General features: G+C 44.6%; 1 protein-coding gene and 1 long non-coding RNA gene across 4 annotated transcripts; both read left to right on the forward strand.

Annotated features, from left to right (window-relative positions):
* The first annotated feature begins 13,838 nt into the window (after positions 1 to 13,838).
* On the forward strand, positions 13,839 to 15,218 carry LOC139830492 (uncharacterized). The gene is made up of 2 exons (XR_011742684.1): positions 13,839 to 14,510; positions 14,848 to 15,218. It is a non-coding gene; the product is annotated as an uncharacterized lncRNA (long non-coding RNA).
* A 9,384-nt stretch (positions 15,219 to 24,602) lies between these two features.
* LOC127293387 (uncharacterized) lies at positions 24,603 to 41,423 on the forward strand. Of its 3 annotated transcripts, XR_007845775.2 has the most exons (10): positions 24,603 to 24,795; positions 24,937 to 25,012; positions 26,160 to 26,205; positions 26,755 to 26,774; positions 26,863 to 26,925; positions 27,036 to 27,659; positions 27,756 to 27,992; positions 28,068 to 28,143; positions 28,228 to 28,711; positions 41,020 to 41,423. XR_007845775.2 is itself a non-coding variant. In XM_051322989.1 (2 exons), the coding sequence occupies exon 1, from the start codon at positions 31,126 to 31,128 to the stop codon at positions 31,981 to 31,983; it is 858 nt and encodes a 285-aa protein (XP_051178949.1). In that variant the 5' UTR covers positions 29,529 to 31,125; the 3' UTR covers positions 31,984 to 39,312; positions 41,020 to 41,423. The 3 variants fall into 3 exon arrangements, 1 of the variants encoding a protein (XP_051178949.1); XR_011742685.1 differs by having other exon boundaries at positions 24,603 to 25,012; XM_051322989.1 differs by lacking the exons at positions 24,603 to 24,795; positions 24,937 to 25,012; positions 26,160 to 26,205; ... (4 more) ...; positions 28,068 to 28,143; positions 28,228 to 28,711 and adding an exon at positions 29,529 to 39,312.
* Positions 41,424 to 72,089: the final 30,666 nt, after the last annotated feature.

Raw genomic sequence — 72,089 nt, forward strand, 5'->3', positions numbered from 1 at the left:
CGTCCTTCGACAAGTGTTGGGCCGACGCGAGGGCGCACGCTGCCGGGAGGGACGACAAGCACGATGTGCGGTGGAAGGAGATGCTCGCCAACCAGGGCGTCCAGATTGCCTTGCTCAAGGAAACGTCCGCGGCGAAGAAGAGGAACACCGACCTAGCGTTCCTGATCGGCGGCAACGATGCCAACATGGACGAGGAGACGAGGGCTTGGTACGACACCCATCGCCAAGAAATCCTCTGGCCCCCGTCAGCTGCTTCGTCCTCCGCTTCGATGTCAACTCCCGCTGCTACGACACCGGAAGACGCCGATGCTTCGCCGCCCGATGCTGCGCCAGACGAGGCTCAGGACGGGATCGTTGATGAGCCTGCTATCCTCTAGTTTTTGTTTCGATCCCCGGAATGTGGCTGATCCGATCGTCGGACTTTGGCGATGCTTTTGTGTAGCGGGAAGACGATTTTTTGAAACTATCGCCCTGATGGGAGAATTACGGGGTGTGACTGGGAAAATGTTGCCCCCACGCCCTTTTTTACATCCAATCCGACATTTGTTATATCCGGATTTTCTCCCGGGGGCCTCAAACGGCTGGAGATGCTCTTACTTTCGAATCCTACAACACACATATACTCCTGCCTTTTCTTTTTTCTGATAAATGACGCTTTATTACTCAATTTTTTTAAGAAATACATCCAGCATCTACATAACCAGGATGCACACAGCCATCCAAATCATCAAAGTCACACGAATTCACTACGGAGAGTGGAATAAAAAAGAACATAGCTATTCATCCGAAACAACCACAGGAGGTAAACTCCTACGACTATGTAACCACCCATGTTGAGTAATAAACTCCTTGGCCGTTTCCTCTAATCGTGTAGACACCTCCGTAAAGAGCTCGCGGTCCTCGAGGTGCTGGAGTGGTGACCATAAACGGAGCAAAACCATACAATGGTAGATGGCTTGCATAAGAGAAGAACATTTATTATTAAAAACCTTGTCATTTCTATATAGCCAAAGTGACCAAATTATGGCAACCACTCCCACCCCATTCAGCCAATATCAAAAAATATTTGCAATGCTTCTTGAAGGATATAAGGTAGAACCTATCTGAATGATTGACCATATAGATCTAGCGAACCTGCACCGGAAGAAAATATATTTTATTATCTCTTCTTCATGACAGAAAACACATCTTGTACATCCATACCAGTTACGTTTTGCAAGGTTATCTTTAATACGAATGACCGCACAATGAATTGACCATGAAAACACCTTAGTTGTCAATGGTATCTTCATCTTCCAAATGTTTTTATTATTAAGCACAAGTTGAATATGTTCAATTAAAGCCTTATACATGGAACCTACCGAGAGTACTCCATTCATAGTGAGACCCCATCGAAATTCATCGAAACCCTGTAGCAATTGAACTGAGTGTAAGCGTTGTAACAACTCATTCCAAGAAGCCAGCCTAGGTCCAATGAGATCCCGCCTGAACATCATAGACGGAGGAGATGTTTCCATCACCATCTGGAGCGTGTCGCTCTTATGACGTACAATATTTTATAAGGCATGGTACTGTTCTCGAAGTCTGGTTGTTCCCAACCATATATCCTCCAAAAACCTTATATCTGACCCATCTCTAATGGAGAAAGAACCATATGGGAAGAAGTGTTTTTTGGTAGCCATAAGACCTGCCCAAAAATGTGAATCACCGGATTTCCAGGTAACCCCTGGGATGTCGCATTTGATCCAACAATACTTTCTCGGCAATTTGTTTTGCCATACACCGTCCTGGGTTAATAACCTGGCCAAAAACTTTCCAAGCAAGGCTCTGTTTCTAACCTCTAGATCATGCACACCAAGTCCACCCAAACAACACTCCATTTAGTCAATCAGTACTTCTTTTTCTCACTATCTTCTTGCCAAAAGAATCTTGATCAGAAATAATCCAATTTAGGCAAGACTCGTTTAGACAACTGGAAGAAAGGAATTATATACAATACCATATTAGTACGTACTGAATTAATGAGGACTATTCTTCCACATAGAGATAGTAATTTTCCTTTCCAACTAGAAAGTCGCTTATGTAGTCGTTCCTTGACTATTTTCCATTTAACAAGAGTAATCCCCCGATAATAAACTGGAATGCCCAGATTACTGATCAGAAAACTACCTAAACCACATCCGAAAAGTTCGGCATATTGGTTAGCCTCGTCTTGAGCCTCGCCGAAACAAAACAATTCACTTTTATAGAAATTAATTTTAAGACCTGGCAAATGCTCAAAAGCTGATAGAATTAGTTTCAGATTTCTAGCTTTGTCGAGATCATGATCCATAAAGAAAATTGTATGACCCTCATACTGAATGATAGATCAGAGACCCCCATCCACCAAGTGGGGTACTACTCCTTCAATCTATCCATCAACCTTAGCATGCTCAATTAAAATGGCAATTATATCCACCATAATGTTGAATAACATTAGAGATAGCGGATGGCCTTATCTGTCCATATGTTTGTTGAGCACCCAAATGGAAATCGTGAGAATATAAATGAAACAGAAAATACACCAATTAGGAATGACCATGGAGAGGCGGATGTTGCATCCCATGACATATTTTATTGTTTCATTGTCCTCAACTATGTTTGCATACGAATGGGAGGTATCGGAAAACAGATTTCTACTTTTATTGGGCCAAACACAGACGCTACATAAGCAATGTCTGAACAAATCTATAGTTTATTGGATTACCCTACCAATCGCCGAGGCAGAACCAAGGCCAAGTGTGCCAGCGACCAGGGCTCATTCTTGTGTTTATGTTCTAGTACGTGCTTGTGTTGCGGGTTGCCTCTAAGTTGTGTGTAAACACGTTTGTATTTGTCGTTATCGGTATTATTAACCTGCCGGTTTTATTGGAACCTATAACTTGTAGGCTTCATGCCTCACTTGGCCGGTGCAGAGATTGGTTGTAGACGGGATGCATGTAGTGCCGGATGGGTTGCACGTCCTCGCAAAATTGCATAATCGATCCAACTCATGATCTACTCCATGTCTCCATCCATCAAATAAATACATCCAATTATCCTTGCTTGAATTATTCGAGCGCGTATATCTATCCGTCGCAACATCCCAGTCCCAAAAGAAAAATCCAAATTTTGGATTGCCGCATCCCTGAATAAGCAATTCTAGGTCAGCTAAGTTGAATAATGCGTAATCGAGAAGAAAAAAAAAAGCTACAGCTCGAGAACAAGAACGTCTGGGTGGGACGCGAATTCCTTCGGAAACCCTCCAGAGATCATGGATATACGGATAGATGTTTGTATGGGCTGGCTGGTGCACCTCCTCATATGCATCGTATGGTCACACTTTTATGCATGTGCATGCATCTAAAGGTATAATTGATGCCCCCCATGGGGGCTTCACAGCGATCCTCGATTGTGGACCGTCGGATCATTTTATCAGCTTATCTCGTCCGTTCGTTTTGGACACTCCTCTCACTAGCTAACCCCATGCAATGGCCAATTATTACCCGCCTCCGGCTGAATGTGGGCCCCACCTTTGCCAGCCCATGATACGTCTCAAACATATCTATAATTTTTTATGTTCCATGCTACTTTTATGATGATACTCACATGTTTTATACACACTTTATGCCATTATTATGCATTTTCCGGCACTAACCTATTGACGAGATGCCGAAGTGCCAGTGCTGTTTTCTGCTGTTTTTGGTTTCAGAAATCTTACAAAGGAAATATTTCTCGGAATTGGACGAAATCAACGCCCAGGGTCTTATTTTTCCACGGAGCTTCCAGAAGACCGAAGAGCATACGAAGTGGGGCAACGAGGGGCCGTAACCATATGGCGGCGCGGCCAGCATGGGGCCCGCGCCGACCTATGGTGTGGGGCCCCTACGCCGCCTCCAACTCTGCCCTTCCGCCTACATATACTCTCCGTCGCGAAAACCCTACTACCGAGAGCCACGATACGGAAATACTTCCAGAGACGCAGCCGTCGCCAATCCCATCTCAGGGGATTCAGGAGATCGCCTCCGGCACCCTGCCGGAGAGGGGAATCATCTCCCGGAGGAGTCTTCATCAACATGACCGCCTCCGGATTGATGTGTGAGTAGTTCATCATTGGACTATGGGTCCATAGCAGTAGCTAGATGGTTGTCTTCTCCTCATTGTGCTATCATGTTAGATCTTGTGAGCTGCCTATCATGATCAAGATCATCTATTTGTAATGCTACATGTTGTGTTTGTTGGGATCCGATGAATATGGAATACTATGTCAAGTTGATTATCAATCTATCATATATGTGTTGTTTATGTTCTTGCATGCTCTCCGTTGCTAGTAGAGGCTCTGGCCAAGTTGATACTTTGTTTCCTTTATATCAAAAATACAAAAAAAATTAGTTACTTGCTTTACTTCATTTACTATCTTGTTTGCGTTCCCCATATTAAAAACACAAAAAAAATTAGTTACTTGCATTTACTTTATTTAGTTTGCTTTATTTACTACTGCTAAAAATGGGTACTCCTGAGAATACTAAGTTGTGTGATTTCACTAGCACAAATAATAATGATTTCCTATGCACAAATTCATTACTACAGCAGAATTTTTTGAAATTAAACCTGCTTTACTAAATCTTGTTATGAGAGAGCAATTTTCTGGTGTTAGTTCTGATGATGCTGCTGCCCATCTTAATAATTTTGTTGAACTTTGTGAAATGCAAAAGTATAAGGATGTAGATGGCGACATTATAAAATTGAAATTGTTTCCTTTCTCCTTAAGAGGAAGAGCTAAAAACTGGTTGCTATCTTTGCATAAAAATAGTATTGATTCATGGACTAAATGTAAGGATGCTTTCATTGGTAGATATTATCCTCCTCCTAAAATTACATCTTTGAGAACTAGCATAATGAATTTTAAGCAATTGGATAATGAGCATGTTGCCCAAGCATGGAAAAGAATGAAATCTTTGGTAAAGAATTGCCCTACCCATGGACTGACTACTTGGATGATCATCCAAACCTTTTATGCAGGATTGAATTTTTCTTCACGGAACCTATTGGATTCAGCTGCTGGAGGTACTTTTATGTCCATCACCTTAGGCGATGCAACATAGCTTCTTGATGATATGATGATAAATTACTCTGAATGGCACACTGAAAGGGCTCCACAAGGTAAGAAGGTAAATTCTGTTGAAGAAACCTCCTCCTTGAGTGATAAGATTGATGTTATTATGTCTATGCTTGTGAATGGTAGATCTAATGTTGATCCTAATAATGTTCCCTTAGCTTCATTGGTTGCTCAAGAAGAGCATGTTGATGAACTTCATTAAAAATAATAATTTCAACAACAATGCTTATAGGAATAATTCTGGTAACAACTATAGGCCATATCCTTCTAATAATAGCAATGGTTATGGTAATTCTTATGGGAATTCTTACAAAAATAATAGGAGTGTACCCCTGGTCTTGAAGCCATGCTTAAAGAATTTATTAGTACACAAACTGCTTTTAATAAATCTGTTGAAGAAAAGCTTGGTAAAATTGATATTCTTGCTTCTAAGGTTGATAGTCTTGCTGCTGATGTTGATCTTATAAAATTGAAAGCTATGCCTAATGAAACTAAAGATATTAAGTCATTTGCTACAACAAACGCTATCAAAGTTCGAATTAATGAAAATATTAGATTGATGGCTGAATTGCATGCTAGGTGGGAAAGAGAAGAAAAATTTGCTAAAGAGAATAATGTAGCTAAAGTTTGGACTATTACCACCACTAGTAATGTTGATGCTTCACATGTTGCTAAACCTCCTACTATCAATGGTAAAATAATTGGTGTTAGTAATGTTTCTACTCCTAATGCAAAGCGTGCAAAACTGTCTGAAACTGCTAAAACTGCTGAAACTGCTTGTGATAAAACTGCTGAAATTTTTCAAAATATTGGGGACAATGATCCCATTGTTGTAGATCATAATGGTTTAGATTTTGATGATTGTCATATCTCTGAAGTTATTAAGTTCTTACAAAAACTTGCTAGAAGTCCTAATGCTAGTGCTATAAATTTGGCCTTTACAAAACATATTACAAATGCTCTCATTAAAGGTAGAGAAGAGAAATTAAAACTTGAAACTTCTATTCCTAGGAAGTTAGAAGATGGTTGGGAGCCCATCATTAAGATGAAGGTCAATGATTTTGATTGTAATGCTTTATGTGATCTTGGTGCAAGTATTTCTGTTATGCCTAAGAAACTCTATGATATGCTTAACTTGCCACCATTGAAAAATTGTTATTTGGATGTTAATCTTGCTGATAATTCTATGAAGAAACCTTTGGGGAGGATTGATAATGTCCGCATTACGGTTAACAATAACCTTGTCCCCGTTGATTTTGTTGTCTTGGATATTGAATGCAATGCATCTTGTCCCATTATTTTGGGAAGACCTTTTCTTCGAACTGTTGGTGCTATTATTGATATGAAGGAAGGTAATATTAAGTATCAATTTCCTCTCAAGAAAGGTATGAAACACTTCCCTAGAAAGAGAATTAAGTTACCTTATGATTCTATTATTAGAACAAATTATGATGTTGATGCTTCATCTGTTGATGTTACTTGATTCACACTTTCTGCGCCTAGCTGAAAGGCGTTAAAGAAAAGCGCTTATGGGAGACAACCCATTATTTTACTTCTGCACTTTTGTTTTATATTTGAGTCTTGGAAGTTGTTACTACTGTAGCAACCTCTCCTTATCTTTACTTTATTGCATTGTTGTGCCAAGTAAAGTCTTTGATAGTAGGGTTGATACTAGACTTGGATTACTGCGCAGAAATAGATTTCTTACTGTCACGAAATTGAGCAGCCCCGTCTTTAGGTAACTCAGAAAAATATGCCAATTTACGTGCGTGATGCTGAGATATGTACGCAACTTTAATTCAATTTGAGGTTTTTCATCTGAGCAAGTTAAGTGCCCCAGAAAAATTCGTCATTACGTACTGTTCTGTTTTGACAGATTCTGTCTTTTATTTTGCATTGCCTGTTTTGCTATGTTTGATGGATTTCTTTGTTCCATTAACTTTCAGTAGCTTTGTGCAATGTCCAGAAGTGTTAATAATGATTATGTCACCTCTGAATATGTGAATTTTTGATTATGCACTAACCCTCTAATGAGTTTGTTTTGAGTTTGGTGTGGAGGAAGTTTTCAAGGGTCAAGAGAGGAGGATGATACAATATGATCAAGAAGAGTGAAAAGTCTAAGCTTGGAGATGCCCCCGTGGTTCATCCCTGCATATTTCAAGAAGACTCAAGCATCTAAGCTTGGGGATGCCCAAGGCATCCCTTCTTCATCGACAACTTATCAGGTCACCTCTAGTGAAACTATATTTTTATTCCGTCACATCTTATGTGCTTTACTTGGAGCGTCTGTATGTTTTTGTTTTTGTTTTTGTTTGAATAAAATCGGATCCTAGCATTCTTTGTTTGGGAAAGAGACACGCTCCGCTGTTGCATATGAACACATGTGTTCTTAGCTTTACTTTTAATGTTCATGGCGAAGGTTGAAACTGCTTCGTTCATCATTATTATTGTTGGAAACAGAAAATGCTTCATGTGGTAATTGGTATAATGTCTTGAATAATTTGATACTTGGTAGTTGTTGTGCTCAAATAGATCATGTTTAAGCTCTTGCATCATGTACTTTGCACCTATTAATGAAGAACTACCATAGAGCTGGTTAAAATTCGGTTTGCATGATTGGTCTCTCTAGAGTCTAGATATTTTCTGGTGAGGTGTTTGAACAACAAGGAAGACAATGTAGAGTCTTATAATGCTTGCAATATGCTTTTATGTAAGTTTTACTGTACCGGTTCATACTTGTATTTGCTTCAAACAACCTTGCTAGCCAAAGCCTTGTATTGAGAGGGATTACTTCTCGTGCATCCAAATCCTTGAGCCAAAACCTATGCCATTTGTGTCCAGCATACCTACCTACTACATGGTATTTCTCTGCCATTCCAAAGTAAATTACTTGAGTGCTACCTTTAAAATTTCATTCCTTGTCTTTGCAATATATAGCTCATGGGAAAATAGCTTAAAAACTGTTGTGGTATTGAATATGTAGCTTATGTATCTTATTTCCTATAAGTTGCTTGTTGAGCGGTAACCATGTTTCTGGGGACGCCATCAACTATTACACCCTGTTGAATATCATGTGAGTTGCTATGCATGTTTGTCTTGTCTGAAGTAAGGGTGATTTATCATGATCAAATGGTTTAAGTATACATATTGTTAGAGAAGAACATTGGGCCGCTAACTAAAGCCATGAATCATGGTGGAAGTTTCAGTTTGGACATTAATCCTCAATCTCTTATGGGAATATTATCTGTTGTTGAATGCTTATGCATTAAAGAGGAGTCCATTATCTATTTTCTATGTTATCCCGGTATGGATGTGTAAGTTGAGAATAATCAAAAGCGAGAAATCCAATGCGAACTTTCTCCTTAGACCTTTGTAAAGGCGGCATAGAGGTACCCATTTGTGACACTTGGTTGAAACATATGTTATGCAATGATAATCCATGTAAATCAAAGCTAATTAGGACAAGGTGCGAGCACTATTGGTATTCTATGCATGAGGCGTGCACCTTATAGGATGTCTTATGCATAACACATATAAATTATTACTATCGTTGACAAAACTGTTTCTATGTTTTCAAATGAAAACCTCTAGCACAAAAATAGTAATCCATGCTTCCCTCTGCGAAGGGCCTTTCTTCTACTTTTATGTTGAGTCAGTTTACCTACTTCTTTCTATCTTAGAAGCAAACACTTGTGTCAACTGTGTGCATTGATTCCTACATACTTGCTTATTTGCATTCATCATATTACTTTGTGTTGACAATTATCCATGAGATATACATGTTGAAGTTGAAAGCAACTGCTGAAACTTATATCTTCCTTTGTGTTGCTTCAAAACTTTCTACTAAGAATTTATTGCTTTATGAGTTAACTCTTATGCAAGTCTTATTGATGCTTGTCTTGAAAGTACTATTCATGAAAAGTCTTTGCTATATGATTCAGTTGTTTAATCATTATCTTTACCATTGCTTCGAATCACTGCATTCATCTCATATGCTTTACAATAGTATTGATCAAGATTATGGTAGCATGTCACCTCAGCAATTATCTTTGTTATCGTTTACCTACTCGAGGGCGAGTAGGAACTAAGCTTGGGGATGCTTGATACGTCTTAAACGTATCTATAATTTCTTATGTTCCATGCTACTTTTATGATGATACTCACATGTTTTATACACACTTTATGTAATTATTATGCATTTTCCGGCACTAACCTATTGACGAGATGCCGAAGAGTCAGTTGCTGTTTTCTGCTGTTTTTGGTTTCAGAAATCCTACAAAGGAAATATTCTCGAAATTGGACGAAATCAACGCCCAGGGTCTTATTTTTCCACGGAGCTTCCAGAAGACCGAAGAGCATACGAAGTGGGGCCACGAGGGGCCGTAACCATAGGGCGGCGCGGCAGCATGGGGCCCGCGCCGGCCTATGGTGTGGGGACCCTGCACCGCCTCCAACTCTGCCCTTCCGCCTACATATACTCTCCGTCGCGAAAACCCTATTACCGAGAGCCACGATACGGAAATACTTCCAGAGACACAGCCGCCGCCAATCCCATCTCGGGGGATTCAGGAGATCGCCTCCGGCACCCTCCCAGAGAGGGGAATCATCTCCCGGAGGACTCTTCATCACCATGATCGCCTCCGGATTGATGTGTGAGTAGTTCATCCTTGGACTATGGGTCCATAGCAGTAGCTAGATGGTTGTCTTCTCCTCATTGTGCTATCATGTTAGATCTTGTGAGCTGCCTATCATGATCAAGATCATCTATTTGTAATGCTACATGTTGTGTTTGTTGGGATCCGATGAATATGGAATACTATGTCAAGTTGATTATCAATCTATCATATATGTGTTGTTTATGTTCTTGCATGCTCTCCGTTGCTAGTAGAGGCTCTGGCCAAGTTGATACTTGTAACTCCAAGAGGGAGTATTTATGCTCGATAGTGGGTTCATGCCTCCATTGAATCTGGGACAGTGACAGGAAGTTCTAAGGTTGTGGATGTGCTGTTGCCACTAGTGATAAAACATCAATGCTTTGTCTAAGGATATTTGTGTTGATTACATTACGCACCATACTTAATGCAATTGTCTGTTGTTTGCAACTTAATACTGGAAGGGGTGTGGATGCTAACCCGAAGGTGGAATAGATGCATGCTGGATAGCGGTCTATGTACTTTGTCGTAATGCCCTGATTAAATCTCATAGTAGTCATCATGATATGTATGTGCATTGTTATGCCCTCTCTATTTGTCAATTGCCCATCTATAATTTGTTCACCCAACATGCTATTTATCTTATTGGAGAGACACCACTAGTGAACTGTGGACCCCGGTCCATTCTTTTACATCTGAATACAATCTACTGCAAACATTGTTCTTTACTGTTCTTCGCAAACAAACATCATTTTTCACACCATACATTTAATCCTTTGTTTACAGCAAGCCGGTGAGATTGACAACCTCACTTGTTGGGGCAAAGTATTTTGATTGTGTTGTGCAGGTTCCACATTGGCGCCGGAATCCCTGGTGTTGCGCCGCACTACACTCCTCCGCCAACAACCTTCACGTGGTCCTTGACTCCTACTGGTTCAATAACCTTGGTTTCTTACTGAGGGAAAACTTGCTGCTGTACGCATCACACCTTCCTCTTGGGGTTCCCAACGGACGTGTGCTTCACGCGTATCAGCCCCGCACGTCAGCCACTGTGGCTGGGATCTGTGTCGGTGCACATTAGAGTTGGGCAGTGGATCTCCACCCGCAGGGGTATTTTCGTTCTTTCAGCGCCTACCATATAAAAAGAGAAACCCTAGCCGCCTTGCCCAATCGCTACGCATCCTCTATCACAATCCCCTCACTCCTCTGCTCGTCCTCGTCCCCAATTGCTGCGATTTTCTCGCCCCAGAGCTCGGTCGCTGACGAGCGCTTGAGGCGGAGGCCGCCGCTGCCTTGCACGAGAAGGAGGCCAGCGGGGAGCACTACAAGAAATGTGTTGACTTGTGACATTTTCTTGGTGACCCTGGATAAAATCGTCATGATTCTATGATGATTTCACACTCAATGGTCGTTAGCTATTTTGAGGGAGCCAAAACCCTAGAAAATTATGACGATGTATATATAAACGTCATTATTTCCTAGCATGAAATCGTCATAACCCGAGCCATGCGATCTATGATGTTATTCTAGGCGATTACGACGAATTAAGATCGTCGTAATTGTATATCGGATTTTATTTTGTGATACAAAATGATGACTGGACTTAACACCTAATCAATTAGCCTACATGTCATGTCTATGTAGCCTGGATGTACGAGCATAAGAAATTATAGAACTTCTTAAAGAGGTTCAATTTATAACATATACATGTACCGAAATTTTAGATTAAGGAATAGGGCAAGATAGCCAACAATATAACACCCACGTCCAACAAAACCACTGCTGTGTGGGACCTTAAAACATGGGTCCAGTGGCAGTCAAACTAACACTCGGTGTGTACTGAATATTGGATGACTAAAACACACCGCGGGAAATAGAAATCGGACGCGGGCCAATCGGCCCATTTCCCCGCCATGCGAAAGAAAATATCTTACTCCCGCACAAGACTATCCCTCACTGGCACCCACCCTCGTCTTCTCTAACCCTAGCCATCTTTCCACCGCCGCCACCCACCCCTCGTCTTCTCCTCCATTTCCCCCAACCGCCGCCATCGCCACTGCCCACCAAAAACTTACTCCTCTCTTTCCTTCCATCTCGTCAGATCCCGATTTCCCGATCCTCCCTTCTCTCTCCGATTCCGCATAGAGCCAGATCCCCACCTTCTCCGTGACCCAATATACCGTGAACAATGTCCTCGGCCGCGGCGGTAGCGCCAGTGTGCCCAATATGCCGACATGGCCGGCCTCGGCGGCGGCGCGCGACCTGGGATGGACCACTTCATGTCACCGGAAGATCTGCCCTCCTGGTCTTCGGATCTTGTCATAGGCCAAACCAGTCTGGGTCGGATGTGGAGATCAAGGCGATGGAAGCCTTCGTCATCGATGATTTCTAGCTAGCGGTCGAGGTCTACGTCAACTGCATCAGCGCCATCTTCGATATTTAGCGCGCGCACGAGTCTATCAGCGGCGCTCGCAAGAGCGGCGATGCACTCATCTCCTCCGAGGAGTTCATGGTCATGGTGGCCTTAGGTGGCGCCTGCTTCGCCGACATCGCGTGCGCCAGATCTGAGGTTCCCTGTCCCCTCCTCTCCTGATTCGGTTCCTCTATATCCCCTCCCATCGGCTCATACTCAACCCTTCGTTTACGCGGTCCGCATCTGTGCAGGTACACACGATGTGACATAGTTCACGGCGGATCTGGTCACGGGGTCACCGAACCACAACTTCACCAGGCCAGCTCGCCATCACCAACCTCCCCGTGTGGTAGCCCGTGCTTTTTAGCAGGTATCCACATCTGTGAAGAAGAGGAAGGGGTACAATCAGTCACCTCCTGATTTGGAGGAGGACGTGATGTTGCTGATGAGCTGGAGGGCAAGTGAGAAGGTTGCTAGCGACGAGGGTATGGTTTTGTGAATTCTGGTGATGTTCTCAGTCTAGGGTGTCCTGTGGAAGAATGAGGTTTGATGGGCTCTGCATTCTATCTACAATTTCTTCCACCACTTATCTGAATGTCTCGTTCAAAATCAAAGACTGTAACCGATTGTACATACTGTAAAGGATTGCGCATTTCAGACATTCATATATCTGTACGGTCTGCCGATTAAAACACCCATGATTGATGTCTCAATGATCTGTGATATGCAATCTATGATCTTTGCTCTTTTACTATTTTACTACTGTATATTCTCCTAATAACTACTCCCTCAAATAATTCTTTATCTCATTAGTATACATTATAAGCCATCCATATATGCCCCTTGTAAGTGATTAGCATTTCAAGTGCACTTCTGTCAATACAATTTGTTGACATGGGTCGAGCTCATTTATCTTTATAATGTTGTTGCTACATCAACTTTATTAACCTATTTAACATGGTTCGATCACTGCATGATACTTTCCTAACATAGCATGGGTCGATAGCATTACTGCAGTCATGTGCAGTAGTTGACTTTAGCTTGATAGGTATTATCCAACCAAATAAGCATTTCTCCCTTCTATATCTTGTTGTCAATTACCTGTTTCTTTTTCACTAATAGTGTTTTGTTTCTGTCAATTACTCGTACTATTTGTCTCTCTCCAATAGAGTATTTGCTGGTAGTTATGCCCCCTTTTGTTGTTCTATTGTTCACGCTGGCTGCTAAGAGATTAACTGCTAGTTAAATTTGCTCTTATTTGCTTAATAATAGAATTAGAATTGTTCTAGTAACATATATGTTGTCACTGGTTGCCTCTCTATAATCATACATAATGTTTGTGAAGAAGCCAGGAGTAATCATTATAGGTTTCTGTACTCCATGTTTTCCATCTAATTGTGGTAGACCTGGGCCTACAACGAACTAGTAGTGGGTCATACATAATTATGCTTCTGCTTTGAATAGTCTCATTTTATTGCGAACTTTCTGTTTGAGCAAAGAAAGAAACACAATAACTGAGCAATGATGCTTATTGTTCTTTTGTTTATTTTTCAGATGTGAAGGAGTAGACCTGATGCTTACCTGTGTGATGGAGCGCATCAAACACGGCCACGGCATCGCGTTTGCAGTGTGAGTTCTCCGCAGCGGCACTTCCTTCTATGGAGTAGATAAGTGTTTGGTTTTCTTTGTTATCAAGTTGATAGGCCATGTTACCGTGACGTTATTCTGTGACATGGAATCTATGGTCTGCATAGCATTGTATGAGCATATGGTTCAGTCTATGTTATGTTCCTTAATGGTCACCGCTGTACATGTTCCTTTCTGTTTGGAGTCTGATATAAGCGATAATGATCTCTGTAAAATTAGTAATGTCCCAAGTCATGCATTCTCTGAAGAAGTACATGCTTATATTTGAGCGAATTTTTTTTTAAGCGATGCAGTAGACTAGTAGTATTGTTTAATGAATTATTCTTATTCTCATGGTCTCGGTTGTATACATTGTTGATATACTATACATCATATTTTCCTCCAGTAGCAGTAGTATTACTACTAGTTTACTATATAGTCATATAGTATACCACATGTATACATGATATTTTCCTCCAGTAGCAGTATTACTAATGGTTTATGTATAGCCATATAAGTATACCATGTCTAAAAAAATTCGTTTCTATCATCAATTTGGTAGCCCAGGTCCTCAAGTACTTAATATGTACATCATGAGCTTTTATAACTTATTTTGAGTTTGCTTTTAACACCTTGGCCTTGTTATTCGAGAAGATGCCACTGGCAACATACTTGGCCACAGGTGAGTTCTTATCTTGGGTACAATCTTGATTCTGCTGGTGGTGTATTGGCTTACTTGGAAGTTGTATGTAGTAGTCAAAGGCAAATATTTCTTTAGCAAATGAGGTTATTCTGCTCCGCATGTTTGCTTATTTTGTTTGGTCAAGTGTCTATATTGTTTCTATAAAAGGCAATTCTGAAATTTGATATTTTCGAACTGTAGTCCAGCTTGTTCTGTAATGTGTGTTTCTTATAATGAACATTCTATTATTTTGACGCTGCAATTGTAGAAGAACTATGACGATATCTTTCTGACATGTTTGCTTATCTCACAATTTTTAAAAACTTTCGAATTGCAGGAGCAGTACAAGAACAGGAAGATTCAGTGCTACTGTTACTGAACTACACGGCCAGGTGGTTGTAGGTAGCCATCTGTTGGGAAATAATGCTGGAGCGAGCGGTGCACACTGGAAGCAGTTGGCAGGTTGCCGTGATCACATCAACTATTATCTAGCTTGTTGCCTACAAGAAGTCCTGATGATGCAGCAGCTACAAGGCGGACCTGTAGGTTGGGAGAGGTCATGCTAATGCAGTTGACAGGCGTTTGATAGCTATGTTATTATTGCGTTTGATAGCTATGTTATCATTGTATTTATCTGACTAAAGCCGTGGAAATAGTGTAACGGATTTGGATTTCTTGTATTCTTCAGTTCTGATTAAATTACTTGTTTTTAATTATTCTTAAATCGTAGGAAAATAAACCTGAGAATTGGAAATGGAAAGAGAGAAGCCAAATAAACTTGAAAAAGGTTGTTAAGAGGCTGAGGCCCAAACAACAAACGGACCCAATAAAGGCAAAACCCAGAAGGCTAATGGGCTAAGAAAGGTTGAGGTCTAGCGAAATGGCTGGTATTAATGGGCTTGGCCCATGTTGACAAATGAAATGGACTGGGCTGATTTTGTATTACGACGATTTGATTTCGTCATAATTTTGCCACGTAGATTGGCCATGTAAGATCTGACATGGCATGGAAAAATCGCTAGTAACGATATTAGATCGTCATAGATGTTATGACAATGCAATATCGTCATAGACGACCATGACGATTTCAAGTAGAAGGTCACATTCGTTGATTACTGACGCCCCGTTTTTGACGATCTAATTTTTGTCATAAGAACGTCATATATTAAATGTAGTGACGATCCAGTGACGAAAATGGAGTGTCGCAAGTCAACACATTTCTTGTAGTGGAGGGTGCGCATCGACGCGGTCGCTCGAAGGCGCGAGCAGCGGCGGTAGTCAGGGCCACGGCCACGAGCCGGATGCGAGCGTGCGGAGCCGCGCGAGCAACGGCGGTGGTCGGGGCGACAGCCACGAGTCGGGTGCGATGGCACGGAGGTGCGCGAGCAGAGGCGTGTAGGGATTCGTTGCATAGAAAACAAAAATTTTCCTACCGCGAGAACGCAATCCAAGCCAAGATGCAATCTAGAAGACGGGAGCAACGAAGGGATGATCAAGACTAACCCTTGAAGATTTCCAAAGCCTATAAGAGTAGGCTCTTATTGCTGCGGTAGACAATCACTTGCCGCTTGCAAAAGCGCGTAGAAGATCTTGATCACGGTGCCACGATCGGGCAGCACCTCCGTACTCGGTCACACGTTCGGTGTTGATGACGACGTCCTTCTCCCCGTTCCAGCGGGCAGCGGAAGTAGTAGATCCTCCTCGGAATCCCGGCAGCACGACGGCATGGTGGCGGTGTTGATGGAGATCTCCGGCGGAGCTTCGCTAAGCATATGCGGGAGAGGTGGTGGAGGAGGGGTGCTAGGGTTTGGGAAGAGGGGCGCCGGCTAGGGCACCCTTGAGGGGTGCGGCCATGGTGGTGGCTTGAGTGGCCGGCCAGCCCCTCTCTCCCCCTCTTTATATAGGTGGAAGCCCCAAGGTTTAGGTCAAAGTGTCCGAATAAGACCCCAACAAAAAACCTTCCAAGTGTCCAAACCTAGGGGGAGTGGGACTCCCCCCTTTCCTTGGTGGGGTGGCCGGCCACCATGGTGGGGAGTCCACTTGGGACTCCTCCTCCCTTAGGCTGGCCGGCCAAGGTGGGTGGAGTACCTCTGGGACTCCACCTTCCACCCTTATTTCTTCCGGACTTTTCTAGAACCTTCTAGAACCTTCCGTAGAACCTTCCGGATCATTTTAAATCTTATAAAATGACTTCCTATATATGAATCTTATTCTCCGGACCATTCCGGAACTCCTCGTGATGTCCTGGATCCCATCCGAGACTCCGAACAAAACTTCGAACTCCATTCCATATTCCATATCTACTTAAACGACATCAAACCTTAAGTGTGTCACCCTACGGTTCGTGAACTATGTAGACATGGTTGAGACTTCTCTCCGACCAATAACCAATAGCGGGATCTGGAGATCCATAATGGCTCCCACATATTCAACGATGACTTAGTGATCGAATGAACCATTCACATACGATACCGATTCCCTTTGTCACACGATATTTTACTTGTCCGAGGTTTGATCATCGGTATCTCTATACCTCGTTCAACCTCGTCTCATGACAAGTACTCTTTACTCGTACCGTGGTATGTGGTCTCTTATGAACCATTCATATGCTTGCAAGCTATTAGACGACATTCCACCGAGAGGGCCCAGAGTATATCTATCCGTCATCGGGATGGACAAATCCCACTGTTGATCCATATGCCTCAACTCATACTTTCCGAATACTTAATCCCACCTTTATAACCACCCATTTACGCAGTGGCGTTTGATGTAATCAAAGTACCTTTCCGGTATAAGTGATTTATATGATCTCATGGTCATAAGGACTAGGTAACTATGTATTGAAAGCTTATAACAAATAACTTAATGACGTGATCTTATGCTACGCTTAATTGGGTGTGTCCATTATATCATTCACATAATGACATAACCTTGTTATTAATAACATCCAATGTTCATGATCATGAAACGATGATCATCTATTAATCAACAAGCTAGTTATACAAGAGGCTTACTAGGGACTCCTTGTTGTTCACATAACACACATGTATCAATGTTTCGGTTAATACAATTATAGCATGATATGTAAACATTATCATAAACTCAAAGATATTATAATAACCATTTTATTATTGCCTCTTGGGCATATCTCCAACAGTCTCCCACTTGCACTAGAGTCAATAATCTAGTTTACATTTGTAAAGATATAACACCTTGGCCTTCCGGTGCTTTATCATGTTTTGCTCACGGGAGAGGTTTTAGTCAACGGATCTGACATGCTCAGAACCGTATGTATTTTGTAATTCATTTGCGTCTCAACGCATCACTCATTTCCAAATGAGTCGGCATTAAATATGTTTGGTCTTCTGGTGGAACCTTAATTCCGCGGTCTGAAATATGTCACTACACACAATATAGCTTCAAAGTTCTGACTCTGTCGGAACTACACCAAGTTCTAAAAGAACCTTGTGACTTAACATCCTTTGTCATTGTCAAAACAATGACATACTCTGCTTTCTTTTGTAGAATCCGTCACAATATTTAGAACTCTTCTAAATCTAGCATGGACAACTTCTAGCTCATTGTGCTACCTTTTAAACAACACTTAGTCTAATTTGAAATTGATTTTTTATTTTCATATGTGTCAAAACAAATATCGGTGCAACACTTTACAGCGATTTGTTTGTCATTTCTTCATACAAAAACTATATATATATATTCTTGGTTCTTCTTAAGTACTCAAGAATATTCTTACTGTTTTTCAATGATCATTACATGAATCATTCTGGTATATGCTCCTAACTTTTTAGAGCACAAGATATCTGATTATGTACATATTATTCATGATCTAAAATCACTCATGTGTTTTTACTCATCGAGTGTCAGATACACTCAAGTGTTGTTAAAACTTAACATGACAAGAATATTTTCTTAATATTTCTATATTGAACTATTTCAATATCTATTCTATGTACTTTGACTTAAACATATTATGTGTTTCAATCTATCTTCATAGATCTTGACACTAAATTTGTTTCAGTCCATATCCTTTCATTGAAGTTAATTTCTCAATGAAAACTTTTTTAATCAAGTATATAATTACATCATTTATAACCAACTATATGTCATCTACATAAAGTATTATAAATATGTCTCAGCGCTCCCACTTAATTTCTTGCAAATGCAAGTCTTTTCATCGTCTCTGATGAAATCAAAAACTCTTTGACTATTTCATCTGGTGAAGATTCCAACTCCATGATACTTACTTCATCCAATTGAAGTTTGTATACCTATCTAGTATTCCACGGACCAGCAAAACTCTTGGTTGTATCTTGTATACACCTTTAATACACACTTCTGATAAGTAATGTATTTTGCCATCCTACTATCATATCTCATAAAAGAAAAATGTAGTGATTACTAGAATAATCCACATAGACTATAAGCATTGCTACAGAAGATCTAATCTTATTGTATTCAACTCTTTGAACTTTGTCGCAAACAACTTTTCGACAAGTCAAGCTTCATCTATTTTATAGATCCATTTACTTTCAATAAGTATTCATCTATTTTGGATTTCATGGCGTATCGCCATTTTAAACGGAGTCAGGGCCCATCATAACTTCTTTGTTTGTAGTTGGTTTATCATTGTTCAAAATCAATCCTTTGTCCACAAATCATTTATTTGATCACAAAGTAAACCATACCTACAAGGTTCAATAAGTACTTCGATCTCCATGGCTAAAACTCTTTGTAGTCATCGGAGCCATGATTGTCGTGGCCACTTCCGGAACCAATTCTGATGCTGCGCTACTCTGATCATTATGCTCAGGTTCATAAACCTTATCAAGTTCTACTGTCCTCCCACTCAAATACTTCGCTAGAAACAATTTCTTCGAAATAAGAAACATTGACAAACACTTTTGTCTTTGTCTACATAGTGGGAAGAATTCCCAATCAATTCTCTGGGATAACCAACAAAGACATTCATCCAATTTTGGTTGTAAACTTATTTACTTATGCTATGCATACCAAAATTTTAAGAAAAGACTATTAGGATTCATACCCATGCCATAACTCGTATGGTGTCATTTCAACGGATCATGATGATGCTCTATTAAGTGTAAAAGCGGTAGTCACTAAAGCATAATCCACAAAAAATATAATGGCATCAATATTTTATCTCATCATTGATCCAACAAGGTTTGGATACATCTCTCGGATACTATATCATCATTATGATACTCCAAGAAATGTGAGTTTTAGAACAATTTCATGACTCTCTTAGATGTTCGCTAAAACTCGTAATTGTAATATTTTCCCAATGATCCAATCATAAATATTTGATTTTTCTATTACGATGATTTCCACTTCATGCTGAAATTTATTTGAATCCATTCAAATGTTTCAAACTTCTTCCTTATCGAATATATCCACATATATATACTCAATTTATTGTTGGAAGTTTTCATGAAGTAGAAGAATCTCCCGCACACAACTATGCCTAGTGAACCACATATATCATCATGTATGTTTTCACTAAGTTAGTTGCCTGTTCAACTCTTGGCCTATGAACGGTATCTTAATCATTCTCTTTAGAAAAGATTTGCAAGCGCCAAATGATTCAAAAATCAAATGACTCCAAAAATCCATTTGCATGGAGTTCCTTCATGCGTTCCTTTCTAACATGACCTAAATGGCGGTTCCACAAATAAGTGGAATTCAAATCATTTGCCTTATGGCATTTTAGCGTCAGTGTTATGTATGTGTGTTTCACCATTAAGATTTATAATAACTTATCCATAGTACATGGAGTAATGTCATAATTTGAACAACTCATTGTTTTCATTTGACCAGAGCAAAATAACAATTATTAAGTTCTTTATTATAAATTCTAAGGGCTAGATAGAATGCCAACGACGAACATAATAACACTTTATTTTTGTTCCAGACGTGCATTCCTATCATATTCCTTGTCAGTCACTTAGGCCATTGTATTCTTGTATTGCGTTGTTTTGTATGACACTTCATACCAACCAATATAGTACTAATACCCAAGAATTTCATAGTGTGACCTAACTAGGAATACAACCATAACATGTATATCATTTATATACACCTGAGCTAGACTTTCTAGTCTTTTCTTTCTTTCTACCAAAATATCTTTTGCAGTTTCTCTTTTAGCTTTCCTCATTATTCAGAAAAACACTTCAACATCAATAACTTCTAGGTTTGTTGGTCTAATACCAATAATCTTGAGGTTCTTATTTTGAAGTTGATCATCATATGAAAAGTGTTCTAGATTTCACTATTAGTAACTTTGTAATACGATGAACAATTTCACTCATAATTTTATCCATCAATTCATTACAACTTTCTGAGACCATGTCTGTACATGCTAGGCTCATAAAGTTTAACCTTAGTATTCGTATGTGCAAATCTGGTTTGCACCCGTTGTATGCACACGTAGAATCTATCACACCCGATCATCACGTGATTCTTTGATACGACGAGTCTTTAGCAACGGTGCATACTAAGGATGATAACTTCATGGATATGCGAATATCGTTAGTGCCCCAATAGTTGGAGGATTGTGACGCCTGGCGTCTTCAACCTTCATACATTCTCATAAAACTTATGAGTTTATGTAGTCTCACCAAATTTATATTCTATCATCTTGCAATAAGGTCTTAGATATCACATATATCTCATACCTTGATTATTTCTGAAAACTAAATTTTCATCTCCTTACTTTTCAAACAGATTTGAACTTCAAGTTTCATGGAGACAGGATAACTTTAGGTAATAATTGAAACCATAGCTCTTTGAATCAACAATGTGAGGTTTACTAAAAATTTGCTATAAGACTTAATCAATTCTTGATTCTTTAACAATACGGTACCAATCCGTAAAGTTTCTTGTCAGATTTTAACAGTATTTCTATCTCAATTACAAGACTAGCGCATGGTAGAAAAACGGATGCCAATACTACAAAATTAATTCAAAATACTACTCAGACTATGTTTATGATAATTAGTTCATGTTTTAATCTAATTACTAATGAACTCCCACTTAATACAACATCCCTCATAGTTGTTAAGTGGTACACGATCCACATCCACTACACCAAAACCGATCATCACGTGAGATGATGTAGCTTCAATGGTGAACATCAACATGTTGATCATATCATCCATATGACTCGTGTTCAACCTTTCGGTTTCCGTTGTCCCGAGGCCATGTCTGTACATGCTAGGCTCGTCAAGCAAACCCAAGTATTCCTCGTGTGCAACATGGCTTACACCCGTTGTATGTTGAGTTTATCACATCCGATCATCACGAGATGCTTCAAAACGACGAACAATACAACGGTGCATACGAGGGGAGAACACTTTATTTTCTTGATATTAATGTGAGGGATCATCTTATAATGCTACCGTCGCGTTCTAAGCAAAATAAGATGCATAAAGGATTAACATCACATGCAATTCATATGTGATATGATATGGCCCTTTAGTCTTTGTGCCTTCGATCTTCATCTCCATAGCACGGACATGATCTCCATCATCAACGGGCATGATCTCCATCATCATCGGCGTAGCGTTAAGGTCCATGGCGCCGTCTTCATGGTTGTTCACCTCATGTAGCAACTATTACAACTACTTTGAAATACTACTCAACATGAAAATTAAAGACAACCATAAGGCTCCTGCCGGTTGCCACAATACAATAATGATCATCTCATACATATTCATCATCACATTATAGCCATATCACATCACCAAACCCTGCAAAAACAAGTTAGACGTCTCTAATTTGGTTTGCATATTTTACGTGGTTTAGGATTTTCGAGAGAGATCTAATCTACCTACAAACATGAACCACAACGGTGATACTAATGTTGTCAATAGAAGAGTAAATTGAATCTTCACTATAGTAGGAGAGACAGACACCCGCAAAGCCTCTTATGCAATACAAGTTGCATGTCGAACGAGGAACAAGTCTCATGAACGCGGTCATGTAAAGTTAGTCCGGGCCGCTTCATCCCACTATGCCACAAAGATGCAAAGTACTCAAACTAAAGATAACAAGAGCATCAACGCCCACAAAACCATTGTGTTCTACTCGTGCAACCATCTATGCATAGACACGGCTCTGATACCACTGTAGGGATTCGTTGCATAGAAAACAAAAATTTTCCTACCGCGAGACGCAATCCAAGCCAAGATGCAATCTAGAAGACGGGAGCAACGAGGGGATGATCAAGACTAACCCTTGAAGATTTCCAAAGCCTATAAGAGTAGGCTCTTATTGCTGCGGTAGACGATCACTTGCCGCTTGCAAAAGTGCGTAGAAGATCTTGATCACGGTGCCACGATCGGACAGCACCTCCGTACTCGGTCACACGTTTGGTGTTGATGACGACGTCCTTCTCCCCGTTCCAGCGGGCAGCGGAAGTAGTAGATCCTCCTCGGAATCCCGGCAGCACGACGGCGTGGTGGCGGTGTTGATGGAGATCTCCGGCGGAGCTTCGCTAAGCATATGCGGGAGAGGTGGTGGAGGAGGGGTGCTAGGGTTTGGGAAGAGGGGCGCCGGCTAGGGCACCCTTGAGGGGTGCGGCCATGGTGGTGGCTTGAGTGGCCGGCCAGCCCCTCTCTCCCCCTCTTTATATAGGTGGAATCCCCAAGGTTTAGGTCAAAGTGTCCGAATAAGACCCCAACAAAAAACCTTCCAAGTGTCCAAACCTAGGGGGAGTGGGACTCCCCCCTTTCCTTGGTGGGGTGGCCGGCCACCATGGTGGGGAGTCCACTTGGGACTCCTCCTCCCTTAGGCTGGCCGGCCAAGGTGGGTGGAGTCCCTCTGGGACTCCACCTTCCATCCTTATTTCTTCCGGACTTTTCTAGAACCTTCTAGAACCTTCCGGATCATTTTAAATCTTATAAAATGACTTCCTATATATGAATCTTATTCTCCGGACCATTCCGGAACTCCTCGTGATGTCCTGGATCCCATCCGAGACTCCGAACAAAACTTCGAACTCCATTCCATATTCCATATCTACTTAAACGACATCAAACCTTAAGTGTGTCACCCTACGGTTCGTGAATTATGTAGACATGGTTGAGACTTCTTTCCGACCAATAACCAATAGCGGGATCTGGAGATCCATAATGGCTCCCACATATTCAACGATGACTTAGTGATCGAATGAACCATTCACATACGATACCGATTCCCTTTGTCACACGATATTTTACTTGTCCGAGGTTTGATCAACGGTATCTCTATACCTCGTTCAACCTCGTCTCATGACAAGTACTCTTTACTCGTACCGTGGTATGTGGTCTCTTATGAACCATTCATATGCTTGCAAGCTATTAGACGACATTCCACCGAGAGGGCCCAGAGTATATCTATCCGTCATCGGGATGGACAAATCCCACTGTTGATCCATATGCCTCAACTCATACTTTCCGAATACTCAATCCCACCTTTATAACCACCCATTTACGCAGTGGCGTTTGATGTAATCAAAGTACCTTTCCGGTATAAGTGATTTATATGATCTCATGGTCATAAGGACTAGGTAACTATGTATTGAAAGCTTATAACAAATAACTTAATGACGTGATCTTATGCTACGCTTAATTGGGTGTGTCCATTATATCATTCACATAATGACATAACCTTGTTATTAATAACATCCAATGTTCATGATCATGAAACGATGATCATCTATTAATCAACAAGCTAGTTATACAAGAGGCTTACTAGGGACTCCTTGTTGTTCACATAACACACATGTATCAATGTTTCGGTTAATACAATTATAGCATGATATGTAAACATTATCATAAACTCAAAGATATTATAATAACCATTTTATTATTGCCTCTTGGGCATATCTCCAACAAGGCGGAGGAAGAGGGTCGGCCGCATCAAGCCACCACCGCTTGATCAGGATGAAGAGGTGCGGTCGACGCGCTAGATCCAGCCCGTCTACAGAGTCATGGCCGCCGACGGCCGCTCCCCGCGCGACGACAACCAACTCGAGATCCTCCGCTACTACAACCCTCCCCCAGGCCAGTTCTTCCTCCCGCCCCACGATTTCCATCCAATCAACCGTCTCCACGTTCCTCCCCAGATCTGATTCCGCTTCATCTTTTTTAGACCCTTTCGTTCTGTTGCCGGTCGATGCCTTTTCCATAAAAATTTGGCATCTTCCTGTTTCTCTTCTTGGCCGCGCTTCTGGAGACAGGTCGTGTCCTCCTTTTCACGAATCTGGGTGGGTTTGTGTTTGGCTCTTTTAGGTTCTTCTTCTTATTTGCTGGGGTCCTCTCCTCGCCGATGTTTTTTCTCATGTGTTCTTGGCTTACGCCTTGCCCCCTGATGTGATTTAACTCGGCTCTGCGTTCTGTCTTTGCAGGTCGTCGCTGTCCTAGGATTGCCGCATCGGTTGGCCGCGGCTGCTCTGGTCGATCTGTTGTCCAACTGTGTTCTTGGTGAGTCCTCTGTTTCAGCTACCTCCGCGTTCTTGTCTGCGCCTGTATGAATTTGGTATACAACATGTTAGCTCTTTCCGCGTTTTTCCTTGTTAGCGATGATGCAGAAGTATGCTGGCTCATAATAGCAGGCTTAAGATTTCACGGGCAGATTTGTATATACACAGCAAGCCAACTATTTATAAGTCTGGGCATGTCAAACATTGGCTGATTTTCTAATGGCAAAATGTATTTACTTAATTTGACCAGCAATTAGTGAAATGAGGTATTCGTACAGCTATCTGTTTTGGTGTAGTACCATAGGCTTGCAGTCGCTTCTCGTGGTAACTTAACAGACAAGCAGCTCTGCAGATCAAACTGTCCTTCGTTGTGAGCTTGTTTATCGTATGCGGTGCCGATACTGTATGCCGATACTGTTCTTTGATGCTAGCACTTTCAGTTATTTTTCTCAAGACATACCTGTGTGTATTAGCTTGCTATGGCAGATCGGGTTTTTTTTTTTTTGCGGGTGGCAGTCGTTTTTTAGGTTTCTGGGAATTAACTTGGAACGCATGTTTGGTAGTTAGTGTTTCTTGACCGGTGAATTGATATATATCATGTTAGAAAGAAACTATACATGGTGGCCCAACTAGGTTTGGAACCCCATCTGGATAGTTACTGTTTTTCTGTGCCCGGTGAATTAGTATATCCTGTAAGAAGTGTAGAGACTGATGTTATTAGTGATGGTGGTATTTTATCTTTGATTCCGCATCACAGGACGTGCCAACGATTGTGTTTATTAAGAAGACCTAAAATATGTGGAGTTTTGGATATTATAAAATTTTCTGAATAGGGTTGCTTAGTCTGTAAAGACTGCTGTTATTAGTGATGGTGGTATTTTATCTTTGATTCCGCATCACAGGACGTGCCAACGATTGTGTTTATTAAGAAGACCTAAAATATGTGGAGTTTTGGATATTATAAAAAATTCTGAATAGGGTTGCTTAGTCTGGAGATTATATTTTCTTTGTTTTCCATGTGACGTAATAAAAGCCAATGTTGTTTGTTTCAGTTACACAGTACAATTAAATAGAAGGGCCGAGAACTGTTTGATGGTCTTTTCATGTCTACCTTCTGATATGTTGTTTGCCATTGTTGTTTGTTTCAGGCTATCTACTGATGTGGGTTAGTTGTTGTGCCCATCTACCTATCAAGTAAAATCTCTTTCCCTGCTTCAGATCTCCACGTTTTGATCTATTTTATATATACTTGAATTTGTTACCTGTTTTATTTAATGGCGTGTTAAATCTGATGCATTTTCTAGCCAGTGGTGCTTTTGTTATTGCTGTAAATGTTCAGTTTGGAACCCTTGTATTCCTCACCAAAACTTTGTGAGGTGCAAACCATGTATAATCTTGACAAGCACCAATACACGCGGTGTGCTTTTTCTCTTGCTTAGTTTTGTTCATATTTGGTTCAATTTCATTGCTGATAAGAAAACATGTTCTTTCGCATGTTTCTTGTTGTTGAGAAAAGAAGCTTAGTTAAGAATACACAGATAAAATGGTGTCTACGTGTTGATTGTGTTGCGCTCGCTGCTGTTTCTCCCTGTATTTCATTATTTCTATGTAAATGAGATTTGTTTGCTTTCTGCCTATATATGCATTGTCTTAGCTTTCCTTTGCATTTGTTGTGTTGTCTTACCTTTGCTCTTGCCTGCATGGAGTTGTTCACTTGCCATCTGCATTTGCTGTTTGTTTCAGGTTATCTGCTGGGACTACGTGTGAGTTGCTGCTGGAATTTTTTGCTGAACTTTCTCAGCTATTTGAGAAGTAGATAATTTCAGTGTCCTTTTTGCTGATGAAGAACAGTGATGTTCTGTTGATTAAGAGCAAGAGCATGGGTCCTTTAGCATGCCAACAAATTATCTCCAGGTAACTTATTACGATGCACCTGATACTTTTTAGCTATATCAAATGTATAGACGCATAAGTTCACTGGATATTGTCAAATATTTATGTAGGAGTTTAATTATCTTTTTCAGATTTGCGTTCTTTTCCTATCTCGTCTCTGTCAACAGCTCGAGCACGGCCAACAAGACTTAAAGACATGGTCAGGACATTAATAATCATCTCCCCCTAATCATGATTTATATCATTTTCCTCTATTTAGTTCCCACATGTCATGGTGTCTTTTTATTTGATTAGGTTTGTGATACCTGCCGGCCATTTGATCCAGAAATTTATTTATGGAGCTCTTGGTGTAGCTGCATGTTTTTCTATCGACAAAATTGATTCCATATATTTCTACACTCTTTATCGAAAAATATATTTCTACACGTTAGTCATTTGTATGGTGTAGGTTCATGAACAATAAATGGTTGTAGAATGATTCCATATTTTCTGTGATTGAGTTCCCAATTCATACATGTTTTGATTCTTTATGTTTCATCCTAATTTATTCACGAGGTCTTGAAAGTTTTCCATGGGGCCACGGTGGCATCCGCTGGGCAGCTGCAGCAGGGACGGCGGACAGACAACTGGCCGCCCCAAGGTCCACCCAGCCAACTCTCCTTTGTGGCCTGCCCGTGAGGAGGATCACGAGGAGCACGGGAGGCTGCCGCCATCCCCGGTCCCATAGCAATGGGCAGCATCGACGCTCGCCCGAGGTATGCCACTCATGGCCACTCACTCCCCTGTATCTTCTTTCTCTCTCCCCATCTCACCTCCTGCTCTCTCTCTAAGCACCTGATGTGACGACACAGGGGTAGATTTGGCGTGAACAAACTGCGATTTGGGGTCAGATCCGTGTGTAGATTGTTGGATCAGTAGGGATTGGGCACCACCGCTCTGCAAGCTTGACCTCCCTCCACCTCTTCTCAACTTCATCCTTGGGAGGCTTCCTCATGCTGGGCTCCAGCTTTTACCAAGGAAGATTCCAGTCTCCACAAAAAAAAACTTGATTCTCAATGAAATCAATATATTCATTCCTTCGTAGATGGGTTTGTCCTCACCACAGCTTGATGAAATTTCTCACTTTAAAATTGATCATGTCGCTGACGCGTGCTGAATTGTAGGCCTGCTAGGACGAAGATCATGTTGCATGACCATTTTGAGGGAAACAACAAGATTCTTATTAGAGGAAGAGATATGGTAGCATCTGTTTCAGCATATCTTCCAGCTATATGTTGTCCCTGTATTGTTGGCATTAATTTGTAGAAAAATCCTCTCTTGCAGAATAGATGGGCATGGAACAGTTTGGTACCTTTCTGTGGGCGTAAGTGGTCCATATGGATCTTGAATACATCATACTATGCCTCCAAAAAATATTGTTGTGCACTTTTAGATTGGCTCTTTGGGTACTGTCAGATTACTGAGCACAGCTGTTTACGAAAATCTGGAGTCCGATGTTAATTTACGCTTCGAACATTGCTATTTCAGCGTTTCTTTTGTAAGCACGTAGATGCACTCTTACTGACTATATTAGTGAACAAAATATGTGGCAAGGTAAGAACTTTCACTCATGTAAGTGTATGGAAATTTATTTTCCTACAACTATTTGTTTTGTCTTCTCCTAATATGGTCATTCATGATGTATATATTATATCCTTGGTTTTATTCTGACATCGGGATGGGTCTCCGGAAACAAGTGATGTGCATCTGTTCTAATAGCCAGCCAAGATGCATGTAAGCTAACATTTGACGTCGCTCTGTTCCCTAGGTAATTCCTCTGTTTTCCCCATTTGAGTCATACACGATTCCCCTTGTTGGCCATTTGCAATTATGTTATATATATAATGGTGATCATGTGTTTATATTAGTTCCTTCTCTGAGTCGTTATATCTGGATTCAAAATGGCCTATGTGGGTCGCGGGACTTTCCTGGAATGTTACGAAAATTTTGAAACGAAAAGTTTCTGTAGCATGCTGGGCTGAATTGTTCTATGTTAATATCTATAAATAAGTTATGCATCACCTTCAGATATTTGGGGAATAATCTGCTTTGGCCTAAAAAATCTATTCAAAGGTTGGGAATCCCAGGCCACTGCAGGCTGCAAGCATTAGCCTAATTTGGGCCCTTCAAAACAGAAGTGATTTTAATGGTATCTAAATTTTATTCTGAATTGTTGAAATCAGGTTAATATTGTTTACTTACCATTCATAATATGTAATAATTAGAGTTCAAACTCAACACCGAACTCGCTGCCGATCGATGGGAAAAACAATAGAGGTTGCAGGCTGTTGAAGTGATACATGGCAACTACCAGAGTTTGACGCCAAAAAGGTAACTCATATCTTTAGCATTGGATTTATTTCGAATTGCGGATTACCTACTGATGGCCAGGGGACACAACATGGGTTGTAGGCTGTCGTGGTGCTCATCTTTGTGGCATTGAATTTACTCAAAGATGTGTCAGTTGCAGACCTATATTAATCATGATTGAACATTCTGATTGGGTAGCTCAAAATTTAGTAGTAGTAGATGACTGGAGCAATGGAAAAGGAAGATTTCCCTCACTGACTCTTTTGGTAGGTAAATGTTGGACCTTAGTTGTTAGTTTTCTTTCATACAGTTTGAGTCAACTTCTGTATTTTTCCCGTGCGCTTTGAACCATTGTTCAAGTTTGAGATCTTTTTTTTCAAACAATATTGCTTTGCAACTATATCTTTCCATATTTCTTTGTCTTATACATTGTAGATTCATAGGACACAACACAAATATTTTTTATATCGATGGAGAGCATGATTTAGTTATCTTTTACACTGCATATTTTTGCAACAAGGTCCTATACACGTTTCCTAAGAGGTGTCATTGTTTCTGTATTAGTAGTAGAATTTGTGTGCACATTTCTTTTACTTTATCCAGACCACTGCGAAAAAAGTGCAAAAGTGGATAACTGAACCTATGTAACCGAGAATCCGAATAATTGAGTCTCATTTCAGTTGATACAAAATTGTTTTATCTTGCATCACCGAAGTGAAAAGAAATAAGTTCCAATAACTATGAGTATGAGACTCAAGAGATCCAAAACTTTCTGAGCTTCCTGCCTCTATGCTCGCTACTGGTGGCATGCCTGATCGGTGCTTCAGATTTGCACCTCCTCCTTGTGTCCATGGATTTTCCTGGTTTTTAGTTGAGATGTGAAGAGAAACTTTTTTTACCAATGTATGGGTGCTTGAAGTTGCTTTTTTGTTTAATTAAGCCCAATAGTTTGGAGAACTAATTTTCCCTTTCCCGATGGTTAGATTTCATGAGAGTGTGTCGGAGGGAAGACCCCGGGTAGGGCAATGGACGCGGAGTAGCCGGCTGGAGGCTGACCGGCTGACCGGCTCGCGGCAAAGGCCGGCTGAGGAGCAGTCGGCTGGAGCCGTGGCCGGCTGCCTCGGAAGCCGGCTGGCTCTAAGTCCTAGTCGGCCTGGCTACGGCCGTCTGCGCTGTGGCTGGGCTAGCTTCTACAAGCCATATCCGACTGGGGTTTTACACTCTAGACCGACTCGAGGCTGGCGAGTCTTGCATGAGAAGGAACTGGGTAGGTGGTCCGGGTTCAGAGGTCTACGCTGACCTCATCTCCCGTAAAGTACGGGGCACTGTGGAGCAATAGTGCCACGCGGCGGACAGGCCATCATGGCGTACGTCGGTCCACACCGGCTACAGGGCATGATGGCGACAGAGACACTTCCTCTCCATACCGCTGACTCAGGCAGTCGGATGGGACAGGCCATGAGGCCTCAACGGCTACTGACGTCAACGCCTCGGGAAGGAGCGGAAGCCGGAGCCGGCCAAGCCGGCCAAGCCGGCCAGTAGACCATAGGGACTTCTATGTAAAGTGCCAGCGCCTATATAAGCTGCACTACCCCCTCTCGTGCAGGGGATCGATCATTCTCACTTCATTCTAGTCTTAGCGCTGCCCTGTGAGAGAGACCTTCGTCTACCTTAGCCTCCCAGGGCAAGCCGGATACAGCTCTAGGAGCACCATTGTACTGTGTGATCACCATATACACTCATAGCAGGAGTAGAGGTGTTACCTCCACAGGAGGGCCTCGAACCTGGGTACGTCGACTGTGTCATTCGTCCCCATACCCGCATCCGGATACCGCCGTGAGACCACTAGGAACCACCTTCTTTAGCCATCCTATGGCATATGCCGTGACGATACCACGACATTTGGCGCCCACCGTGGGGCCTTCAGCGTCCTCGGCCGGTGTCTTCATCCGGACGGGCCTCACCACCACCACCGGCGAGCGAGTTGCTTCAGGCTTGATCTGGAGATTCGGCTCCCTCGACTACGTCAGCGACAACGCTGGCTGCTTCGCCGACCGGCCCTTCCCTGCCGGCGGCAGCATCATCTCCTTCGGCGGCCACGACGTCTACGTCGCCATCGTCGCACCGCCGCGCTACCCGCGGCAGGTGCTGCGTTGCGCAAGCCCTCCCCCAGGAGCCGGCGCCAGCAGCGTTCCCGCCAGCCCCGCCGTCGTGCAAGTCATGATGGCTGGCGAGAAGCTCCCCACCAAGTCCACTCGCGTTCGCGGCCCCAACATGGAGCGCAACGTCGACCCCCACGCATCCGGCTCGGGCCCAAAGGAGCCCGCGCCACCATCCCGGCTGGACGAAGTCCGGGCAAAGCTGAGCTCTCCGCTCACAGCAGGCGGCGACGCCACAGTCGTCGAGGCGGACCTGGAGGCGCATCGCCAGCTCCTCCTCAAGCAGGCTGACGAGCTGGCCACTGCCAAACGCCAGCTGGAAATCACCCGGTGCGAGCTCGACCGCGCCCACGGCGTCACGCCAGGCGGCAACAACCCCAGCCGAGCCGGCATGATCCGCCGGCTAGGAGGCGGCCTAGGCGCCGAGATCGACCGCGACGGCGCGGAAGCGCCGGCTCCATCCATGGAGCTACCCGTCTACAACACCCCCGACAAGAACATCCTCGCAGCCGAAGCCTCCTCGAGGGAGAAGAGCTACGCCGCCAAACGAAGAACTAGTCATCTACTGTGACAACATGGGTGCCATCGCCAATGCACAAGAACCAAGGTCACACAAGAGGCCGAAGCATATCAAGCTGCGTTACACTCGATTCGCGAGTACATCGAAGATGGAGAAGTAAAGATTTGCAAAGTACACACTGATCTGAATGTAGCAGATCCGTTGACTAATGCTCTCCCTAGGGCAAAGCATGACCAACACCAGAATGCCATGGGTGTTAGGTACATTACAATGTAATCTAGATTATTGACTCTAGTGCAAGTGGGAGACTGTTGGAGATATGCCCAAGATGCAATAATAAAAGTGGTTATTATATATCTTTATGTTTATGATAAATTTTTATATACCATGCTATAATTGTATTAACCGAAACATTGATACATGTGTGATATGTAAACAACAAAGAGTCCCTAGTATGCCTCTTAACTAGCTTGTTGATTAATGGATGATTAGTTTCATAATCATGAAAATTGGATGTCATTAATAACAAGGTTATATCATTGTATGAATGATGTAATGGACACACCAAATTAAGCGTAGCATAAGATCACGTCATTAAGTTATTTGCTATAAGCTTTCGATACATAGTTACCTAGTCCTTATGACCATGAGATCATGTAAATCACTTATACCGGAAAGGTACTTTGATAACATCAAACGCCACTGCGTAAATGGGTGGTTATAAAGGTGGGATTAAGTATCCGAAAAGTATGAGTTGAGGCATATGGATCAACAGTGGGATTTGTCCATCCCGATGACAGATAGATATACTCTAGTCCCTCTCGGTGGAATGTCGTCTCATGTCTTGCAAGCATATGAATAAGTTCATAAGAGACCACATACCATGGTACGAGTAAAGAGTACTTGTCAGGAGACGAGGTTGAACAAGGTATAGAGTGATACCGATGATCAAACCTCGGACAAGTAAAATATCGTGTGACAAAGGGAATTGGTATCGTATGTGAATGGTTCATTCGATCACTGAAGTCATCGTTGAATATGTGGGAGCCATTATGGATCTCCAGATCCCGCTATTGGTTATTGGTCGGAGAGAGTACTCAACCATGTCCACATAGTTCGCGAACCGTAGGGTAACACACTTAAGGTTTGATGTTGAAATGGTAGAACTTGAATATGGAATGGAGTTCGAAGTATTGTTCGAAGTCTCGGATGGGATCCCGGACATCACGAGGAGTTCCGGAATGGTCCGGAGAATAAGATTCATATATAGGAAGTCATTTTATAAGATTTAAAATGATCCGGAAGATTTTACGGAAGGTTCTAGAAAAGTCCGGAAGGAATCACTAAGGAAGGAGGAGTCCCGGATGGACTCCACCTCCCCATGGCCGGCCAACCCTAGAGGGGGGAGTCCAAGGTGGACTCCACCAAGGGGGCCGGCCACCCCGGGATTCCCACCTTGGGTAGGTTTCCCTACTACATGGAAGGTTTTGGGTTGGGGTCTTATTCGAAGACTTGTAGTCCAGCACTTGGGGGTTCCACCTATATAATGAGGGGCCAAGGGGAGGGGGCCGGCCACCCCAAGACCACAAGGTGGCTGCACCCCTAGTGGCCGGCGCCCCCCTCTCCCAAACCCTAGCCGCCCCCTCTCTCCTCCACCACTCCCGCACGCTTAGCGAAGCTCCGCCGGAGTTCTCCACCACCACCGCCACCACGCCGTCGTGCTGCCGGATTCAAGGAGAAGCTACTACTTCCGCTGCCCGCTGGAACAGGGAGAAGGACGTCGTCTTCATCAACACCGAACGTGTGACCGAGTACGGAGGTGCTGCCCGATTGTGGCACCGTGATCAAGATCTTCTACGCGCTTTTGCAAGCGGCAAGTGATCATCTACCGAAGCAATAAGAGCCTACTCTTATAGGCTTTGGAAATCTTCAAGGGTGAGTCTCGATCATCCCCTCGTTGCTACCGTCTTCTAGATTGCATCTTGGCTTGGATTGCGTTCTCGCGGCAGGAAATTTTTTGTTTTCTATGCAACGAATCCCTACATGAACTCCTACGGGAAATCCATCAAGGAGAATGCGGCCATCACGCCTCCTCCAGAGCCATAGTGGCCAAAACTTTCCGGCACGGTTTTTACTGGCCGACCGCGCTCAAGGACGCAGAAGAACTGGTGAAGAAGTGCAACGGCTGCCAGCGCTTCGCAAAGAAGAGGCACTCGCCGGCTTCCGCCTTGAAAACCATCCCCATCACTTGGCCGTTTGCCGTATGGGGCTTGGATATGGTGGACCCGTTCAGAACGGCGCGAGGCGGCATGACACACCTCTTGGTGATGATTGACATATTCACCAAGTGGATCGAAGCCAAGCCGATCAAGAAGCTGGACGGCTCCACAGCCGTCACGTTCCTCAAGGAGATCATCGTGAGATACGGCTATCCCCACAACATCATCGCCGACAACGGCAGCAACTTCGCCCAAGGCATTTTCTCTCGCTATTGCGAGGAAATGGGGATCCGGATGGATCTAGCGTCCGTGGCGCACCCGGAGTCCAACGGGCAGGTGGAGAAGGCCAACGGCTTGATCCTAGACGGCATCCGGCCCCGGTTGGTGGAGCCGCTCGAGCGAGCAGCCGGCTGCTAGAATGAAGAGCTTCCCAATGTGCTGTGGAGCCTGCGTACAACGCCAAACTGCTCAGTCGGCTTCACACCATTCTTCCTCGTATACGGGGCCGAAGCTGTCCTGCCGACTGACATCGAGCACAACGCGCCAAGGATTAAGCTCTACACAGAAGCTGAAGTTAAAGAAGCTCGCGAAGATGGAGTCGACCTGGTCGAAGAGGCCCGACTGCTGGCCGTGTCTAGATCTACCATTTACCAGCAAGGCCTCCGACGCTATCACAGCCGGAAGGTCCAGTCCTTAGCATTCCGAGAAGGAGACCTAGTGCTCCGGCTGATCCAACGGACAGCCGGACAGCATAAACTGTCATCCCCATGGGAGGGTCCCTTCATCGTGAGCAAGGCGGTAGGCAACGATTCCTACTATCTCATAGATGCCCAAGAGGCTAAAAAGAACAATCCGGACAAGGCTGACTGAGGAGACGAAACATCCCTGGAATGTCAAGTTGCTTCGCCCATTTTATACTTGAGAGCAAGAATGTATGTATCCCTTGTACTCCTTTTGTGAGCTGTGGAGCAAGCGCCAAGAGCGCCGTTTCCGACAAGTGTTTCGCATACTCTACTTTGTTTCGCCGATTGGCTAACACCCTCTCACGCGGCCGGCTTAGTAACGTGATCCGGTTTCCGACAGCCGGCTTCCGGTCCAGCTACAGACCGCAACCCGGCTGTCCGGCTGGCGGGAGCAAGTGCCTAGGGAGCCGGCACGCGAAAGACGGTCAAGAGAAAGAGTGAAAGAAAATTGACTTGCAATTTTCATAAAAGTGCCGGATTGCCGAACTCGGCTCGTTCGACTGAAATACTGTCGGCCTCACCCAGCGGCCCGCTCTTGATCCGGCGATGGATCGCAAGTCGGACGTGCGACCGGCAAGAGCAAAGCCAAAGAGTGGGGCGGATGGGAAAAAGCGAACAAGTCGGAAGAAAGCAAGCCGACACGCAAATGATTAACAAACACATTAAAGTGTGCCTTAATAAAAGGATAATAAATATTCATACATATGCACCCGGCATTCCGGGGATTTAACAGATTGTCTTGCAAAAGCAACATAATAAACAGGTACATTTAAGCACCGGCTGGATCAGGACCGGTCGGGGGAGCATCAGCGGAGCCGGCTGCCGGGTTCTCCTCAGGCGTGTCCTCCGCCTCCTCATCTTCTGCCTCCTCGTCCTCGCCCTCAGACGGCGGGTTCGGATCCTCGACGAAGACGCCTTTGTCGACGAAGTCGGCAATGGCGCAGGCTTGGGCCAGCCGGGCAGTTTTGTTTTCCGCCGGGAGTGCGTCCTCCACGCCGGCTCGCCGGCACTCAAGCTGGTCGAGGCTGACCTCGTTGTACCAGGAGAGCACGAAGGACAGCGCCATGTCGGCCCCAGCGCGCGTAGCTGATTCCCTCCAGTCGAGGAAGCGGTCAGGCGCCTTCTCCAGCCAGGTGATGAGGTTGGCGAGGTCCTGCGGCAGCGTCTCGATCAGCCACAGCAGCCGGATCAGCTCCTCCGCCGCCTTCCGGAGCTCCCAGCCAAGCTTCGTGATGGGCACGACGCGGGCGGCCATGGACGCCAGGTAGTCCTCCATGGTGAAGTACTGAGCGCTGCCCTCGCCGGTCTCCCGCCTCCGGGCGTCGCGCGCAACACCAACTGCTGCTAGCGCCGCCTCCTGCGCCTCAGGGAAGGCCGCTGAAAAAAAGAAGCATGTCAGAAATCTATCGAAGCTGGAAAAAGGCAGAAAAATGCAAATTCTCGAAGTCCTAAAGTAAGACTGGCGGCAGCCGGCATGAGCCGACTGCCCCTAGCCCGAAGATGGAGATTCCGAAGCCCTAAAGTAAGCCTGGCGGCGGCCGGTAATAACCGACTGCCCCCAGCCAGAAGATGCAAATTTTCGAAGTCCTAAAGTAAGACTGGCGGCAGCCGGCATGAGCCGACTGCCCCCAGCCCGAAGATGGAGATTCCGAAGCCCTAAAGTAAGCCTGGCGGCGGCCGGCAAGAACCGACTGCCCGCAGCCTAAAGATGGAGATTTCGAAGTCCTAAAGTAAGACTGGCGGCAGCCGGCATGAGCCGACTGCCCCCAGCCCGAAGATGGAGATTCCGAAGCTCTAAAATAAGCCTGGCGGCAGCCGGCAAGAACCGACTGCCCCCAGCCTGAAGATGGAGATTTCGAAGTTAAAAGAAAAAAGACTGGCGGCAGCCGGCATGGACCGACTGCCCCCAGCCCGAAGATGGAGATATCGAAAAATCAGAGTTTCTGCCGCCGGCTGCCAACCTAAGCCAGCAGCCGACAGCCGAAAGCCGGCAAAGGGAAAGGAAGAAAGAAAATGCAGACTCACCCGCCAAGCCGCGGTCGAGCGCGCCAATCTCCTCCACCCACCGCTTGGCGGTGGCCGACAGCTCTTCGGACTTGGCGGTCACCTCTTGGCGAAGTGCAAGCTGCTGCTGGTCCACCTCCTCCAACCGCTTGCTCAGGCCCTCCACCTCTCCTCCTCAGCCTGTTTGAGGGCGGCGAGCTCCTTGAGGTGGTTATCCTCAAGCCGGCGCAGCCGCGTCAGCTCCCCCTAAGCCACCTTTAGCTTGGCGGCAGCAGCCCGGCCCGCCTCCTCGCTCTCGGTGCATTGGGCGCGGGCGGCCCGAAGGTCCGCCTCCAGTTGCGGGACCCGGGCGGCTTCAGCTGCAAGTCGGCAAGAAAAGTCGTTAGCCGAGTGAAATCGAAGAAAAAGAAGGCAAGTCAAAAGGAAGAAAACCCTACCCTTGGCGACCTCCAGCTCACGAGCCAAGCCGGCTCGCTCGATCTTCGCCTTGTGGTAAGACTGGCGGAGAAGCGTCGGAACGACTGCCCGCCGGAGTTCGCCAGGGAAGCGTTGGAGAAAATGCGCCGGAGCAACGAAGAGCTCGAGCGAAAAGAAGAAGTAAAGCGAGAGCGCGAGGAGGAAGAAAGTGGCACAGTGGCCGCCTCGATGCCTCCCCCGCGGCATTTATAGCCACCTGCCGCGGGCGGTTGGCCTCCAAGTGGCGGACGCGGGCCACGATCTCCGGATTTACTGCGCCTTAACGTCCCCCACGACCGCAGCGGTTACCAGAAACGGACACACCACGTCCCCCGCGACCGCACGGGATCCGGAGGCGACATTGATGTGACCAGACGAAGCGGCAGCAGGAGCCAACCGTCAGACCAGTCAAGTCGGGCGCAGGGCCCGAGGCGGCGGAGACTACGGCGGACCCAAGTCGGAGCTGGACATTAAATTCAATCCGGCCCCAAACTCTCCAAGCAAGGCGGAGACATCGCCAACACTTGTAAAAAAGCGAAAGCTGCAGAAGCAAAGCGGCGTCCGGTTAGGAGCAGCCGGACGAGGCGAGCCGGATGAGGGCGCAGCCGGCTGAATGAAAATTCTCAGTCGGCCCCTCCGAGTGCCGTCAAACACATTCAAGAGATATCTAAAGCCAGGAAAACCTGCCTAGGTCCCGCTTAACGCAGGTCCTTGCCAGCTTCGGGGGCTAATGTCGGGGGGAAGACCCCGGGTAGGGCAATGGACGCGGAGTAGCCGGCTGGAGGCTGGCCGGCTCGCGGCAAAGGCCGGCTGAGGAGCAGCCGGCTGGAGCCGTGACCGGCTGCCTCGGAAGCCGGCTGGCTCTAAGTCCTAGTCGGCCTGGCTACAGCCATCTGCGCTGTGGCTGGGCCGGCTTCTACAAGCCATATCCGACTGGGGTTTTACACTCTAGACCGACTCGAGGCTGGCGAGTCTTGCATGAGAAGGAACTGGGTAAGTGGTCCGGGTTCAGAGGTCCACGCTGACCTCATCTCTCGTAAAGTACGGGGCACTGTGGAGCAATAGTGCCACGCGGCGGACAGGCCATCATGGCGTACGTCGGTCCGCACCGGCTACAGGGCATGATGGCGACAGAGACACTTCCTCTCCATACCGCTGACTCAGGCAGTCGGATGGGACAGGCCATGAGGCCTCAACGGCTACTGACGTCAATGCCTCGGGAAGGAGCGGAAGCCGGAGCCGGCCAAGCCGGCCAGTAGACCATAGGGACTTCTATGTAAAGTGTCAGCGCCTATATAAGCTGCACTACCCCCTCTCGTGCAGGGGATCGATCATTCTCACTTCATTCTAGTCTTAGCGCTGCCCTGTGAGAGAGACCTTCGTCTACCTTAGCCTCCCAGGGCAAGCCGGATACAGCTCTAGGAGCACCATTGTACTGTGTGATCACCATATACACTCATAGCAGGAGTAGAGGTGTTACCTCCACAGGAGGGCCTCGAACCTGGGTACATCGACTGTGTCATTCGTCCCCATACCCGCATCCGGATACTGCCGTGAGACCACTTGGAACCACCTTCTTTAGCCATCCTATGGCATATGCCGTGACGATACCACAACAGAGTGGAATTGAGAAAATTGTAATATTGGATTCTGCATTAATAGTCTGCCTATGCTGCCATGCAGGTGTAGTAGTTTGGCACTGGCGCTTATATTTTTTTAGCTCACAAATTTGTTAAGGAATGAGGAGGCGAAATCCTTGGCCAATAGAGTTGTGATCTTACTTGGTCAACTTTGCTTCTGCTTTGTGGACTTAATATGTTTTTTGGTTTACTTCTGTATCAATTTCCCCTTTGTGCCACTAGAATTGAGTCCTTAAATTGATGCGCTGACTTATCAAATTCAGGTTATATAAATAGAAGATGGAGACATTCCGAAGGCCCCAACAGTACAACCAGGCTGTGAGTTTAGTTTGGGTGAACTAACACACTGGGATCTTCATTAGTCATTTTGATTTAGTTTAGTTTATGAATTTCATCTGGTTTGTCCTTTGCTCCATATCTCTACAAATATTTTTCTCAACCTTTACCGACATCAATATATCTTATGGGCATAGGGAAGTGGTATGTCAACCACAAGCTTGGGGCAAATAGGCTGGCAATGGATTAAAAATGAACTTTAGTAAAAGAAATAGAAAATGAAAAAGGTTATCCAGCTCACTATAAGAAGTTATACCATTACGAGTTCTGTATTCACATCATGTGTGTGAATGTGTTCTCTGTCTATGCAGATTAGTTTGTTGCTAGAGTTTGTAGATCAGTTGCAAACTATATATTTGGGTGGACTAAAGAAAACGAGTTTATTTTAATATCAATTGCTACAGGCTCTATATATTTGTGGGGGAGCTTCACAGCTAGCTAGAGACAAGAGGTTGCACTAAACAATGCACCTTCTAGGTTTTGTTTCCACTGCCTCAAGTCATTATTTTTCATAATAGTCAAACTTATATTGGTTAAGAATCCTCCGAATATACTTTTTTATTGAATTCCAATTAAATAGTTTATTTGCAAAATTCAAGCCGCCCCTCGACATTGTCAGATGATAAATATATCCCATATTATCTCACAAATAAAAGAAAGTACTTGTGAAGTGATATTTGTTCACTGGAGGAAATAGAGAAAGCTATATGATATTTAGTACATTTTGGTATATTTACAATACTTATATACTTCGGTTGTGTAGAGTTTTATATTTCTTAACGGAAACACACGAATCGGTTATTACAATAAGCACTCCAAAGTGTATTTATAAATGGTCGTTGGACTCTGTGGTAGCTGGTAAGCTCCCTAGGGTCTTCCAGGTCAAGAATTGATGGCTTATGGAACTCATCTGTTACATATTCTCCTCAGCCAGCTAGGGCCACATAATTTGAACGGTCTGATGGTTCGATATTCCTTACTAATACACAAAGTTGTAGGCTTCCACCTTGAAACTTCTGTTTTTCCTACCCCATCTGCAGTCTTGGTGAATCTGTTGGGTTCCCGCAGGTCTTGCAAGGTCAAGAACTTTTTCATACAGTTCCATTGTTTCAAGAAATGGCGTCTGATGCATGCGCCGAAAAAGAGGGATATGGGTTGTACAATAAAAATCCGATAGATGGTCTTGCCTGGTGTTTTAGGTCGGTGCAACAGGGCAAAGCTCAGGATGTCTGCAAACCCAAGTAAACAGGGCAAAGTTGTGGCTTGCCTGTTTTTAGAAGTGAGCCAGGCCCATAATTTTATTCACTAAGTTGAGTGTATCTATTTGTTCCATCGCCACACAAACAATGCATAGGAGAAATTAATGGTTTTAGAAACACAGTCTCAAAAACATTGTAACATGTCTATCTCGAACATAAGAGTGTACCATTTTCATTTACATTTCGTTTTCTAATTACCATTTAATAATTGAATCCAAGGATAGTGGTTATTTCTATATTTTTTTACTTCATTTATAGCTTAGTCAGTTATATATTTTTATACCTGATTAATATAGCGATTGCCAAATCATTTACCAAAGATGGGGAACAAATGCCAAGTCGGGCTCCTGATTCACAAATGTTCTCTATGTACATGTCAATGTTGATAACTTTTACCAATGCTAATGTGATCTCCCATCCTTCTTACCAGGTTTAAGCAATGGATATCGGTGAGATTCCATCTAGGGACTAGGGTCATGATCAGGCGGAGCTCACCGTCCCCAATTTCCAAAGCCATAAGAACACCATACCCACCAAGGGCAAAGGGAAGAAGTGACAGTGCCATTCTCTCTGATAGCATGTCATAAACATCATTCTGATGGAGAAGTCCGACTATACAACCAACAACTATTCACATGTTGTATTGATGATAGTTTACATAGTGTTTCACTTATCGAATAGTTTTTTTTCATTTGATGTTTTATTACCGTTGATATCTATAGATGCTTAATATAGCAATTTAGAAACTGTTCACTAGACAGCAGGCCATGGCAAGCCCCAAAATATTGCCCTATTTCCTCTTTTCTTGATTGTATATAAGTGTTTGCTACTCCATTCGTGATCTCGTGTGCTTTGCCCTATTTTCATATCAACTTTGTTATGTAAAATCGAAAAATCGTATTTTAATTTTTCACCTGATTTTTCATCATTCTTATATATAAACTGTATATTGAACCAAATTTGACGGGATCGTGCGCCAAGACGCACATCTAAATCTAGTGTAGTATAATTACCTAATATCTAAGACAAGGGAATTCAATGCATGTAGATGTAGTCAACATCACGACTTGTGGCTTCAGCCTTCAGCCTTCAGCCTTCAGCCTTCAGCCTTCAGCTAGCAATAGCATGCCACATACGGTAGAAAAATCAACGCGCTGCCAACACCAACCTCGCGTTTCCACACGTTCTTAGGATGTTCCTACTCGACCACGCAATGGCATCTCCTGCGTCGCCCGTCGTCATCCAGATGCCTCCGTGGACCAACCTGGCCGGGGCGGACCTAGGACAAAGATGATCAAATACACCCTTCTTCCATCCCGATTTTTTAAAAGAGAAATGATCAAATTTTGACCAAGATCAATATATGTTGTTAGATACATCATGACATACGTTTTCATATTTTATCTATATAATATTATAGTTTTTAATATGTTTTTTCTATAAGATTGTTCCAACTTTACATCATTTGACTTTGGAATAAATTTGTAAGTCTTCTTTTACGGAATGGAGGTAGTATGTATCTATGATACACATGGAAGTAACACCATTAACAATTCCACATAGTCAGATTGAGGTGTAGACATGTGGCGGTGAAAATACTTACCAAAATGGATCCTTTGATTTGAACCATTTTATGTATTTTTATGTTTTAAAAAGTAAATTAATAACTGCATTCTGCATAAAGATAATTATACTAAACCACGGATGTTTATTTAAATAATTGTTTAAAATTAAAAATAATAAAGAGTTTCCATACCACGGTCTAAGGGTTAATAGGATTGATATGGTAGTATTATCAACAATGTTTTGTTTCTTACCTGGAAGCTCAACCGGTAGGAACGAAGATGTTAAGCATGGTAGGGATGGAGTAGTGTGAGGATGGGTGACTATAATGTAAAGTTTGCCCATAGGGACGGCGTGGCCTGCACCGAGGGTCTTGACGGCGACAACCATCGTTGGCGTATACGAGCTACGCCGAGGGTCGGGTCTACGCCGACGGCCCACGTGGCTCTGCCGAGGTGGATCTTTCCTGAGGAGCTATGCCGAGGGCTACTCTCAGCATAGCCTAGGCCGACGGTCCAATGTGGCTACACCTAGGGTTTCCGGCCGTCAGCGTTTCGAGCTATTCTTGTAGTGTCTCAAATTATCCGGCCATGTCCTATGCATGTCACTCGCATCTTTGGACCGGAGCTCGTGGGGGGTTGCAACACCATTGTCAAGGCAGCAAGATACCCTTTCTCCTCCGTCAACACTAACAATGGGGCCTCTGACTGGATCAATCGAGTACGGTGGCAAAAAGGGAAAATAATTTGGAGACTTTTTAGGAAGGATTCAAGGTTCAGGAGTTATTTGTTGCCCTTGTCTGGTTTTAAATGATTTTAGCGGGATTTTTTGATGTCTCCCACCATATCTATTTTGTTTGCACGACTGCCATCAGGAAAGATTGCTGGTAGAAAAATTAATCGACCCTAATATCATTCATCATTCCTAAACTGTTGGGGTCACATACCAACAATCGATTGGTCGATAAAGAGATGTGTACCCCTATCGTTCCTTATTGCTGGAAAGCGCCGATCCGCATCCCTTGAGAACGGGAATATGTCAACTATGATTGAGCATAATGATAAATCTAGCTTCTTTATTATGCAGGTGCTTTATTTTTGCGGGAAACGGATCTTTATTAGACAAGGGATTACAACCGACTCAGCCACAAGCTCCTAAAGCGAAACATCAAGACATGAGCCAGGCCATATGGCAGTTCTACGCTTCGCCCTTGCAAAGTAAGCAAGAACATGACTAACTCTAGCTTGTCCACGATACACCTTTAAAAAGGAGCAATGTCTAACTTGATTAGCTAATACTTGTATCTCAGGAGCAAGATGAGTGTGTAAAGAACGAGCATGCCCGACCGCTCCTACCATACCTATCGGTTGACTACAGTCCATGTCGATGATGATTGGTGACTGGGTTTGAGCTAAGGCTAGCTAGCTCTATCCCTTCCCTGCATGCACTCAGCTCCGAATGAAGGGCATCCTCACACCCCGGAAGACGCCAACAAACCGTGAAGATCAGATTCCCATGATCATCTCTTAGCACCATACCAATCCCCGCCCCTCCCTCCTTATAAGAGCTATCAATAGTAAGCTTAGTCTAGACAGCAGGAGATTTAGACCATTGTTCATCTGAGATCTTTGGTAGTCGTGTGGCCTGATAATTGTCATTAATGTGTCATTTCTATATCTAGGAACTAGAACTATGTTGAGATACATATATACATGTGGTGTATGACATGTACAATCAAATATAAATATCTTCTGCTAATGTATTTTCTTGCAATGTTGAGTTATGAGCTACTAGGTACAGCTAGGTATTGCGTGTTAGATATATAAACATCTGCGACAGTTGCTGAAATCAAGTGGCTAATTGAAACAAAAATGTGCCATCTGGGTAAAACACATACACCTAGATCAACATTTCTCGTTTGTGATCTTGTAATGGGATGAAAAAAACGCATAACAAACCGTTTGTGATGACCATTTCTATCGCAAATCATTTCTTGATAAGAAGCGTGTGGAAATTGAGACCTCATCGCACACGTCTAAATAAATTGTGTGCACTGTACAGACGCATCGCCCACCCTTACATATTAATCATTTCTTGATAAGGTTTATCATGTGCGACGGATCATTTCAGCTGTGTGTGAATGCATGTTCTGTACTAGTGATTGTACCAATGCGCTGCGAGCTTTCTGCCTAATTCAGTCAATAGCCGGCAATAACCAGCGATCACAACCATGGGCCACAGTTTGTGATTTAGCAAACTCTTTTAATCCTAAATTAATTTCTCTTAATGTAATTCTTTTTTAGCATTGTCTACTATCATGTCATCATCGAGAAACTGCGCATCTGGTTACTGTAAAAGGAAGAAGAGGTGGATCCCTCAATCACAAAGAGGAGATATTCACAACTTTTTCATAGCTAATACTGGTGCTTCGAAAAATCCAAATGATAAGTTGGCAATAGTTGCCGCGCAGGTAGATTAACTAGCTAGTGAAATTTTTGAATCTGATCACAAAGAAGAAAATATCTACAACAAAATTGGTGACAACAATTTAAGTTGCTCTTACAATGCAGTTGATTTATCTGATGCACATACCTAGTCTTGTCGATGAACCACCAGTTTATATTTTTGATATTTATGATCCAGGAATTTGGATAATCTTGATAATAAGGGAAGGGACATCTTACTTGACAAAGGATCTAAGATAGAGTAAAAAATGGAGTACCCTCTAGATGATGCATCAAGATATTTTTCATATATGCTTATTGTTACAAGAACTTAAGCAATGGAGAGAAGCGTGATAAAAATGGCTTGTTCATTCAAGGATTGTTGAAAAAGTTTTCTGTTCATGTCTAGTACTAGCAGGAGTCCAAGTTTCTTAGTACATGATGGATACATACATGGCAGATCTGGTAGATGTAGTCAGTATTTTATATGTGGTTAAGTTAGCTAGTGCTTGTGTGATGTTGCTTACGGTAATTAAGGTCAACATTACTTAATAACCTAACATACAAATATGATATAATTTACTCCCATAATTTTGGTTTAGTAGGCTCATCCCAAAAATATGTATATATATATATATATATCTCCAAATTTCTAGTTGAAAATTCATTACTTTGTGACGAAATTTAACTATAGGCACATGGATTTCCAACTAATTTTAGTTCTTAATGTACAATCAACACATGAGAGAGCATGCATACTTCATCAATATATGATGATCCATCATTTAAGTAGGCCCCTTTTTGTCCGTATATTTTTAGACCAAGCATTACGAACCAAAAGAGATGGAGCAAGCTCTTCAGTATTGCACGATTGCATCATACTTAGCTTCTGAATTTGGCGGCAAAAGCTCTTGTTGAAACGTGGTTGCTCCCAGAAGCCTTTGCACGAGAGGACAATTGTCCATATGTTCTGAGATAAACTTTGCACACCTCCGTTACCATTTAGGAGCCCTACGCTCCTAGAAACTATCAACCTAAGTTATTTATTTATAGTCCTAACTAATATGCACGGTCCTCTACCAGCATCTATTTCAGAAGTCAAGAAATCAATTCCAGCCTTTGGGTCATCTATTGTTCATATTTCATCTATTTTCCTTATACAACAACATTTGATGATATGCCTTTCGAAGCTGGCCTTATTGTGCAGATAACCATAACTTGTCTAGTGATATTTAATATACAACAACATTTGATGTTATGTCTTTTAAAGCTTATTATTAAAATGTGTAAAAATACATAAATATGTGGCTAGTCCTTTCCACAATAAATTTAAATACCTAAATATAACAAGTGACAATTAATAATCTTGAATACAATGGAAGAAATATGCTAAAATACGCTTGACACATGACCACATCAGGAACTTACGCTGATCAAGAAATGATCAAAGTAGCATGCAGAATATCAAGGTCATATCAATGAAAGCAGGGAAAATACTAAGTTTATCACCGTTACAGAAGTTTCTGCCAATGTGGATAAGAGAAATATAGCAAGTTCACCCGCAACAATTCGTTCATTTGTCATATCCATAGAGCACAGGAATTAATCTTTGATGTGAGCAAATGATCAAAGGCAAATCCTACATAAAAGAGCACCATGTTAAAACTCAGTTAGCAAGCAGAAATAAGACTTATTATGCACGGGACTATAAAAAATAAAGCTCCCCTGCTGCCTATAGCGGAGCATCAGTCTAACCTATCCGAGACTAAGATGATGAAAAACATAATAATACGTGAACTTCAAGACAATTACTCAAAGGAAAGACAAATACACATATAATCCACAGATGCATAACAAAACCCTGGAATACTTGTTATTTAAAGGCATAAGATGTGCGCACTTTCTATTCATGAACATAACAAACCATTCCAGAATGTTTACCTTTGTTCTAGATGAAAGATGAGTCCACCCGATCCACCATTCCTTAGTTGCTAAACTGACAAGCCTTCCAAACGAAGTTGATATTATTGTAACACTTTCCAACAACAGATGGGCCTCAGATAGCAAACACTGTGCAATATGTGAAGCAATAACCATGATTCAAACCTGCAAAAGATACAGGCATGAGAAAACATTGATGAGCCATATTTGTAACAGAATTTACCTGCAAAGCTTGGTACACCTAACGGTGCAATACTATATCCAATCAGAACTGTTGCTGGGCTTACAAAGGGTGCACAAACCTAAACAAGAAAGGCATTTTAACATTCATAACTTGGTGTTCATTATTTGAAGAAAGATCAGGTGAAAAAACTGAAAGCATATTGTAATTATGATTTATACACACAATCTATCTGAACGTGATGGAGGGCTGCACAAAAACTGAAAGCATCATGTGGCAAGCGTATTTTAGCATACTTCTTCCATTGTATTCAAGATTATTAATTGCCACTTGTTATATGTAGGCATTTAAATTTATTGTGGAAAGGACTAGCCACATATTTATGTACTCCCTCCGTCCCAAAAATGTAAGGCGTGTAAGAACTGGTCAAAAGTCAAACTGTACTAACTTTAACCAAATATTTAGAAAAATATATTTTACAATATTGAATGGACATATTAATAAAATATATTTTATGGTGAATCTATTCATGTTGATTCTGTACTGTAAATGTTTATATTTTTGTGTATAAACTTGATCAAACTTAAAAAAAGTTGACTTTTGACTAATCCTTAGACGCCTTACATTTTGGGACGGAGGGACTATTTTTACACGTTTTAATAATAAGCTTCAAAAGACATATCATCAAATGTTGTTGTATATTAAACATCACTAACTCGGGTGGCCTGTAAGCAGGTGTACATCATAATACATCACCTACTATGTACGACTATCATAAAGGGAACACTAGTTTGACATATATAATATGCACCCCTTCCTATTTTGCTCTTGTTCCCAGTCATTGTTAAAAAAAATTAAGGTAAATGTGAAATGTGAAAAGAGAGAAAACAGAAGAAAACACATAGAGAAAAGGCCAGCAAGGTGTGAGAGTTTAAAGTTGTACGCAACGGCCTTTCTATTGTATCCATTCATGCTTTCTCAATAAGAATGGGAGATGTCGGCAAAGTGATTTCCCCATCAGTGGATGGTTGAACCTATTATCGCATACATGCGGGCGCATCTATCCTCGGTCCCTCTTCAGCCAACACCGCAAAAATCAGCCGTGCGACTTAGTGGACACACTGCTGAAATTAAGTGGGTGTGGTATACTCGTTCTGCGTATCCTGCTAGGTCCACGTAGGCAGCTGAAGTGCAACTCATCATTGGGCCATTACGTGGAACAGACGGGTCAGTGAGGCGCCTGGCTGCATGCGCTGGTATGCTCGTCAAGAACGGTTCGTGGTAGCCGGCAAGATCGATTCATAATCCATTTTTTTCTCTACTATCGGATCATGCGTGCTTACTGTATTCTTGTAGGCTAAAGGCACAGTACAAACACTTATTTAGTTAATTCTAGTCAGTTTCTTCATCCACACAAATTATTTTAGTTTTATCATTCAGCATATAAGAATGGTTGTGATAATATGAATATATTTTATTAAATTAGATAGACTTAGGTGGAAAATGATCTTATTTTTTGTAAGTTTCTGGAAACGACAAAGTAAAACAGCCACAGCATAATGTTAGTAGCTAGATAATTATGAAAAATAAATAAACAAAGTTTGGTACTGCTCTAGATTTCAGTCTCCATCTTCAGATCATCTACTGGTTATTAGCACATACTTCTATATCTATCTATACCTATACCTATACCTAATAATAAAGAAAATAAGACTTTAAATTCGTCCGTTAGAATTTGCCCATGCGTTTCGTAGAAATTGCAATGTGTGCCACCGCCAAGTAAAAAAACGTTCATCCGTGTATGCTGAGTCAGTTCCCTTCCCTCATCCCATCCTCTGAACCGCACCAATCAGGCGAGCGGTCCTTCCACGCGCGCGACGGCCACAGATCCTCCGGGGGGCGGCGCAGGTCTTCGCTGGCCCTCGCACCCTCCTCCTCCGGCGGCGGCGCAGATCTTCGGTGGACGTCGCGCCCTCCTCCTCCTGCGAGCTAGGCTGCCATGGTCCTCCCGCCCTCCACCACTAGACCTCCTGCCCCGCCAAAAATCTGGACGCATGGGGACGAACCCAGCTCCCCACGCTGCCATGGCAGACGTCATACATGGATGAGGCGACGCACCCCGCAGCACCAGCACCTGGGGAGTCGACGGGCCTCACCTCCTGGATGAATGTCCGGCCCACAAATTCACAGCGCCCAGTGCGCGCTTTTGCCGGCCATATTCAGAAGCAGGTACTCATTCGTCCCGACGGAGTTCGATCTGCAGATACTGATCCAGCCACGAAACGTTAGTTCATTTAGACGCAAAGGCAAGCCTGAAGACGACCTGCTGAAACTGAACATTGATGGCAGTGTCAACTGAGGGAGCTACGGGTGCTTATTTTTCATTTGTTTTTCCTTGTCCAGGCGTTGAATGAAAGTGATCAAGAGGTCCTCAATGGAGGCTTGTTTGCCTGGGCCATGGAGCACGAGTAACTCGCACGCCCGGGCTTCTTATCCTGTCCCCACACACCCATCAGCCGAGCACGGCCACCAAGTATGCGTCGTCCTTCAAGAGAGGTGGGGAAGAGCAAGCCGGGGAACCAGGGGAGGAAGTCGTCAATGGACAGCATAGTCCAGTCCCAGACGGCGAGTTCTCTAATTATTTCGTCCTCCGCGCGGCTTGGCGTACAGAGAACTTCCAGTCACTCGCGTCGGCCGTCCGCACGGGTCCAATATCAAGGCCATCAAACGTCGAGTACATGTTGTTTGTTGATGAGCTATATAGATGGATTCGTTGATTACTAATCAAGCAATAGTCGGAGGCAGATTTGGCAAAATTTGGAAGCCATCGAGGTGGGCCTGAAACATGAGGGAAAAATTAGATTCATACCATTAAAAGATCTCATCTTTAGAAAAATACCACTGAAATTTTGTGGATTAGAAAAATACCATTGAAAGCTACCTCAGTTATTGTTTTCTACCACTGCCGTGATGTTCACGTGATTTGGACCTTCGTAGCGGCTGTTAGCCATCACTTTACCGCCACCGGCCACTGTTGCTCCGGCCATGGCGCGGCGCAGCAAGATACACCGGGGGGTGGCGCGGCCAGGTGCTGGTGCAGACGATCTCTGCGACGGGGCAACACGGGCAAGATCCTCGAGGGGCGGCGTGGGTGAGCTTGGCCATGGTGCGAAGCGGGCGTGTTGAGTAACATGATGTATAGGTATAGATCCCCGTGTTTTTTCAGGGTTGTACCTGTAATCGTACATGTGTCCGCCTATATATACATGAGCAGCCGGCCCTATTGGTGTTGTGCAATCTCCAATACCTTTCTACATGGTATCAGAGGCCCTTCGGCCCTGACCTAGCCGCCACCCCCTCCTCCCTAGGGCGCCGCCGGCCTCCTCCCTCCCCTGACCTAGCCGCCGCCCCCCTCCTCCCTAGGGCGCCGCCGGCCTCCTCCCTCCCAACCCTAGCCGCAGCCCCTCCCCACGCCGGGCGCCGCCGGTCTTTGATATGCGTACAGCACGCGACCGTTGGGAACCCGAAGAGGAAGGTGTGATGCGTACATCGGCAAGTTTTCCCTCAGTAAGAAACCAAGGTTTATCGAACCAGTAGGAGCCAAGAAGCACGTTGAAGGTTGATGGCAGCGGGATGTAGTGCGGCGCAACACCAGGGATTCCGGTGCCAACGTGGAACCTGCACAACACAACCAAAGTACTTTGTCCCAACGTAACAGTGAGGTTGTCAATCTCACCGGCTTGCTGTAAGAAAGGATTAGATGTATAGTGTGGAAGATGATTGTTTGCAGAGAACAGTACAACAAATATTGCAGTAGATTGTATTCGATGTAAAAGAATGGACCGGGGTCCACAGTTCACTAGTGGTGTCTCTCCCATAAGAATAAGCATGTTGGGTGAACAAATTACAATTGGGCAATTGACAAATAGAGAGGGCATGACAATGCACATACATGATATGATGAATATTGTGAGATTTAATTGGGCATTACGACAAAGTACATAGACCGCTATCCAGCATGCATCTATGCCTAAAAAGTCCACCTTCAGGTTATCATCCGAACCCCTTCCAGTATTAAGTTGCAAACAACAGACAATTGCATTAAGTATGGTGCGTAATGTAATCAATAACTACATCCTCGGACATAGCATCAATGTTTTATCCCTAGTGGCAACAGCACATCCATAACCTTAGGGGTTTCTCTCACTCCCCCAGATTCACGGAGACATGAACCCACTATCGAGCATAAATACTCCCTCTTGGAGTTACAAGCATCAACTTGGCCAAAGCATCTACTAGTAACGGAGAGCATGCAAGATCATAAACAACACATAGATTGATAATCAACATAACATAGTATTCTCTATCCATCGGATCCCAACAAACACAACATATAGCATTACAGATAGATGATCTTGATCATGTTAGGCAGCTCGCAAGACCCGACAATGAAGCAGAATGAGGAGAAGACAACCATCTAGCTACTGCTATGGACCCATAGTCCAGGGGTGAACTACTCACTCATCACTCCGGAGGCGACCATGGCGGTGTAGAGTCCTCCGGGAGATGATTCCCCTCTCCGGCAGGGTGCCGGAGGCGATCTACTGAATCCCCCGAGATGGGATTGGCGGCGGCGGCGTCTCTGGAAGGTTTTCCGTATCGTGGCTCTCGGTACTGGGGGTTTCGCGACGAAGACTATATGTAGGCGGAAGGGCAGGTCAGGGGGCGTCACGAGGGGCCCACACACTAGGCCGGCGCGGCCAGGGCTTGGGCCGCGCCGCCCCCTAGCGTCTGGCCACCTCGTGGCCGTCTTCTGGAAGCTTCGTGTGAAAATAGGCCCCTGTGCGTTGATTTCGTCCAATTCCGAGAATATTTCCTTACTAGGATTTCTGAAACCAAAAACAGCAGAAAACATCAACTAGCTCTTCGGCATCTCGTTAATAGGTTAGTGCCGGAAAATGCATAAATATGACATAAAGTATGCATAAAATATGTAGATATCATCAATAATGTGGCATGGAACATAAGAAATTATCGATACGTCGGAGACGTATCAGCATCCCCAAGCTTAGTTTCTGCTCGTCCAGAGCAGCTAAACGATAACAAAGATAATTTCTGGAGTGACATACCATCATAACCTTGATCATACTATTGTAAGCATATGTAATGAATGCAGCGATCAAAACAATGTAAATGACATGAGTAAACAAATGAATCATATAGCAAAGACTTTTCATGAATAGTACTTCAAGACAAGCATCAATAAGTCTTGCATAAGAGTTAACTCATAAAGCAATAATTTATAGTAGAGGTATTGAAGCAACACAAAGGAAGATTAAGTTTCAGCGGTTGCTTTCAACTTATAACATGTGTATCTCATGGATATTGTCAACATAGAGTAATATAACAAGTGCAATATGCAAGTATGTAGGAATCAATGCACAGTTCACACAAGTGTTTGCTTCTTGAGATGGAGAGAGATAGGTGAACTGACTCAACATAAAAGTAAAAGAATGGTCCTTCAAAGAGGAAAGCATCGATTGCTATATTTGTGCTAGAGCTTTGATTTTGAAAACAAGAAACAATTTTGTCAACGGTAGTAATAAAGCATATGTGTTATGTAAATTATATCTTACAAGTTGCAAGCCTCATGCATAGTATACTAATAGTTCCCGCACCTTGTCCTAATTAGCTCGGATTACCTGGATTATCATTGCAATGCACATGTTTTAACCAAGTGTCACAAAGGGGTACCTCTATGCCGCCTGTACAAAGGTCTAAGGAGAAAGCTTGCATTGGATTTCTCGCTATTGATTATTCTCAACTTAGACATCCATACCGGGACAACATAGACAACAGATAATGGACTCCTCTTTTATGCATAAGCATTCAACAACAATTAATTTTCTCATATGAGATTGAGGATATTTGTCCAAAACTGAAACTTCCACCATGGATCATGGCTTTAGTTAGCGGCCCAATGTTCTTCTCTAACATTATGCATGCATGCTCTAACCATTCTAGCGGTAAATCTCCCTTACTTCAGACAGGACGAACATGCATAGCAACTCACATGATATTCAACAAAGAGTAGTTGATGGCGTCCCCAGGAACATGGTTATCGCTCAACAAGCAACTTAATAAGAGATAAAGTGCATAAGTACATATTCAATACCACAATAGTTTTTAGGCTATTTGTCCCATGAGCTATATATTGAAAGGTAGAGGATAGAAATTTAAAGGTAGCACTCAAGCAATTTACTTTGGAATGGCGGAGAAATACCATGTAGTAGGTAGGTATGGTGGACACAAATGGCATAGTGGTTGGCTCAAGGATTTGGATGCATGAGAAGTATTCCCTCTCGATACAAGGCTTAGGCTAGCAAAGTTATTTGAAACAAACACAAGGATGAACCGGTGCAGCAAAACTTACATAAAAGACATATTGTAAACATTATAAGACTCTACACCGTCTTCCTTGTTGTTCAACCCAATACTAGAAATTATCTAGACCTTTAGAGAGACCAATTATGCAAACCAAATTTTAGCAAGCTCTATGTATTTCTTCATTAATAGGTGCAAAGTATATGATGCAAGAGCTTAAACAAGAGCACAACAATTGCCAAGTATCACATTACCCAAGACATTTTACCAATTACCACATGTAGCATTTCCCGTTTCCAACCATATAACAATTAACAAAGCAGTTTCATCCTTCGCCATGAACATTAAAAGCTAAGAACACATGTGTTCATATGAACCAGCGGAGCGTGTCTCTCTCCCACACAAGCATTTATTCAAACAAAAACAAAAACAAAAACACACAGACGCTCCAAGTAAAGTACATAAGATGTGACTGAATAAAAATATAGTTTCAAGAGAAGGAACCTGATAATTTGTCGATGAAGAAGGGGATGCCTTGGGCATCCCCAAGCTTAGATGCTTGAGTCTTCTTGAAATATGCAGGGATGAACCACCGGGGCATCCCCAAGCTTAGAGCTTTCACTCTCCTTGATCACCTTGTATCATTCTCCTCTCTTGACCCTTGAAAACTTCCTCCACACCAAACTCGAAACAAACTCATTAGAGGGTTAGTGCATAATCAAAAACTCACATGTTCAGAGGTGACACAATCATTCTTAACACTTCTGGACATTGCTCAAAGCTACTGAAAGTCAATGGAATCGAAAAATCCATCAAGCATAGCAAAACAGGCAATGCAAAATAAAAGGCAGAATCTGTCAAAACAGAACAGTTCATACAGACGAATTTTATTGAGGCACCAGACTTGCTCAAATGAAAATGCTCAAATTGAATGAAAGTTGCGTACATATCTGAGGATCACTCACGTAAATTGGCATAATTTTCTGAGTTACCTACAGAGAATTAGGCCCAGATTCGTGACAGCAAAGAAATCTGTTTCTGCGCAGTAATCCAAATCTAGTATGAACCTTACTATCAAAGACTTTACTTGGCACAATAATGCAACAAAACTAAGATAAGGAGAGTTTGCTACAGTAGTAACAACTTCCAAGACTCAAATATAAAATAAAAGTACTGTAGTAAAAACATGGGTTGTCTCCCATAAGCGCTTTTCTTTAACGCCTTTCAGCTAGGCGCAGAAAGTGTATATCAAGTTTTATCAAGAGATGGTGCGTCTACAGCGGGGTGTGGAGTTTTCTCAACCATGCATAGTATTTTGGATACATAACTTTCAGCGGCTCCCTTTTCATTAGTCTTGGGCTTGCTACTCTCATCAAACAAATTTTCAGGAACAAGCCAAGCATAGTTATTTTCTAGTGCCTCATGCATTGCTAGGAGCTTACAGGGTATTGGTGCTTTAATCTCCCCACCATAATTAACATTATTAGTATACTTAATTCTATCCATATCCATCTTTTCAAGTGTTCTTTTAAAATCGGTGATCATGCCAAGCCTATCATGCTTACTAAAAACTTTTCTAGCTTCTTTAGCTATATCCGCAAATTCTCGCACTAGGACCTTTAGAACAAAATCTCTCTTCTCTCCCCTCTCCATATCAGAAAGTGTAAAAAACATGTGTGGTATCATGGGGTTGAGACTAATAAATCTAGCTTCCATCATGCGTACCAAACAAACAGAGGCATCTTCATAAGTAGGGACAGCTTTTGCAAGAGGTATATCTTTAAGATCTTCATGCATACTAACGTGGGTGAAAAATTCTTCTATATTATCTCTTCCAATTATAGACCCTTGTCCCACTGGTATATCTTTTACAGTGAAATTAAAAGGAAACATGATGAAATAAGTACGGTAAATGCAAGTAACTAATTTTTTTGTGTTTTTGATATAGCAAACAAGATAGCAAATAAAGTAAAGCTAGCAACTAATTTTTTTGTATTTTGATATAATGCAGCAAACAAAGTAGTAAATAAAATAAAGCAAGACAAAAACAAAGTAAAGAGATTGCGATGTGGAGACTCCCCTTGCAGCGTGTCTTGATCTCCCCGGCAACGGCGCCAGAAAACAGTCTTGATACGCGTACAGCACGCGACCGTTGGAAACCCCAAGAGGAAGGTGTGATGCGTACAGCGGCAAGTTTTCCCTCAGTAAGAAACCAAGGTTTATCGAACCAGTAGGAGCCAAGAAGCACGTTGAAGGTTGATGGCAGCGGGATGTAGTGCGGCGCAACACCAGGGATTCCGGTGCCAACGTGGAACCTGCACAACACAACCAAAGTACTTTGTCCCAACGTAACAGTGAGGTTGTCAATCTCACCGGCTTGCTGTAACAAAGGATTAGATGTATAGTGTGGAAGATGATTGTTTGCAGAGAATAGTAGAACAAGTATTGCAGTAGATTGTATTCGATGTAAAAGAATGGATCGGGGTCCACAGTTCACTAGTGGTGTCTCTCTGTTGCTGCCAAAACCCACCGGCGGGCAGCGACGGGCAACACCGTAGAGCCGGGAACAACCTAGGGCTGCGGCTGGCCGAGGTCCCTCCGAGCGACGGCCCGCAAAGCCTCTGGTACACACGTCCGATGCTGATGCAAGGGCGTGCCACCTGACCTATACCTGGTCAGGAAGGTGATGGAGATGCCTCGCTTAGTTTCCTGCATGGCATACACGTAAACATTAAATACGAGCCTCGATCGGCTCTCAGGTTATCCTGTGAATCGGCTCAAGGAGCCGATCCACCCATGATTCGTACGAGGTGCACGAATATATGGTGGTCCTGCTTGATCAAGATAAAGCTAATACGATCTACGACGATTTAGGGTTTTCACCGCATAATCGGATCATCCTACTCACGATTGGGCCTCGCGGCCACGCACGGTGATCGTAAGCCGATCCTAGATAGGGCCTAAAAACCAACACGTGGTTGATCCCCGGAACATCCTGTCTAGGATTAGCAAACGACACCCTGCGTGCCGCTGGATCCTCCAACCCTTTGTAAGGCCTAACTATTGCAGATATTAAACTAATCCTTGTAGAACAAGGAGCAACCGTAACGGATCAGATCTACTAAATAATGATCAAGCGGGGTGCCGCCCCTACACCTAAGATAGGTGTAAGGGCGGCTAGACATGCAAGGGTTGCACTACGATAGCATGTTTATATGAAGAACTATGCTAACCCTAACACATCTATGATAACTACGTTGCTCGCCATCAACAAGGCTTCAGTACGAGCAACGCATGAACAACATAAAGCTTATGCTGCCTAGATCGCAAGATGCGATCTAGGCAGCATGTTGCTTACCGGTAGAAACCCTCGAGACGAAGGAGTTGGCGATGCGCCGAGATTGATTTGGTTGGTTGAACGTTGATTGTTGTTTATTTCATAAACCCTAGATACATATTTATAGTCCATGGGACTTTCTAACGTGGGAACAATCCCCACCGTGCACGATACAAACTCTAACTTTCAATCTAAGATGCAATCTACTATAATTAAAGATACACGGGCAATCTAGCCCAAACTCTTCGTGCAAGGCCGCTTCAGAGATCTTCCACGTGTAATCTTCCAAGCCCATCTCCCTCACGGCCCACCTCCTGTTTTGGCCAAAATCTGGTGATAACACATGCCCCCCTGGTTTTGGCAATGATAATTTCAAAACCACTCTGTTTTTCCTTCGAAGGGTCATGTCGTGGCAGAGCAGACCTGTCGCAGTATTCTTCATCATAATGCCCTGTCTTTCCAGCTTCTCTGCGAAATTCGATAGCTTTGGCATCACTTCCTCGGAAACTGCAATGGCATTAAATTTCACCAGGCTTCTCATTATTTAACCGTGCCGATAGATTAGCCCTCTTCATCCCCTTCCTCTGTTCCAGCCATCGGCACCAAAAAACCCTCTTCCTCTGTAGCGATGCCTTCCTCTTCCTCTATCTCCTCCGGCCTCTCCCTCCAGTCCTTCTCTTCGAGCGAGCCGGAGTGGAACTCCGACCACGCGACAGAGGGCGACCTGCCTCTGACCGATGGGGAAGAGGACCTCAAGTTCCTCATCGATGGGGAGCTGATAAGCGAAAGTGAAGACGACCTCCACCCTTGGGCGAAACCCACTTCCCCCGACGGGAAGGGGGAAGAAGTAGAGGAAGAGGAAGAAAAAGAGGAGGGCGGCCCCCCTTCCCCCGCTAAGCTTCTGCCGGCCAAGCGATTCCGCGCTTGGGCGGACAGTGAGGACGATGATGATCATCCTCCTCCATCGGGTATCCGCCGACCAAGCGCTTCCGCTCCTGGGCGGACAGCGAGGATGATGATGATGACGAGGAAGACGAAGCTCCGGCCAAAGGCTGGGGTAGCAGCGACGAGGAGCTTCCTGGGAGCAGCGCCGACGACATCGACGACGGCGACGATGAGGACAGCGACGACTAGCAGAGTAGGACTAGTAGTAGCAGTGCACTAGGCACTAGATCCTTCTTTTGAGAGCCATCGGCTCTTTCTTGTAAAGCCGCTCCTTTGAATTAATGAAAATTGTTCTTTCAATTAATCCAATTTCATTCCTTCCGCCTGTCATGCCAAGACCGATAGCAACGTATCGGATTCCTTTTCCTTTGGACGCCCGCGAAGCCGGACTCATATGTCGATTAGACCGTCAGTCAAGCACTTCTCAAATTCAGGCTGCGATTTGATATCTGACCATAATTTTCGCAATCCCTTAGCCGATGACTACTCACCGGCCATTTTGAGAATCCAGTCCCTTTCCTATTCTTGCAGCAACAGGACGGTCCAAAAATCTGTAAAACCGACGGCCTCCTTTTCTGATTCCTCTCCGTAGCTTTAGCAGTTTTCTTCTGCCACACCTGAACCGCTTTCAGAGAAGATCACGATGCAGGGTCAGTCGATGCGACTCCAATCGGCTCCCAAAACAGAATATCTGCCAAGTTAGCTGCCCCCCGAGCCTTAATCAAGGCGAGAATACCGGCGAGGATGCACAGGTCGTTGATCAGCTTTCTTCCACTGCACGTCGATGTTGATGTGAACTTTGAGCACATAGCCAGTAGGCCTTGGTCTTGTGTAACTGTACTAGAGTCGATGGCTGCGCATCGGCTTCGCTTCTTAATTCTAAAGTCAATGTCCTTGCATCGGCTGTATGTTATGTAAATTTTTTTTTTTTACTGGCCGATTTTTCCTAATCGGCTCCCAGTGTTTCACTGCACACATGTTTACACATGTTTTACTGGACATGTTCCTCTGACTATATGCCCCCCGAGCCGAATCTGCCAGGTGACTGCAGATATCGGCTTTGTGGTTAGCCAAGGCCCTGTACTTGCACGTCGGCTCCGCGAGGATTCGTGCTGACTTTCATCCGCCGACGTGGCCGCTGCCCAGTAGATCGATGTTGAACACAAGTAGAACATGTGGTGAAGATAATTTTGGCCGATTGCTGGAATCGGCCTTCATATCGATTGAGGCGCTGACTGAAGGTTCTATAATGCTCCTTCATAATTTTTTGGGGCCGATCACAAGGATCAGCCTTGCCCCGTTTGCTCATTGGTTTGTTCTCGCTACTCGGTCAGGCTGGTGGATAAAACCAGCCCAATCTCTGACTTGATGCGCTTGCTGTCGTCCACCTTGAATGCATCGTGTAACCGTGGAGCACTAAGGTCCGTCGGAAGGACAAGCACCATGTTTGTACCAGCCGATGTTTCATCATCGGCTTTCCTTTGCTTGGGACGCCACTCCATTTTCCGTGGACGACCCTCTTCGTCCAGGGTTCGCTGAACTTTCGCAGCCAGATCAGGTCGTGCCTTCCTTAGCGTATGCAAGTATAACCTTTCGGCTTCCTCCAGACCGCGCAATCGCTGAACCCTGCGCTTTTGTGAACGGCTGAGTCCATCAGGGCACCACCTTGGCCGGTGGTACCTGTCTTCTTCTTCTTCTTGTCCCTCGTCTTCTGAATCCTCGTGATCTGCCCACCGAGGGGACTCAGCGCGTTTGCTTTGTGGTGGGAGAGGCCCTAAGCGCTTGAACACGGACACGTTGGCTGCCACCTTCTTCTTCTGGTTGCATTCTGGGCAATTGCCGATTGTGGGCAATCGGCTCATTCCTGAATCCCAGCAGTGTCTGAAGAAGGGGTAGTCCCAGTGCCTGTCGTTGTCGTCTTGCTCCCTTGATTTTTCTGTGGCACGGCGCTCGTGCTCCTCCTCATCGCGATCATGCCGACGATGTCTTCTGGCTTCTCTAGCCAGACGATCTCTTTCATCATCATCGCTGGATCGTCGGCGTTGGTCATACTGACTCACATACTTGTTGAGGAGGTGATCAGAGAGGGGTCGCTGATATCTTATGTTCTTCACTTCTCCCTCTGTGACGTAACGCTTGCCATCATGACGGAGCCGATCGCGTGGAGCGGCCTCCTCTGTGTCCTTGCTACGAGAGCAGCTGCCCTCGTCTCCATCTTTGCCAGAGTGATGCCCAGGTCCTACCATGTTGATGCTGAACGAGGACCCTGGCTGGCAACCTTCAGGGTAAGTGCATTCTACCATGTTAACGGCGGGGAAGGGTTGGGTGTCGACCTTCATGGCGTACTGGTTGAAAATCAGACGCCCTTTTTCTATCGCCGCTTGGATGTGCTGACGCCACACCCTGCAGTCGTTGGTGGCATGGGAGAGCGAGTTATGCCATTTGCAGTATGGCTTTCCGTTCAGCTCTTGCACCGTGGGGAATTTGAGACCTTCGGGAATCGTCAACTGCTTCTCCTTGAGCAGGAGGTCGAAGATTTGCTCAGTTTTGGTCACGTCAAAATTAAACCCCCTGGGCGGGCCTGGTGGCTTTACCCATTTGCAGGACACGGGGGTTCCCCCCCGAGTCCATTCAGCCACTGCTACCTCTTGATCTCCCGCAGAAACTTCGTCTTCCTCTGCATCGACCAGGACTACTGCACGCTTGAACTTGTCCTGGTACAGGTCCGGGTGGCGCTGTTCATATGCCGACAGTTTCTGAACCATGTGCGCCAGTGAGGGATAGTCTGCTTGGGAGGCCATGTCCTTGAGCGGTGTTGCGAGGCCCGCTACTGCCAACTCGACTGCTTCCTTTTCAGTTATACGAACCGAATAACATCGGTTCCTAAGATTCCTGAAGCGCTGGATGTATTCTGTCACAGTTTCTCCACGCTTCTGACGTAATTGTGCTAGATCGGCAATGCCGGACTCGGAAGCCTCTGAATGGTACTGCATATGGAACTGTTCTTCCAACTGCTTCCAAGTCCGGATCGAGTCTGGTGGCAACGAGGTGTACCACCCGAAAGCCGATCCCGTGAGGGACTGTGAGAAGAGCCTCACGCGTAGTTGATCCGACACTGAGGCCGGTCCTAGTTGTGCCAAATATCGGCCTACGTGCTCGATGGAGCTGGAACCATCTGATCCACTGAATTTGGAGAAATCAGGGAGCCGATATTTAGGTGGTAGCGGGATCATCTCGTAGTCGTCGGGGTACGGCTTGGAATAGCCGATTGCCCTCCTTTTCGGCACCATGCCGAACTGATCTCTCAGTATGGTACCGATCTGATCCGCTATGCTGGCTGTAGGAGTTGAACTCTGAAGATTCGCCGGGGTGGCGTACTTAGCCAGCCATGTTTGCTTTTCCAGCTCTGAGCCAACTGCAGGAGCTGAGCTCTGGAGGTTCGTCGGGGTGGCGTACTTGGTTAGCCACGTCTGCTTCTCAAGATCTGTTGCTGACGTCCCTCCTGTTTTCCCAGAAGTCCCTGATGTTGTGGCCTGGTTTGTGAGCGCCCAGTTACCGCAATCTGGCACATACGTGCACGTGTACCCGTGAGGGATCTCCTTAGGCGCCTCAAGCAAGAACTGGTAGTCACTAGGGTCACCACCGATCTTGTAGACGACGAATGCCGGTGAAGTCGGCACTTCTGGTGCTGCCAACGCAAATGGCAGCGGTGGACGGGACTGGAGTGGCAACTCTCCTTGATGCGTCCCGAGAGCTGGTCCTGACGGCGAGTACTGGTGCCTCATGATCTCCTGGATTACGCGAAGAGCGACACGCTCCAACGTGTTGACCAGGTTCTCAGACTGGCGGTGTAGCGAGTGAGCCACCAAGTAGTTGATCTCCTGCCGCAGGGACCTGGTGCGTTCTTCCGACGGGGCAGAGAGCTCTAACCCAACTAGTTCACCATTAGGCCAGAACCCCTTCCACCTGATGCCATGTGAACGGGTTCTGTGGAAAGAGCCGATGAGGTCGGCTTCGAGGATGACTTTGATCTCGTCATACTTCTTCTTGAGCTCGTCGGTCAGATCCTCGTACGTGACTGGCGTGCCGTCCGCCATCTCAGATGTAGATGGCGATGTGGTTGATGTAGAAGCTCGTCCCACCGGGCGTGCCAGAATGTGTTGCTGCCAAAACCCACCGGCGGGCAGCGACGGGCAACACCGTAGAGCCGGGAACAACCTAGGGCTGCGGCTGGCCGAGGTCCCTCCGAGCGACGGCCCGCAAAGCCTCTGGTACACACGTCCGATGCTGATGCAAGGGCGTGCCACCTGACCTATACCTGGTCAGGAAGGTGATGGAGATGCCTCGCTTAGTTTCCTGCATGGCATACACGTAAACATTAAATATGAGCCTCGATCGGCTCTCAGGTTATCCTGTGAATCGGCTCAAGGAGCCGATCCACTCATGATTCGTACGAGGTGCACGAATATATGGTGGTCCTGCTTGATCAAGATAAAGCTAATACGATCTACGACGATTTAGGGTTTTCACCGCATAATCGGATCATCCTACTCACGATTGGGCCTCGCGGGCACGCACGGTGATCGTAAGCCGATCCTAGATAGGGCCTAAAAACCAACACGTGGTTGATCCCCGGAACATCCTGTCTAGGATTAGAAAACGACACCCTGCGTGCCGCTGGATCCTCCAACCCTTTGTAAGGCCTAACTATTGCAGATATTAAACTAATCCTTGTAGAACAAGGAGCAACCGTAACGGATCAGATCTACTAAATAATGATCAAGCGGGGTGCCGCCCCTACACCTAAGATAGGTGTAAGGGCGGCTAGACATGCAAGGGTTGCACTACGATAGCATGTTTATACGAAGAACTATGCTAACCCTAACACATATATGATAACTACGTTGCTCGCCATCAACAAGGCTTCAGTACGAGCAACGCATGAACAACATAAAGCTTATGCTGCCTAGATCGCAAGATGCGATCTAGGCAGCATGTTGCTTACCGGTAGAAACCCTCGAGACGAAGGAGTTGGCGATGCGCCGAGATTGATTTGGTTGGTTGAACGTTGGTTGTTGTTTATTTCATAAACCCTAGATACATATTTATAGTCCAGGGGACTTTCTAACGTGGGAACAATCCCCACCGTGCACGATACAAACTCTAACTTTCAATCTAAGATGCAATCTACTATAATTAAAGATACACGGGCAATCTAGCCCAAACTCTTCGTGCAAGGCCGCTTCAGAGATCTTCCACGTGTAATCTTCCAAGCCCATCTCCCTCACGGCCCACCTCCTGTTTTGGCCAAAATCTGGTGATAACACTCTCCCATAAGAATAAGCATGTTGGGTGAACAAATTACAGTTGGGCAATTGACAAATAGAGAGGGCATGACAATGCACATACATGATATGATGAATATTGTGAGATTTAATTGGGCATTACGACAAAGTACATAGACCGCTATCCAGCATGCATCTATGCCTAAAAAGTCCACCTTCAGGTTATCATCCGAACCCCTTCCAGTATTAAGTTGCAAACAACAGACAATTGCATTAAGTATGGTGCGTAATGTAATCAATAACTACATCCTCGGACATAGCATCAATGTTTTATCCCTAGTGGCAACAACACATCCATAACCTTAGGGGTTTCTCTCACTCCCCCAGATCCACGGAGACATGAACCCACTATCGAGCATAAATACTCCCTCTTGGAGTTACAAGCATCAACTTGGCCAAAGCATCTACTAGTAAAGGAGAGCATGCAAGATCATAAACAACACATAGATTGATAATCAACATAACATAGTATTCTCTATCCATCGGATCCCAACAAACACAACATATAGCATTACAGATAGATGATCTTGATCATGTTAGGCAGCTCACAAGACCCGACAATGAAGCATAATGAGGAGAAGACAACCATCTAGCTACTACTATGGACCCATAGTCCAGGGGTGAACTACTCACTCATCACTCCGGAGGCGACCATGGCGGTGTAGAGTCCTCCGGGAGATGATTCCCCTCTCCGGCAGGGTGCCGGAGGCGATCTCCTGAATCCCCCGAGATGGGATTGGAGGCGGCGTCTCTGGAAGGTTTTCCGTATCGTGGCTCTCGGTACTGGGGGGTTTCGCGACGAAGACTATATGTAGGTGGAAGGGCAGGTCAGGGGGCATCACGAGGGGCCCACACACTAGGCCGGCGCGGCCAGGGCTTGGGCCGCGCCGCCCTAGCGTCTGGCCACCTCGTGGCCCCACTTCGTATCATCTTCGGTCTTCTGGAAGCTTCGTGTGAAAATAGGCCCCTGGGCGTTGATTTCGTCCAATTCCGACAATATTTCCTTACTAGGATTTCAAAAACCAAAAACAGCAGAAAACAGCAACTGGCTCTTCGGCATCTCGTTAATAGGTTAGTGCCGGAAAATGCATAAATATGACATAAAGTATGCATAAAACATGTAGATATCATCAATAATGTGGCATGGAACATAAGAAATTATCGATACGTCGGAGACGTATCAGTCTTCAACCCAACCACAACCCTAGCCCTAGCCGCTTCCGCCTACCACCACCACCATAGCTTCTGCCATGGCCGGTTTCTCCTCCTCCGGCTCCGACCCCTTCAACTCCTGCCGCTCCGGCAGCAGCAACCCCTTCGCCGGCCCCTCTGTCGCAGTCATCCGCGACATCCCCATCGCCGAGCGCGTGCCGGTGAAGCTCTCCACCACCGCTGCCAACTTCTTCCCGTGGAAGACCTACTTCGGGATGCTCTTCCGCGAGTATGATCTCCTCGATCATGTCGACTGCACCATCGACCTCCTCGCCATGCCGCACGACCCCGAGTGACAAGGTATTAACTTGTCAATGCCTACGGGTTGTAGACTAGGGTTTAGTTGGAAGTAGAGGGCAAGTAGATCTCGAAGGTTTCAGCCGAAAAGTACTCGATAATTATAAACTAGGGTTTGAGAAACAATGATTCGATGATCTCTGCGTCCCTCGACTCCCCTTTATATAGGAGGCGGAGCCGAGGGATTCGTGTTGTACAAGTTACAGAGTCCGGGAAGGTTTCTAACTCATCCCGCAAGATTACAAATAACACTTCCTATTACAACTCTAGCTTTCCTTAATAATATCTTGGGCTTCCGAATCTTCTTATTCTTCGGTAGTGGGCCTTCAGTAAACCCCGGGTACTATCTTCGGCAGGCCCATTTGGGATGCCTATGTCAGTAGCCCCCGAGATTTTGCTTGAATCGTAGAGTCAAGGAAAATCTCCACTGTTTATTTTTATTCGACAACCTTAACATTTCTATATTTCTTCTCATAAACTTCTATATTGTACAGGGATAATGGTAGTTGGGGCTAGTTCATCTGACGGATCAGGTACTAGTTAACTGCTCTAGTGGCAATCCGCAAAAACCTACTTCAAGATCACGTCCCTGGACATGATCTCGGGATACTGGTGCAAACTTCGACAGGTGCCGCTTAAGGTCTTACCATTCTGTCGAGTCCCAGTAAAATTTATCGGGTACCTAACGCGTCCGTTAGGATTTTTCTTCGTATCTGTTGATACGGATAAAAGTAGCAGAGCGCAGTCTTCGGCGATGCCACGCCTCACAGAACGGATCTGGGGTCTTACCTTCGCAAATTTGCGGCATTCAGAAATTGATCGCAACTTTGGCGTTCTGAGAATATATTATCGAGTGCTTTTTCGGCTGTTGGAATGGCACATTTTATCGAGTCAAAGATGACTTATATTGCTCTCCCGATGGGAGTATATGCAGAGTTATTTATAACTCGAAATATACTCTTTTGCTCTGCTATCTCTCTTTTTCTTTTTTCTTTCTTTCTCTTCTCCTCTCCTCTTCTTTCTTCTTCTTCTTTTTATTATTATTTCATCGGGCACGCGAGCAGCGTTCCCGATGGGAGTAGCCCCCGAGGCTACAGTCAAGGACTTGTACTTGGGTGTAAGCTCCACGCCTTATGCCGCTATATTTTCTTTTATCTCCCGAAGTTTTATAATTTCTCGGGTGCGCGAACAGCGCTCCCGATGGGAGTAGCACCCGAGGCTATGAACAAATATTTGTATTTGATCATAGGCTCACGCCATTTCTATTTTGTCTTTCTGGATCTTTTTCTTTTTTCCAAAGTAGCCCCCGAGCATTTGATCAAAAACTTGTATTTGATCAAAGGCTCAACATTATTTTTCCATGTCGCCTTTTATGAGGCTGTTGAGTCGAATTTTTTTCTTCTGCCAAGGTGACGTTATTGCTGACGATAGCCACGATTGTGAGTCAAAAATCGCGAGAAGTCTTCTCCCGCTGCCTTGCGGGCCCAATTGATCCATTATCTTGACACGTCGTGCAAGTGGGGGACACACGTCCTCCGCTTTTTCTGGCGCACGCACCGTAACTTCTTCAATGTTAAAATACTTTTTTTACCCTTGTTTCCACGTGGCTATCATCTGCCGCACACTCTTCCCATCCAATGGTCCGCCGCTTCGCCGCACCTCTATATAAGATCTTCTTCTTCCTCGAGCACTACCGCTCGCGCCGTTCTCCTGCTCTCATCTGCGAATTTTCCTCCTGCGCCCCACAGCCTCCTAAGCTCCTCGTCTCCAAGCTGCAAAACCCTGCGCCATTGTTGATGCCACCGCGCCGGTTGACAAGGCACAGTACGCCGGAATCCTCCATGGCCGTCGTGGATCTGGGGACGGCGGAGTGGGAAAGGTCGAAGATTTCCACCCAAGACATCAATATGCTGAAGAAGCTGGGGATCAGCAAGAAGCCCAAAGCGCTGTGCTTCCCCAGTGAGGAGAGCTACCCAACCCCTCCAATGAGGTACCGGGTAAGTTTTGTCGACCACCTCATCCGCGGTCTTTCCGCCCCCATTCACCCTTTTCTCCGCGGACTGCTCTTTATTTATGGTCTGCAACTCCACCACCTCACGCCAAATTCAATCCTCCATATCTCCATTTTCATCACCCTTTGCGAGGCCTTCCTTGGCATCCAGCCTAACTGGGCGCTATGGAAGCGCATTTTCTTTTGTCGCCGCAATGGCTCGCCCAATGTCGCCTATAATATAGGCGGCATTGTAATTTCTGTTCGGCCCACCGTCGACTACTTCGACGTCAAACTCCCTGACTCAGTTCAAGGGTGGCGCAAGAAGTGGTTGTACATTCAGGAGGAGAACCACGGATGTGCTGAAGACAACATCCCTCCTTTTGATGGCGCCGAAAAAATCCTTCGCCGCCACTCCTGGGACGCAGAGGCTACCGAAGAAGAGAAAACGTCGACAGAAGCCTTGATGACTCGCATCCATGAGTTGCAAAATACTCGCGGCAAAGAGTTGTCGGGTATTCAAATCACGGCATATTTTCTTAGGACTAGAGTGCAGCCACTTCAGGCGCGCAAATACCCTCTCTGGAAATATTCTGGCGACAAGGACGCAGATCGGCTGTCGGTAGATTTAGAGGTCAAGGACTTAGAAAAACTTGTCCGAAAAATCTCGTCTCTCAGCAAAAAAGATCCTGTCCCTTCTTCTTGCCGTGTAAAACCATTCAGCGCCGCCAATCCACTTCCCAAGGTAACCTTTGTCGATTGTTTTGTTATTGCTTTGCTATCTTTTTTGTAACTCCTTTTCTGATATCTTCCCTTGTTTTATTTTTGTTTTGTACAGAACCATCCAAACCTTGTCTCGCTTCCTCCTCTTCCTGAAGGTGGAGAAGTCGAGGAAAGGGCCATTGTCACTGATGACAACCAAGAGGCCCCCTCTTTTGTGAATGAACCCGTGGATTCTCTAAAATCTGCGGGATCTTCTGAAAAAGATGCTGCCTCCGAAGGCACTGCGTCGGCACTGTCTCCTCCTCCTGCTGTTTCTCCAAGGAACAAAAGGAAGAGGAATGATGTCGAAGATTCCGGCACCTCCAAAGCCGAAGAAGTTGATCCTTCACGTCAGAAGGCAACTTATGATCCCTATCTTGAATCCCTCATCAGCTCGTAAGTCACTTTGATTTCCCCTTATTTTTGTACTCGAAGATTTTTGTCTTATCCTGCCTTTTATGCTGTCGATCTTTAGTCACAGTGATGATGAGGAAGAAGTACCAACTCTTGACGTGGCTCCTCGAATGAGCACGTCACATACTGTAATTGTTTCGGAGACGCCAGTTGAGGGAGAAGAATCCTCGCCTCCTCAACAAAACGTTGGCGCCACCACTCCTCCTTCAAGCCCTCTTGTCCCTTCACCAAAAAGGACAAGGGTGGAAACGATCATGGAGCCTACCCCTCAGTTGGGTAGCTCCTCTAATCCTCTCTTGGATGACGTAAGTTTTTAATTTTCTCGCCAATAGCTATATTTCCTCTGTTTGCTTTTTTATACCTTCATATTTTTCCCGTACCGATGTTTTCTTTCTTTGTTCTTCTTTGACAGCCTATGATCAAAGAGCTTGTTCGCATCGGAGCCCAATTCATTGGGTACCGTGAGTATGCCAGCAAGACTGAAGGTAGTAACTTTTTTTGCTACCCCTTGTTTATAACTTCTTGCTCCTGTTTTTGTCGCAATTTTGACGATTCTTTTCTATTTTGGCAGAGAAACTTGCAGAGGCCAACAAGCTTGTCGACACTCTTGCTCAGAAACTGGAGCAAAGTGAAATGGCTCGCAAGAAAGCTGAACTTGACGCTAGCCAAGCCAAAGCAGAGGCTGATGAAGCCAAGGCAAAAGCTGCTGGTGTCGAAAATCTGCAAAAGAGACTTGAGGATGCCGAAACTGTTTTAAACGAGCACAAGGCCGCGCAGGCTACTCGTGAAAAGGGGATCCTCAAGCGTTTGAACACGCAAAATCGGCGCTTCCTCGGTAACTTTGTCGATCCCTTCTATTTTTCTTAGGACTTGCTTTTTTTTACTTGCTGTCGACCAACATATATTTTCTGTGGCAGGTCAAACAAACCAAGAGTTTGATCTTGAGAATCCCACCAATGATCCTCTCCTTGACGCACTCTCTTATCTGGAATTTCATGGCCAAGAAATTCACGAAGGCGTGGTGAATGCTGACGCAGGATTATCGAAGCTGTTCCCCTACTTCTTCCCGAAGAAAGAGGAGCCCAAGACTTTCCTTGCCATTGCCAAGGACTTCAATCCACCGGAGGATCTTGGACTGAAGATGCGCCAAGAGAACATGAAGATTGCTGTCGAGAGCACTGTTGCCTTGGTTGCTGACAGCCAACAGACTGTCGACTGGATGAAGGTTGGCGACACCGAACAGATAGAGCAAACAAAATGGCGATCGTTGATCAAGGCAGCCAAGCCCAACACGAAGAAAATCTTGGCCTATCTCGGGATCAAGCCATCTGCAACTCCTAGCTCATCAAGGCCGGAGGTCTAGTTGCATGCCTCTTTTCTTTCTTGGCTTCTTCTTTTTCTTTTGTTATTGTCGCCATAATAGCTTTGGCGACAATTATCCTAGTAGCCCTTTTGGAGAACTTCTTTTGTAACATCCATGTAAATTTTCTGAAGATCAAATGAAATTCTTCTTAGCGCTATCATTGATCCTAGGCCTTTCTTTTCCAGTTAATATTTGATAACTACTCGACCAATCCTTGCTCTGCCGATGCTTCGCCTGCTTCTTTATTCTCGAAGAAAACCCTTATCGAAGATTTGTCAAGTGAACCTTTGTCGCGAGATTTGCAAGAACTTCGACAACAGCTTCAATCCATGAAGAAACAAACTCTGGCAATGATGGAACAATCTCGAAAAGCATCTGAAAAAGAGAAAATTGCTCTCCAACAAGCCAAAGAGACTATGGCTGCCAAGGATGCTGCTGTGTTGGAAGCTGAGAAAGCCACTACCCGAGAAAATAGCATGCTCGAGCTGATGTCTGAAGCTAGCACAGATATGCTAGGTATGTTTTTTCAACCTCACACTGCCTCTTCTTTGTTTTACTGTGCCTCCCCTTAAATTTCTTGCCTTGTCGCTTAATAGGCTCGGTTCTTGATGCTGCCGCCGAAGACCAAATAGTGAACGAGAGAACGAATCTTCTTGTCAATCTTTCCCTTAACCATGGCTGTCTGTTCTGGGCCACCCCTGAACGGACCCAGCAAATTGTCAGGTTCCAAGATCGCGCTTGCCAGGTGCGTGAATTTCTCAATTTTTGCACGAGAACCTTGACCCTGGTTTACAAGACTTTATTTCCTCGAGATGAGGCTCCCAAAACTCTTCCTGGATTACTGGAGAAATTTAGAGATGCCCCTCGCATTCATAATTTTGTGCGAGCTCAATTGACTGCTGGAGCAAGGTTCGCCATGATTATGATAAACATTTGCCATCCAAAATTGGACCTGACGAAGATTGTTGTTGATTGCCTGGCCAAAAAATCGCGGCGAAAAAATGATATTGACACAATCAATGAGATGGTAACTCCTGTGACCGAGTCGATGATGGATGAACTTCTACGGATGGATTCAGAATTCTTCGTCAAGGGGACCTATGCTGAACACAAAACAACCATAGGCTTGTCCATAGATAGTATTTTAGGCCTCGATTGAGCTGTACTATATTGCGAGACATTGTGTCTGTATCTTTTTTTGATCTCTTTCTTGCTTCGAAGAAATTTGTTTATATTGTAAAGTGGTCTAAATTGTTGGAGCCCCCGAGCCTCTGGCTAGAGTTTATACTGTTTTGCTGTCTCGATGATTTTTCCTCTTGTCGTAAGAAGATGTCTTTATTTTTCCATTGATGGGTTACGAACCCTCGAGTATCTTAGTGTCGAAGTTCTATATTTTTGTTGCGAGGTTTTTAGACCAAAGCAATGAATATACTATATTTATAACTTGTTAGCTTCCGATGTTATATTTGGCGAGGTATTATCGTACCAAGGTGAAATATTTCGGTAAGTCTAAATTATATTGTACGTGTTTTGCGACTTGAAGGCGTTGAGCCCCCGAGCGTGTCGAAGAATAAGAAGTATATCTCCACTATCTTTATTATATTGCAGCACCGCGAGCCCGCCTCATTAAAAACCTTTCCGGCCCCACTCGGTGCCCCGAAAAGGAAAAGAGTGCGTCTGAAAACTCGCGGGCGTTTCAGTACATTGTATTTTTACAGAGGAAGACTATATTTCGACTCTAGGCGTAGAACCGCCTGAGCTGCGCCACGTTCCAGGGGTTTTTCTCGGGAGCCCCTGTCTTCTTGTCCTTGATCCTGTATGCTCCTCCGTCGATGACTTCCGTGACGACGTAAGGGCCTAGCCATGGTGATTCGAGCTTTTCAGTACTTTTTTGATTTAACCGTAAGACCAAATCTCCGACCTGGAAAGATCTTGGCCTTAACCGTCGACTGTGGTAGTTTTTGAGGTCTTGCTGGTATTTGGTGACTCGTGAAAGTACTTCGTCTCGAGCTTCATCGAGTGCGTCCATGTCATCCTCCCGAGCTTTTTGTGATGTTTCTTCGTCATACTCGGTTACTCTTGGAGAATCATGCTCTATTTCAATTGGTAACACTGCTTCGGCTCCGTGGACGAGAAAAAATGGAGTTTCTTGTGTCGCCGTATTTGGTGTTGTTCGGATGCTCCACAAAACACTTAGCAATTCCTCTAGCCAGGTATGTCGAGCTTTTTCAAGCGGTCCTAGCAGGCGCTTTTTGAGGCCGTTGCAGATGATTCCATTGGCTTTCTCGACTTGGCCGTTGGTTTGCGGGTGCCCAACTGACGCAAAGTGCAATTTAATACCTACTTCTGCGCAGTACTCCTTGAATTCCTTGGACGTAAAGTTTGAACCGTTATCTGTAACAATGCTATGAGGCACTCCAAACCGAAAAACGAGGCCTTTCACAAACTTTATTGCCGACGTTGCATCTGGTGAATTTATTGGCTTCGCTTCTACCCACTTGGTGAATTTGTCGACAGCGACCAGCAGGTACTCATATCCTCCTGGCGAAGCTTTGTGCAACTTGCCCACCATATCAAGTCCCCATTGGGCAAAGGGCCATGACAATGGTATTGGCATCAGTTCTGCCGCCGGAGAGTGTGGCTTTGCGGCAAATCTTTGGCACGCGTCGCAGGTTCGTACTATTTCCTTGGCATCCTCAATTGCTGTCAGCCAATAAAATCCTGCCCGAGAAACCTTGGCTGCAATGGCTCGACTACTCGCGTGGTGGCCACATATTCCTTCGTGTACATCCTTTAGGATTATTCTTCCTTCTTCGGGTGTGACGCACCTTTGCAAGACGCCTGAAATACTTCGCTTGTATAACTCCCCTTGCCTCAACTGGATCGTCGGGTATTTCTTTCCTGAGGATATATGATATGTATGCTTGCATCCAAGGAACTTCTACCATCATCACAAGCTCTTGTTCCTCTTCGTCCTCCGTGGTTTCTTTGAGGGGTGCCGAAGTTTTTTCTTCCTTTGCTTTTTTCTGCACCTTTTTCGGCTTCGTGGATCTCTCCGCTATTTCTTCCCAAAATACACCTGGGGGAATTGGAAGGCACTGCGACCCGATGTTTGCGAGAACATCGGCTTCATCATTGCTCAATCTACTGATGTGATTTACCTCGCATCCATCAAACAGCTTCTCGAGCTCATTGTACACCTCCTTGTATGCCATCATGCTATCATTGACTGCATCACATTGGTTCATAACTTGCTGAGCCACCAATTGTGAGTCGCCAAAGATTTTTAGTCGAGTTGCACCGCAAGCTTTCGCCATCTTCA

The sequence above is a fragment of the Lolium perenne genome, chromosome 4 (genome assembly GCF_019359855.2).
Source record: "Lolium perenne isolate Kyuss_39 chromosome 4, Kyuss_2.0, whole genome shotgun sequence".
In the NCBI taxonomy this organism is placed as follows: Eukaryota; Viridiplantae; Streptophyta; class Magnoliopsida; order Poales; family Poaceae; genus Lolium; species Lolium perenne.

Coding starts and splice junctions, on each gene's coding strand:
- LOC127293387 (XM_051322989.1), top strand. CDS start 31,126: ATGGCATATGCCGTGACGATACCACGACATTTGGCGCCCACCGTGGGG.